We start from the raw sequence: 72,089 nt of genomic DNA on the forward strand, positions 1-72,089 counted from the left end.
TTGCAAGTTAGTATTTACTAGATAAAAGGCATTAATTAATAGCCTAGTGATTCATAATAGCAAGTTATTTATAGCAGTATGACTCATGCAAGGTAAACTGTACTTACCCCTGTAAGTGCCTGTGTGTGAGCGTGTAAATGCATGTGTGTATTTGAAAGAAAGAGAACATCTGCGTGTGTGTGCGTTTACCTATATGAATACTTCTCAATAGCACAGAAAAAAGAGATAAAGAAGAAAAGGAAGAGAGAGAGAGAGCAGCCAGGGGACTTGGATGCGTCCCCTTTCTCGACGTTAGACTCTGTAATTAAGCCAATTAAGCTAATTAATTAGCACACCGGAACAACACTGGAGTACCTCAGGGACATGCTGAGAAAGAGTAGGGCTACTTTAAAAACACTATGCATTACACACATACACACATACACACACACACACACACACACACACACACACACACACACACTTGGAAGCACACGGCTGCTCGCTGTACTGTCGAGGGACAGCCACACAGATGGCACAGGTGTAGCCGGTGTTTGGACATAAAGCCGTTTCTGGCCTAAAGACGTCAAGCTAATTAGTAGCTGTTGAGGCGCTCTTACACGGCGGAAGGACTCCATACGCACTCAGGGGATGTTTTCAGGCGGCAGCATGGTAAGACATGCTAGCTGCCATGCAGAAACACTTCATCTCCTGTTTTGTCCGTACAGTACTGTATAGATGAGTGATTCTCAACCTTTTTCATATCAAGGACTCTTAATTCAGTACCCATTAGAGCCACGGACCCCCATTTGATGAGATTCTGTCTCCTGGACCCAAATCTGAGAATATTTGTATTGCCAGATATGATTTTGTCCAGAATTCCATGACTGTCTGTACTGTAGGTAGAGAGATAACAGTGAAACTATGATCAAAACAGTCATTCTTCTACATTCTCTAATTGTGTTAACTTCTTGTAAATGAAATAATGCTGAAGTTTAACAATTCATCAATTTGACGATGACCCCCTGGGACGCCCTCAAGGACCCTTGGTAGTCCCCGGACCCCACGTTGAGAACCACTGGTATAGATGATATTGGCTGCCTTTCCACCTGGCATCTCCTATCTGCATTGAGTCTAGGTATGATTTAGCTGGATTACATTTACATCTGACATTAAAGTCCAGATGGAATGAAAACACTGTATCTTTAATGGTGACCTCATGCTGCACCAGTAGGTGTAAATATAAATTCCAACCAATGAAACCATCACAGATTTTTGAACAATCTGGACCCTCCCCCTCCCTGACCGATATTCCATTGGTTTAGACTTTTGAATGATCCCTCACTAAAATTGAAGGTAAACACCTGATCTCACTTGTTCTCCATCCACCAGAATCCTAACAATCCATTTGTGAGGTTGCTATGCAAGCTGCCTGTAGCTCATTTAATTACACTTCACGGCTGGATCTGTTTAAGCAGATGGACTGGAGATGCATCGCAATTATACTTTATTATTAATGAGGCCAAATGAGTCTCTGACCCCTGCAGTGGAGGTTTGGGTGATCTGATCTTCAGCCCATCTTGGGTGCATTTACACCTGGATTTGAAGTGTTTTTTCCTTATACAATTACAATCTGATCACCCAGGATGCATGTTAATGCCAGGTGGAAAAGGGGACCACTGTTTCCCGTGTTTACACATGATTTCATAACCTTGGGACCAAGCAGACCCAGTGAAAATGAACTGCAGAATGTCGAAAATGATTCTGGCTTGACATGTTTTTCCAAATAGCAGATACTTCCCTTTGGATACCAACAACTACTTAACCGGAGGTTGTGGTATAATGGTATTATCCTAGGGTGTTAAACATTTTCAGACCTTGACCCAGTTTTGAGAAATTGTCCCAAGTCTCGTCATCTCGCCCTGGGAGCCATGCTCATTAAAACATATTATTACTGTGATCATGTGAGGACCCAACAGCATTAAGCCCACAAACTGTTTCTGGGTTTATGAAACACTGTCATGTTGCATTTGCCTTTCTTAATGAACCAGAGGTAAAAATAGTGATCCGAGGCAACGTGATAGCGTTCACTACACTTCTGACCCTCTGCTAGGCCAAACATGTTTGTGTCATTAGAAGCTGGAGATGATGAAGTTAACTTTGAGGGGAAATAAGAGCAGATTTAAGAATGTACAGATGCCTTTTATGACCAATTTTGAGGACTATTAACAGTATATTATCCATTTTGTTTATGCTGTACAAGGTGAACGATATAGTAAATTGCCTCTAAAAGATTGCGTAGGTTTGGATGGTGGTGATCCATGTGTATATGTGGTTATGTGTGAATGCATATATGCATATACTGTATAGATAAATATATGTGTATGTAACTGCAAAAGGTTGTATGGGGTTTGTTAAATTTGTAAAATTTCAAAATTTTAATAAAAAAAAAATGAAAATAAGAAGAATTAAATCGGTAAGCAAGTGAGTAAAATAAAAAATATTTAAAGATTTGATTATTTTGTAAGTAATGTGATTTTTCAAAAAAAATAGATATACTGTAAATGAGTAAAATAACGTCAATGGTCCAGTAAATGTGTGTTGATGAGCAGAGCTATTTTTAACTCTTTAATGGTTCATACGGCGCTGCTCACCGTCTCGCGGGGAAACCAAACACAGACAGAAAAGCAGCTGCTCCAGTGTGTGTGTGTGTTTGTCTGGCAGTAAAAAGCATTTAAACAGCGTTTGAAAATGCTCCACTAATTAAGATTAAAATCTATGTGAAAAAAAATAAATAAATAGAAAAATCTACATATGCGGTATACTCAACGCGACGAACCTCCAGGCTATGTCTTACCCTCGGAATGATCCTCAGTCGATGTTACATGGGTTTAAAGTTGCACAGTGTCTAGCTTGTTGAAGGGGAAATAATGATAAAACGCCCCACTACACTGAATGCTTCTGTATTAAGAGAGCTGTATATTTTTCAATCAGTCATATAGTTATGTAATTAAGTGAACAAATGTATTGCTCTTGGAACTTTATTGTGTGAACTTTTGGTGCATATGCTAACAGTATGTAGCCGCTAAACATGAATTTATTGAAGTATTTTGAGATTATATGAGGTTTTTTTGCATGTGTATTTAAAGGGAAACCAAACACAGAGACTATGTTTCAGATTGGGCTGACATCTACTGGTTAAAAGCATGCTATTGCAATTGCAATCTGTTATTGGCTGATCTTGGTTACCTGTGATGTAGGTTATGTTTTGTCATGGTTTGTAATGGATCAGTCAATAGCAGATTGCAATTGCAATAGCATGCTTTTAACCAGTAGATGTCAGTGCAACCTGAAAAGTAATCAGTAGACAGTTTGCATCAGCTGTCAAAAGCAAAACACTTTCACATCACTAATTGACAGTAAACACCTAAAATGTGGTATAGCTTAAACGGTTTAAATTGCCGTAAGTGTCTTTTCTGCAGAACATTCAGTGCAGCTTTTGAGACTTTTTATTGGCTGCAACTGCACCAGCATTATAGCGTATTCAACTGTCAAGGCAATCTGAATGCCAACATTGGCTGGCATTCAAAAGAAAGAAAAAGAGAGAATGAAAGATTACGTGCCGCAAAACACCTTCACAGAGGCATGATGAATTTCCAGCTTTGTCAGGGGAATAAATGCAGATGCCAGCATGCCAGCACATAGAGGAATTCATGAAGAGAAAAAAAAAAATCAATTCAAAAGACGTCCATTCACTACATATTTTTACCAAAACATGATGGATCACCACTCGCAGTCAAAAAGACTGTGTGTGGCCCTTATGGCCATAAGGTGCTCTAACAATGGCTGCACTTCTGGGCATGGTAACGCACACACACACACACACACACACACACACATACACTTTAAAATGTACCATCGCAGACAGATAGCACTGGTTTTGTCAGTGCATTTATTTGGAAGTAAAGCCATTTTGATAGCTTATCTTAAACCAAATGAACAAATCTGCCAAGAGTGGTGAGATAATTCCACTTGTTTCCAATGCAAATCAACTTGTTTAAAGAATTTTCTCGTCTAAGTGTCATTTTCTTGATACTAATGGAGTGATCTGCCTTAGCCTGCCTTTCTTGAAGGTATTGAGCACCCTAATATAGCAACTAAACATCATGAAAACAAACTTGCTTGATAATGTCAGAACAACTCGTATCATTAAATATAGTTTATTATCATTAAAAATAGTTTATCGTTGTACATGCAATGCCTTTTTTAAAGTGGTAATCTGTGAGATCCTGTAACTTTTGGTACTACTTTATGGTGGCTATCACTGCTCATGCTCACTACCCAGTTCTTCTTCTATTTATTCCAAACAAACCAGAAACCTAAAACGCATCACTTCTTCTGAGCCAGAGGATTTTTCCCAGGAAAGAGCTACCAGACACCGGCTGTTTAGAACAGCAAATGTAAAAGCTTTCCTCAACTGGATATAGGTTGAATCACTATTGTGTTATAGCAATTGATAGAGAGTAGCAAAACTGACATTTATTTTATCTAAAAAAAAATATTGCAGACTATCACTTTAAACGTGAAACCCAAATGCCACCACCTGGATGATGAAAAAAAAAAACAAAGGGTTTTAAAGCACCTCCGCCCCATGCACACTGACAGGATGAATTGCCATGCTCTTTGTTTCATAAAAACCTGTGTACAGGCTTCATGCCGGAGAGCTCGGACAATGGCTCTATTGTGCAACACGGTGACAGCACTCAAGAGTTTGCCGCCAGCCCGATTTGAGGGAGTGTGCCGCGCAACGTGGGAACAATTACGCCCTCCCGTGTAGTCGATGGTGACAAAGGCACAACAAAGGGGTCATTTTACAGCCTAATTGCAGACTCATTATCCCATAGAGGAGGGGGGAAATGGGGGGAAAGAGAGAGAGAGAGAGAGAGAGGGAAGGGAAGAGAATGAGCGAGAGGGAGGAGAGACGAGAGCGGACAATTTGAAATTGTCCATGCTTCGCTTAGGAATTGTCAGCCAGACAATGGGAGAGAGAGGGAGAGACTGAAAGGAGAAAGAGTGAGAGAGAGAGAGAGAGAGCGAGAGAGAGAGAGAGAAGTAGCGAGAGAATATTCCACACACACACAAAGATCTCTGGAGCAGACAAGTGCCATGCTGTGATAGGAAATGTAATTTTGTTCCTATTTTCCGCTACTATATCAATGGCAGGGCGACAGTGCATCAGCGTATTCTTTGCTGCCTCCTCCTCCTCCTCCACACACACACACACACACACATGCACACACACACACACACACACACACACACACTTGGCACAGGGACAGAGGGTGCTCCCAGCTCTGAAAAGCACAGATATCCACAGCTAAACGACCTGGAAAGGACTTTTACCAGAAGAGTCAGGAATACAATTTAGTTCAGTGTCACTGAGAACTTCATTGTTGAGCGCTCGGCCTGCCTCGTCTGCTTCTACTTCAGTTAGCGATTTCCTACGTTTCCCAGAATGCCTCTGGTCTACTGAGGCCACTGTCAGTGGAGAAATTGGTCTCTCTGCCGCTTCTACGATTATTGCTTGTCGTTTACCGTTGATGTTTTAGATCGCTGAGACATTTTCTGCTATCAATCTCCATTGTAGCTGCGCTGGAAATATCTCAGCATGAGGTTGGATTTTTCCTTTTAATGCCTGTTATTGTTTGAGATTTTTCCAATCATCACTTCTGCTTTTTTTCCACAGCTATTAGTTGACCAAACAGTGATCCTAGTGATACTAAGTTTAGGAGCTGGGAAGACACAAGAAACCACATCCATAAATTGCTTGTATAGATGGATGCACCTATCCACTTTTGGTAAGCAGAAATTAAAATATATTTGACCTCGTATGTGTCATTACAAAAACTGGCATATGTACCAGTAAAGCTGTTAACTGTGCATTGACTTTTTTTGTGGGATTGTCGTCCAAATTTTGAGTATTGAGTCGTAAAATCCTATCTTTTTTTGCAAACAAATGAAAAAAACCTGTCAGTGTGTTTACAATGCAAATCAGATTGATTGAGGAATTTTCTTGTGTAGACAGTGTGGGGGATTCTATTCCTTCCTCAGCATCTACCTTTTTGGTTTTTGTCCTACGCACCTGTCACTCAGAGATCTTTACGTGTGCACAATTTAATTTTTTCTTAAGATACCTGTTTCAAGAAAAGTGAAACTGCATTGGAAACAAGAGGAATTATTTCAGCCCACTGGCAGAATGTGTCACTTAAAAAAAAGAGAAAGAAAGAAAGAAAATTTTAAGACCTAATATGAGACAAAGTTATTTAAGTTGGACAATTGCAGTGTAGAGATGGTGAGAAAAGGAGAGGGTAGAAGGGGAAAGAAGGGTGACCTGGGGACATGAGAAAGAAAGTGAGAGGGAGAGTAGAGAAAGAGAAGAGAAACAAAAGGGTGACGGAGAAGGAGGCACAATAACAGAGCGAAGGAGGGAGAGAGAGAGAGAATTGAAGGGAAAGAAAGCACGAAAGTGACAGAGAGGAATGGAGAGAGAGAGACGCAGCTCCACCAGTTAATAGCAGCTTTGTCCCAGCAGGTTGCCCAACTCAGAGACAGACGTAGAGAAAGACTGTATGTGTGTGTGTGTGTGTGTGTGTGTGTGTGTGTGTGTGTGTGTGTTAGCACTGTAGCACTGTAGCCAGCAGGGAACGAAGCTTAATTGTCCCCTTTCATTCACAAGTCATCACTCTCATCTCTTCTTGCCTTCCTCCCTTCTGTCTTTCCTTCCTTTCTCCCTCCTTTATTTTTATCCTCCCTCCCTCCCTTCCTCTCTCCCTCCCTCACCTTACCTCCTTCCTCTAGTCATTCCTTCCCCTCTTTCTCACTCTCTCCCCCTTTCTTCCTTCTTTCTGTGTATCCTTCTTTTCTTCCTTCCTTCCTCTCTCCCTTGCTTCCTCACTCTTCCTTCCTCCCCTCTTTTAATTCTCCCACCCTGCCTTCCTTCTTTTTTATCATTCCTTCCATCATTTTTCTTTCTCTCCCTCCTTCCTAATTCCCTTCCTTCCTTCTTTCCTTCCTCCCTTCCTTCTCCATTGCTCCTTCCTTGTTCATCTTTATCCTTCCTTCTTTCTGATTCCTTTCTTTCTTACTTCTTTCTATTTATCCTTCCTTCTCTCCTTCTTCCCTCCTGTTCCTCATTCCTTCATGCCCTCCTTGCTTTCTCCATTCTGTCCATCCATCATAGCTTCCTTTTATACTTTTATCCTTCCTTTTTTCCTTCCTCTCTGCCTTCCACCATTCCTTCATCACTTTCTTCCTTAGACCCTTACTCCCTCCTTTTAGTCCTCTTCCCTACCTTCCTTCCTTATTTCTTTCTCTGTACCCTTCCTTTTGTCCTTCTTTCCTTCCTTCCTTCCTCCCTTCTTTTCTTCCTTCTTCCCTTGTGTATCACTCTCTTTCCCCTACATCAACATTTTTTCTCCGAGCCGGAGCGGTAGGACGACTACTGCTAATTAATAATTGAAATAATCCATTTTTGTGAAATTGCATCCATCCATCCATCCATCCATCCATCCATCCATCCATCCATTCATCCATTCAATTCTAATTCATATTAATGAGCGAGTCGCTCAGAACGTCACCCAAAACTATTTATTATCAGAGTTTACTAATGAAACACGGCTCATTGACTCGGAGTCTGGCAATCAACAACAAAACGTTTCCTGTTGTCCTCCTTTGTCACCCAATTTCACTGCAATTCAATCAGAAGTGAAAGGTAGAAATTCCCTCACACACACAGAGAGAGAGATACTGAAAGAGAGAGAGAGAGAACGCATTGAGAAGCCAATTGATCCTTCCAAATGACATGTTAACACATAAATAGCAGCTCAGATTGAAGAAACTGTTGGTTTTTGTGTTTGTGTGTGTGTGTGTGTGTGTGTGTGTGTGTGTCACTAGTTAACAGAAGTGAGTTTGAGTCTGACTACTTCTGTGCTGTTATATTATAAACTGTGTGTATCTGTGTGCATGTGTGTGTGTGTGTGTGTGTGTGTGTGTGTGTGTGTAGAAACTCCTGTATATAGAGTACATGAATGTGGACTGTGATGTAGCTCTGTGACGTTCGTTACCACTAACGGCTTTTGACGCTTCTCTGTACATCGCACACCCCCCCCCACACACACACACACAGACACACACACACACGGTTGCTAAGCAGCACAAAAGCAGTTTGATCTTATAATTCAGTAATTCAACAAGGCTTTGTGTCGATTCAACAAATAGGCCTTCAGGCCACACAGTCAAACTGAGTTCTGCTAATAGAGAGTCAACTAGCCATGGATACACACACACACACACACACACACACACACACACACACACACACAGAGGCCCGTTTAGGATTCTTATTGAGCTTGGATTCCTAATGAAGTGGAGGCAAAGCGCAGACACACACCACACACACAGTGAGGCAGTGTGTTGGAAGTGTCTCCCAGCAGGGGATTTACAGCACAGCCTCCCTCCTGCTAGCTTCCAATAAAACACAACTGTCAGCCGGTGCTGCAGTTGGGGTGCAACAATGTGTTTTACGCTTCTGTTTGTGGCTGGGATAATTTATGGATAGATGTTTGGTTTCGCTTTTCTGAGTGGGTTCTCTGCTTTTCATGGAAGGTGTGTGTAATGCATGGTTTGCACTTATAGTGGCTTTGTCTGTTCCGTCATGCTGGCTATCGCTGCTCATGCTAACTAACCAGTTCTTCTTCTGTTTATTCCAAACAAACCGGAAGCATAAAACGCATCATTTCCTGTGCGCCAGAGGATTTTTCCCAGGAAAGAGCTACCAGACACCGGCTGTTTAGAACAGAAGATGGAAAAGCTTTCAACAGGTGGTGACATCACCTGGCACTAAAGATCAGCCAATAGCAGATGGCAATAGCACACTTTTAACCTTTAGATGGCTGCCAACCCACAAAAGTGGTCTAGGGTTTAGCTACTCAAACTACTACTTAAAATCTGGCAGCAGCGAGATGATTGGCTCCCGGGTGCGTGTAGAGATCTGATTAGTTAAGAGTAAATAGAAGCAGCAAATGACAGCGTGGGAGAACAAAAAATGACAGTGTGGGAAAAAAAAGAAAAAAAAAAGACTAGAGGGAAGAGTGTAAGAAAAGTAGTCTTGACTGACTTGCCTGACTGAACTTTGATGAACTCATATACACAAGCACCAATACAGGCATACACACTTACACTGCAAGAAATATCATTTAATCTAGGATTGGGTCTTAAAATCTATTTTTCTGAAAACAAATAAAACATCTGCCAATGGGGTGAGATACAAAAAGTCATTTTCTTGATACTAGGGGAATAATCTCACTTATTCTGCCTTGTTTCAAGTTATTGACACTTGTTTGTAGAAAATCTGTGAAAAAAGTGAAACTTCATTGGCAAATTTTTTCATTTGTTTTAAGAAAAGTAAGGTTTTAAGACACAAGACTAGACAAAATGACTGGAATATGGATGTTTTTTGTGTTGTACCACACATATAATTAACAGCTTCCCGTTGTCAGTTGGACAACAGTACATACAAACACACACATATACATACACACACCACACACATAACTGACAGCTTCCTCTTGCTAGATGGATGTCAGAACACACACGCACACCCACACACACACATACACACCCACACCCACACCATACACCAATCCTCCCTGTAGCAAGATCAGACATCCTCTATCTCTTTGAGCACTGACACATAATTAATTCTCACTTGACTGAAGGAGAAATGTGGAAGGTTATGCGTAAGTGAACATTTTTCAATTTAGCCCTCGCTCAGAGGTGTCACAGACATATTTGATTGTATTCAAGCAGCGGATTTATTCCCTCATCCTCTCATTTCTCCATCATTTGTCTTTATTGTGGATGCGTGCATGTGGAAATACAGATACTTCACTTCCGCTTTGTTGTCCCATGGGAGGAATTAGAGTTGTAGCAGTAGCAGTCTATCATACTTACCCTGTAGGACAGGCCCTTTTTACAACAAGGAAGGAGGGAAGGAAGGGAGAGAAAACAGGGAGGGATGAAAGGAGCAAGGGGGGAAGGAGGAAGGAAAAGAGGAGAGGGGGGAGAAAGTCAGAAAAGCATCACAGTCTAGTAAGTTAACTTTTAAAGAGACAAGGTGAAAGATTTGGGCATTTGATATGTCTTTTAATTCTGCATTAGGCAACTTCGCACGCTGGTGGCCCCAAGTGGCAGCGAGAGGTAACTGTTCGAATTTTGAAGGTGATGTCAGTAAACTAAATGTCTTCTTCCTTGTCTCTTATGGGGGTAGAGGTGGTGAAGTGGTGGAACATTTGTATTTCGCTCTTAAAGGCATACTGAGTAGGATTTTGCCGGTTGTGGCTTGTAAACACAACTTTCAAAGTTTACCCCTCCTCCCTAGCTCAAAAGACGCAAAGAGCACGCCTCCTGAACGTTGCCAGAACAGTAAAAAAAGGTAAAAAAGTACCAAAAAAAAAGTAACAGCAAGCAGACAAGGCTTGTTCCAAAACCAGGCAGGTGCAGCTTAGCTTAGCTTACTAGCTAGCTAGCTAGGTATCAGCTTTTCCACTATAATGAAGCTATGCTAACAATGGTAGCTAGCTGCCAGCTCATGACGCTGCTAGGTCTGACCAGAACTCCAGTTACTCTGTATCAGAGCTAGGGACCACTATAATAGCCAGCATGGCTTTTAGATATAAAAGCAGCAGTGGGTTTTTTTGGCTGCCAAAAGGTGGACGCCCAGAAACATTCAGACATAAGAAAATCCAGGCAGAAGGCAGAGTCTCTGCAGACACACACACTGTCACACACTACCAATGGGCCATAAGTCATGATTGAGTAGGATCATTTTTGGATCAGTTTATGCTATTTCATGGAGGAAAATCCTGCTCAGATTTGTTTCTTCTGCCATACCGACAAACAGGGTGAATTTACATCATCTCAATTCGAGGGGATGGGACGCTCTTCTCTTTTGCAGCCCCACTTTGTGATTTACACTGATAATATAGGTGGATTTTTACTGAGAAATCTCACCTATAGTGCAGCTTTAACTCAGTCATGCTCCTCTTTAAATATGGGACATTTAGGAGTAAACGGTTGGGAAATGAGTCACATGCAGACAATAGCGTTCAGTCAACTGGAGTGGAATTCAAGCTGAATGAATGATATCAACAGAACATGATCTCCAATAGCTCAGTTCAATAAGGGAGGTACAATAATAAAAGCAAAATTTTACTAGCAGTGCTGCATTGATCGAAACAATGTTTTTAGCAATAAAAATCTCTATTGCTCTGACACTATTGCTTTCTCTGGTTCTGTCGCTCACGCTCTGTCTCTCCACACACACACACACACACACACACACACAAGCCGAAGACAAGAATGAAGCAATTGTTTCGGCCAGTATTGTCGTTTAACCTCCTGGTATTATGTGCTGTTTCAATGCTATTAAACCTTCTAACCTGTGTTTATGTGGCAAGGACGTATGCAGCTTATTCACTGTGTGTGTGTGTGTGTGTCTATGACTGAGTATGTGTGTCCCAACCCTATCCCCAATGCACACATGGGGTCAAAGTAATTTAGTCTCCGGGTCCATGTTGCTTTTCGGCCTTTTGACCCCTCACACTCGGCGGGCCGCCGCAGCCAAACATGCTACACTGTGGAATGCGAGTCATCCATATTTCACCACAACCATCCATAATACAGCGAGTTTAATGCACTCTCATTTAACATGCAAGGGTCACCCAGGCACACACACACACACACACACACACACACACACACACACACCACAGTAACATAGTAAGGTCACCCAGGGTAATAGGGTTTAATGGTGTTTGTGTTTCAATGTGTGTGTGTGTGTGCAGTGGAGTCTTCTTATGGTACACAGACAGATACTGTTTGATATTATACCTTTAAGCCATTACATGTATAGCGCACCACCTATGGATGCCTTTTAAGATAGGGCTCCATTATTTATAATGGCACTCTTCTAGGCATAGAGCCGTATGTGAATTAAACTAAAGCCTGGTAATGCTTGCTGCTTGCTGCAAACACTGTAACTCCCACTTGCACCCATTTACTGCTACCTGGCATAATATTGTAATGCATAACGTTTTGTTTCCACTAAAAGCGCTTTCGATGGTGCATAATTCCTGTCATAATGTCGCACAATACCTGCCAAAGCCTCGAAAAATGCATTATAAAATGCCAAAAACAAATGGGTGCAGATAGAGAAAATCCTTGTTTGTTTTTTATTTAGTCTCCATCTTTGTTGCTCAGCCTCATTGCTGTGGTGTTTCTGCACTGCACTTCCCAGAGATCACCTGTCAATCAAACAGTGTGTCCAGTACTATGACGTCTTTTTCCTTTTGATGCAGTTTGAGTTTCTCTTTTCTTTGTCTGTTCAGCCATGGTGGCTATCACTGCTCATGCTAACTACCCAGTTCTTCTTCTGTTTATTCCAAACAAACCAGAAACATAAAACGCATCACATCTTGTGCGGCAGAGGATTTTTCCCAGGAAAGAGTACCAGACACCGGCTGTTTAGAACAGTAAATATAAAAGCTTTCATGAACTGGACAAAGGTTGAATCACTATTGTGTTACATCAGTCAGATAGACAACATTTCCTGTACTAAAACTAAACTGCTGCCTCCAAAGCTGGCAGCATCCTGTGTGTGTCAACAGTGATTTGAATCACACCACACTGTGTTCTCTGCTTTACAGTATCTCAGCTTTGGACATGCAAAAGCAATGCTGATGTTTTATCTGCATGGTACTGTTGTTGGACAATTTGTTGTTTAAAAACATAAATGTATTAAGTCACTTGACAGTTCGTCACTACCTTTTCAAATTCACATTCATTTGTCAGTTCCTTTTTGACACTTTGATACAAAAATACCAAAATTGGACAGAGGAACAATGAAACAATGTAACAGAGGGTGCTTCCATGGTTCAACTTTACTTGTTTATGCAGTTAAATGTAAATCTGGCTTTGATTAAAGTCCAAAATCAGACTTTCAATAAGGAGTGCCTTGCTGCACACTGAGGCTTCAAACCATGAAGGCCATTCTTCCTATTTCTGACATGGCTTCTCCATTTATTTCAGTGTATTTCTGTGCTTTCCACTGGTCCGAGTGAACTTTACTCCTGAGAAATTTGAGGGTACAAACAAAGATTCAATGGTACACTAACTACAGTATCTACAGTTTGAAAATTCCACTGCTGACACTGACACTGCATGGACCTCTCATCTCTACGCATGCCTCATCCTTTCTTTATATAAAAAAAACCCATCCAAAGTCAATCTTCTAGTGTTGAATCCTAAAATGTTATTTTTCTTAATGAAACAATCTGCCAATGGCGTTTGTTCATTTCACTTGTTTCCAATGTAAATCAACTTAGAATTTCCTTGAATCAAGTGTCGTTCTTGATAGTAGTGATCTGCCTTATGCTTCTTGTTTCAAGGTTTTGACACTTCTGAAACGAAAAATTTAAGGGTGTTTTCACATTATAACAGTCCTGTTAAAGACTGAACTAGAATTTGCCAGGTTGTTACATTGTAATGGTCCGGTTCGTTTGACATAATAGAATGAATGGCACTCGGATGGCGTTTTCACATTATAATGCTACACCCACGCTGCTTGCGCTATGGCAAAAAATGTGTTTGTGGACTGCGCCATCAATCTTTGACCTGTTCGAAAAAAAAAAAAAAATCAATAGTGCAGGTCTTTGCCTAACTGTGAACGTATCTGTGAAGTTTGATCCAAATCAGATCAGAACTGTGAGAGCTATTGCTGTTAGTGACACATACACACACAGATAGGGGCGATTACAATACCGACCAAGCTAGAGTTGTAATCTCTTTCCTCTTTGCTGTAATTTGACCAAATAACCTTCCATGAAGCAACAAAACATTGCACACATATCATCATTCCCTCTCTTTGGGTGGGACTTTATCGATTGTTTTCACACCAGACTGAATGGAAGAGGACCGAGACCGCCGATTTTTGGTCCACATGGCGTGTTCACACCTTTCAGAATGATCCAAAAAAGTTTATAAACTCTGCACCAAACGATGTAAGAGTGAAAGCCACCTGAGATTTTAAGACTGAATATGAAACTGAATGAATTGTTGAGATTGATATTTTTGCAGTGTTGAAGATTCACTTCATGAATCACTTTCATGCAGGCTGGATGGCTATCTGGCACTATGCTCCCTTATGCCATGTGTGCTCTCTTATTGCCACACACACACACACACGCACCATTGTTTGATTCACTGCAAATTGCATTCAATGTAACAAACAGGTCTTTACACATACACACATATACAAACACACACACACACACACACACAGAGGTGGTGCCAGGAATGGCAGGTGGAGGAACTTGGTCCTCTGACAGAAGCGATGAGTGATGATTTCTGAAGTCCAGTCCATGGACAGGTCTGGACACACACACACACACACACACACACACACACACACACACACACACACACACACACACACACGGATGGATGTCCCAGAGCATGAACACCTGCCCACTCATGGGCACATACACATGAGCAAGTGTGCAGACACACACACACACACACACACACACGGATGTAGATGTTTGCTGCTCTGGCCTCATTTTCATGAATGGAGCTAGATGTCTCTTTCTCTCTTTCTCTCTCTCTCTCTCCTCTCATCCCTTGCTTCTTCATTCCTCCTGTCTTCCTCCAGTTCCCTATCCTCCTTCCATCATCCTCTCCTTTTTGTTCTTCTCTTCTCCTCCTCTGATCCTGTGCTACCTCTCCATTTTTTCAGAGGCTTCCCCTTAAAGATTTTCATCACTCTGTCTCTCGCTCTTCTCTTTCCACTTTCCTCTTTCCAGGCTTTCCTTTATCTTCATCTGAAGAGAGAGGACTTAGAGGAGGAGGGAAGGATGGAAAGAAGGAAGGGTTGATGGAAGGATGGAAGATAAAGACAGACAGACTCGATTAGATGAAACTTTAATGATCCCCATGGGGAAACTGGGTCATCGCAGCAGTGGAGAATTGGGTATGGAAAAGAATAAGAGAAATGGTGAGTACTGAAGATAATATAACATACAATTACAGCAAAAATAATATGCAGTGAAAATAAAAATAACTATGTACATAGGAATAAATATACAGCATCTCCACTGACACATTTACAGGTTGAAAGGAATGCGAAAGTGTGTATCGCTTGCTAATCACATTAACAGACTACACAGAAAGAAAGTAAAAAAAAAGAAAGAAAGAAAGAAAGAGAAAGTTCATTAACAATTTCATATGAAATCCACATGAAGCCCTTACAAACTCCTTGATTGGAATTGGAGCCTAGTTTTCGATTCTACAAGCACTTCTCTTCTTCTACTTCCAAACTCATGGCAGATATACTCAAATATCTCAGACCTAACCTTGCAGATATGTATTCAATCTTATGTTAAGCTTCCCACCAAGATTACATCTATCTTCCATCTGCCCTTCAAGGCTCTACTAGTAATCCAAGATAAAAAAAGAAATCACCATTTTCATTGACAAATTCACAAGTTGAAACAGGTTGTGCATCGATAGCTATTCACATAATTGGTCGACAAAGAAAGAAGAAAGAAAGAAAGAAAGAAAGAAAGAAAGAAAGAAGGTAAGAAAGACAGTGCATCGATAGCTATTCACATAATTGGTCGACAAAGAAAGAAAGAAAGAAAGAAAGAAAGAAAGAAAGAAAGAAAGAAGGAAAGAAAATCAGTGCATCGATAGCTATCCACATAATTGGTCGACAAAGAAAGAAAGAAAGAAGAAAGAAAGAAAGAAAGAAGGTAAGAAAGACAGTGCATCGATAGCTATTCACATAATTGGTCGACAAAGAAAGAAAGAAGAAAGAAAGAAAGAAAGAAAGAAAGAAGGTAAGAAAGACAGTGCATCGATGGCTATTCACATAATTGGTTGACAAAGAAAGAAAGAAGGAAAGAGTGAAAGAAAAGGAAAGAAAGACATAAGGAAAGAAAGTCAATGCATTGATAGCTATTCACATAGTTGGTCGATAAAGAAAGAAAGAAAGAAGGAAAGAAAAAAGAAAGAAGGAAAGAAAGTGCATCGACAGCTACTTACATAAGAAAGAAAGAAAGAAGGAAAGAAAGACAGAAGGAAAGAAAGACAGTGCATCGATAGCTATTCACATAATTGGTCAACAAAGAAAGAAAGAAGGAAAGAAAGACAGAAGGAAAGAAGACAGTGCATCGATAGCTATTCACATAGTTGGTCGATAAAGAAAGAAAGAAAGAAAGAAGGAAAGAAAAAAGAAAGAAGGAAAGAAGGAAAGAAAGTGCATCGACAGCTATTTACATAAGAAAGAAAAATAAAGAAAGAAGGAAAAAGACAGAAGGAAAGAAAGACAGTGCATCGATAGCTATTCACGTAATTGGTCGACAAAGAAAGAAAGAAAGAAAGAAAGACAGAAAGAAGGAAAGAGAGACAGAAGGAAAGTTGGGTCATTCACCAATCCCATATGGAACCACAAGAGACCCTTCCAAACGTCTTGGCAGGGACTGAAAGCAGGTGTTTGATTCTCCAAGCTTCTCTTCAAGACTCTTCCAAACTCATGGCAGACATGCTCAACCATCTAAGCCTCAGCGAGCCTGGCAGATCTTTTCCTCCATCTTATTCCCACCAAGACAACATCTATCTTTCTTCCATCTGTCCTTCAAGGCTCTAGCAGCAATCCAAGGTCAGGGCCGGTTCTGTAATTTGCGACGCTGACATCATTTAGAAGGATCCGTGTCCGCTTCCCAGTAACCTAATTACGTCAGCCGCTTTCCGTATATGGTCCCACTCTATCTAGGCTTGTTAGGGGAATATAGAGCGTCGTCCCTCTCTTTCTTGAAAGAAAATATGAAAGATTATTCCTGGTTTTCCCCTTGGTTGATTGGTGCTGCATCAATATGAGGGAATCGTTCCCAGAAAGAAGGAGGAGGCCAAGTTCAACATCAACCCAAATGAGAAATCTAATTTTCTCATTATGATGTCACGAGCATTAAAACAGCTTTGGAAACGGTTTAGAACGTACATCAGAAAGATATTTAGGTCCCAATTTCACTAAACGATGCAGGACGTCGTCTCAAGTTTCATTTTGGTGCTATATTATATTTATTATTAGGTTTTCAATGTTGCCGTAGGCCGTCATATCAATTCAAATTTATGTTGGTGTCCTGCAGATCTTTAGTCTCCCCATTTATTTTTTTATTCTTCATTTCAGGCATTTAGCTGACGCAGATATACAGAGCAACTTAAAGAGTAACTAAACCCCCGAACCCAAATCTGTGGTGAACCCTGACACCTAATGGTGAAAAGTACTGCACTGGCCATCTGCTATTGGCTGGTCTTTGGCACCAGGTGATGTCACCTTCTATAGAGTACAACAGGTGGGGACATCACCTGGCACCAAAGACCAGACAATAGCGCATGGCCAGTTCTTCTTGCGTGAAGCCTGACATCTATGAATGAATCTGAATCAGATGTACTTGAGAGGCCAGAAGTAGCAGCATTTTGCATACTACTTTTAACTTTCTAAACAACCATGGTGGAGTATCTCACACTGCATGCTACGATTTGAGAGAAAACACTGGCTCTGGTTCTCGTACCATTACCATTTTATGTTTTACCATCTGTCCACTGACTGCTAGCATTGTCGCCCACATGCAGAAAATGTTTGATGATCCTGGGGCTAATCCAAACCTTTGATAATGCATTGTAAGCTGTCAAAAATACATGGGCATGAATAGGGGAAATCAAGCTGTTTTCCTCTGCAAAGGTGGCTCCCAGAGACAAGAGGCTTTTCGCAGGACACTGACAGAAATACTGAACGTTACCCCTCTCCTTCTCTTAAGAAAATATTCAGGATTATCTCCTCTTTATGCTGCTAACAAACGGCCTTGAAGGTGGTCGGTGCTGCAGAACTACAATGGAATCATAAGTCTTCCACCTACATTATTTATGATGGTGAATAGATTGCGTTATTAGAGAGACACCACAAGCTGAGAAATGGGCTGCCTTCCAAAATCTGGGCTTGGTCCACACTGAGTGGCTTGTTAAGGATTCATAGGAGAAGGGCCGAGGCTGAGAGGCAGTGTTTGCTATTCGATTTGACCTTCAGATTTGCCAAATCCCATTTGTTATGGGGCTAAACACTGATAGAGATGTATTCCAACCAAGTGCCACCCCCACACACACAAACACACACACACACACACGCATGCACGCACACTGCCAATCCACTTAGAGGCTAAGGCTCTTATGTAAAAATCTTAAATTATTCATAAACATGCATTCATTCTGCCTTGTACCTTTTGGAATTAAAGTAGATTGTGTATGTGTGTGTGTGCGCGCACGTGGGCGGGTGGGGAAATTTCACAATTTGTCACACTTAAAGCATGAAATCGCTCTAATAGCATATGAATTTGTAACCTGTGTGCTGAGCACTAATTATAGAGGCATTGAGGAGGGTCTTAAAAATATTCTCAATAGGAATTATTTCATTCTGACATGTACATGAACCATTAATTCTCTTTATAATATTCCATGGCCTGAGGACAGTAGCAGCTAATTCTCTCAGGGAAAGGTAAATGATATACTATTCCTCAGGGTTGAAGTGAGTTCATCTCTTTGTGCTTCACTTGATTCAAAACTTAAACCTCGAACTTCCCTGAAAATGTTTTCCTGCGGAACTCTCTCGAGTTTTATCAGAGAGGAAATCATTTGAGTAGATGCTAAACTGCAATTTTGTGCAGAAATCGACCACCTGGATGTAGTTACTTCGCCAGATTACTCTAAAAATGATGAAGAAATAATTATAGATAATTGGTTGGTATGGCTAAAAGACAACCCGAATGGCCATTACCCATGTTAAATTTGATAAATTATACAGAAAGTACATTGAATTATTTTTCACAGAAACCAGTGAAAACACTGGAATCCATATTTTACCATAACAATGTCTTCTATTCAAACTACAAAATAATTGTTGACAAGAGGCACTTGAGCAGCCTAATGTCCTGCCATAATCACCGTGATATATTAAACATAACCAGTTATGCTAATGAGGTCATTAACTAAGCTAATTATTGCATTAATTGGCAAATATGTCCATGTCTTCACATAACACATGGGTGGTATTAATATGAACTCTGTATCTTAAAGGATTAAGGAGTTATGGTAGTTTCAAGAAAATCAGTTTTTCCTCATTAATATGCAAATGTATGCAGCAAGGTGCTCCAAAATCTAATCAGTATGAAGTTTCTGTCATGTATTGTGTTCTCAAGACTGTGTCTACACACAGACAGACAGACAGACAGACAGACATTACCATGACAACATAATGTCCTGCATACTATGTACCATGATGGAGGGACAGGAAAAAAGAAGGTTATATGATTTTCCAGGCTAACTGCAGGTTCATTTTACAGTTTGAAATGAGTGAATGGAAAAGGTCAAGTGCTTCTACCTGATAACTGTCTACTACAGGTGGAAAATCATCATACTGGGTCATTACAATACTTAGGTTAAGACATGGTGGAGTACAGGATACAGAAATGGGGGGGGAAAAAAACATAATAAGAAAACTTGGGGATTGTAGTTAGCCGATTCCCATGTTTATATTATCCAAATAAATAATGCCTCATCCTAGGCGCTCCAACAAAATCGTTACAGCTGGAATTGCTCTCTCCTCTCTTCTTTCGCTTGGCAGATTTGATGGCATAATTATCGAGTTTATCCCTCCAACAGGAATACTTAGCATTGTTTACAAATTACAGGCAGGTATTATTGGCACGTTGACACGTTCACTCCTAACAGGGAGCAAGGCAGTATGGGAGATGTGGAGGGAAAAGGGAGGGAGAACAAGATGGAGGGAGAAAGAGAGGTAAGGTGGAGGGAAGAGAAGTGCGAAGTGAGTCGAGTCTGATTCCCCCATCTTTCCAGGGATCCTTTTTGAACACGCCTCTTCTGGGACGGCGTTAAAAGAAACTCTCTCTCTCACTTTCTCTCCGTCCGGGAAGCTCGCTGAGTCGATTTCTACCAACTTGTAGGATTCTCCCCTTCTCCTCTCATTCTGCTTCTTTTTTTTTTCGTGTGTGTTTTTTCCACTCCTGTCCTTGTTTGTTATCCAGACTCTCATGCATAAAACATGGAGGTTTGAAGTACCTAGAGCTGTGCACACCACGGGGGAGAAGCCCAGCATCCCAAATTCTCGCTCCTTTACCCTGTTTATTGTCTTCTGAGAGTTTGTTCGACTTGTAGAAAATATCCTTAACTGCTAGAATTTTAGAAATAACACAACCTGATCTGATTTCAGGGTTGGCAGAACATGCTGGAAACTTGATTCCTGAACTTGTGCTTTGTCCCAAGGTCAACGCTTGCTTATCAAGTCGAAGCAATTTCTAGGCAATTCAATCTTGTGATTCGTGGGAAAGGCTTTTTTTCCAATGCTGTCAGTTGTCAGCTTGATTCAAGACGCTAAATTTAGTCAAAGCACCCATCCATTTTATTTTATCCCCAGCATCGACTGCAAAATTGCCCTAAACAAATGGCACCTCTCTCCCATGTATATGTTTACCTAACCTGCTCCAAGGACTAGCAGTGAGGAGTAGCTGCTTTGATGATGTGAAATAAAAATGTTGATGAGGAATAAAGGCTTGATTACAACAGTAAACAACAGTTTCTTTTGACACAAATTGTGATTTATCATGTTCATCAGTGCTTCTTCCTCCTTATTGTATCACACATAGACAAACCTAAAACTGTCAGATATGACTTTACCGTAATTGACAAACCTATTACATGTGAAACTGTGAAATATTACTTATTATAGTACTTCCAAAATTATGAGGAATAGCAAAAGTTTTGCTTTGATAGAATTTCATATTATCAAATCAATTTAATTTCATCAGATTCATAAAAGGATTGTGTAACTTTTACTGTTGGTATTCCTGTGTGGATGTAGGAGAATATATTATTATTTAGTCAATAGACGACGTGTGTTGTTTTGATGTCAGTATTCGGTTTCTATAAAGATGTGATCTGAAAAGAAAGCAGCACTTCATTTTGAAATGGAATTGGGCTGCTCTGCAATATGAGAGTCTGTTTCGATGGCTGTCTTAACTGTTTTGGAGAAATGTGTCAAATCAATAGAGGAAAACTGTAAGCAGCAACCCCTTTTGCACAATGCGATCTGCTATCTGCATTGTCTCACTTAAGAGCCTTTCCCCTGATCTGCATCTGCTATTGATCACTGAGCTGAATTTAATAGGTGAAATTAATAAGGGATCATAGCTTTCACCTGGTCAGTCTATTGATGTGTTGTAGGGCATGAAGAGAGGGAGATGACTAAAGCTTGAAAAAGGAGCTGGGCTGATGAAGGCTACGATTCATCGGATGCTGAGATTCATTTTCTGCAATGTGGGCTTCACACAACGGTTTGCTGTCTACAATCACACCAAGAATCTTGGCAGGAGTCACTGTGGAGATGCCCGCCTCAGCCTGACTATCAGAGCATGGGAAAGAAAGGTAGTATTGAGCTATATTCCCTTTAAGCCAGTGGTGTGCAGTCCAGGGCCATGGAAGAGTCTGCAGGTTTTCATTCCAATCAATCACAACCAGGGCTTGACATTAGCACCCGCCCGCCTGCCAAATGTGGGTAGAATTCGGCAGTGGCGTGTAACACAGTCACTCTTACTAGCCACTGGCGGGTGGCAAAATATCCCTCATGCCCACGTGTGTAATGGGAGGCGAACAGACGGGTCCGGGCAAGCGACACAGAGCGAGCGAGATACAGAGAGAGAGAGAGAGACAGAGAGAGTGAGCGAAAGAGAGAGAGAGAGACAGAGAGAGAGTGAGCGAAAGAGAGAGAGAGAGAGAGCGAGATACAGAGAAAGAGAGCGAGAGAGAGAGCGCGCAGAGCAATTAGGGGCTGAGCGAATCAATGCGCTACACGCAGTTCTACAATTAAATAGTGGGAAAAAAATATATTGTGGCGGTCAGTGCTGATATTGTGGCGGGCCGCCACAAAGTTTTCTATGTGTGGGAAACCCTGGTAGACCCTGGTAGAACGAACAGGTACGGGAGGGGTAACTTAGAGCGAGGGGAGATTGTCCACTAGTTAATCGATCGCGGATGGTGTCGTTCTCTCGGATGGATAAAAAAATTTAAATAAAAAATGCTAAAATGGGTTGCCAAATATACTTTGGCGGCTGTTAATATACCTGGGCGGCCCGTCCAAGTAAAGTCTATGTGTGGGAGACACTGAGTATGATGCCCACACACCATAGTCAACTTTAATCAAATAAAGACCAGACCAGATCAAGCGAAAGGTAAAGAAAAACGTTTCATTTCTCTGTAGGGTCCTTTCCATAATGTTGTCAGACACTTATAATAACAATCTGAGCCTGTCAGTGGCAAAAACAAGAACTTTTAGTGGACGTACATTGACGGTGCGATTTGCCCCGTCGGATTACATTGCAGCTCGTTTCGCGACTGCCGGTGATGCGATCTCGCTCAATACTGGACCAATTTCAAAAATTGTTGTCCCCATTAGTCACTTAGACACAAAAAGATGGGAAAATAGGGTCCAGGTTGAAAAATACCGAAGTTACCCTTTAAGCCATGGGTCTCAAACTCGCGGCCCGCGGGCCAATTGCGGCCCGCGAGACGATATTTTGTGGCCCCCACCTTAATATGAAAGTTTAATGTTAGTGCGGCCTGCGAGTTTTATATGGATGGCACTTTACAGTATTGTGTGCGGAGCTGAACGAACCTACCAATCACGGTGGGGTATATGGCTCTCGGGGGTGGGACATCGACCGGGCTTGATGCAAGCAGAGAAACATTTCTCAATGAGTGAAAGTTACAGCAGCGTTGCCATGGAGAGTTTTCTTCCGTGCCTGGCTGGCTGCCTCGTTTCTATTGGGCACACGCGGACATTCGTCCCAGCGCGCTGCGTTCACAACACTTCCAAAAAAAAGATTTTAAAGTTGCTGCCCAGCGGGACATTATACGTATATATGTCTCTCTCTGACAAAATAAATCAAAGTGATGCGTACGCGGCGGGATAAAAGAAAAGTAAGGAACTCAATGTAGCCTAATGTAGTCTGCAGTCACATAGCGACACCTGTCCGTCGGCGATAACAGTCCCCGGTAACCCGGACCAATTATAGGGTCGCACCGTTATTTGTGGGTCATTATTTTTTATTTGCATCGCGCTATTTGCATTGCCTCACACGATGAACACTACATATATTTCTATATGATGTCATTTGTTTTTTTTGTTTCTATGACTACTGCCAGGTCTCTAGCAGCAAGGAGTAGGCAAGAGAAGCCATGTTCAGAAGAACAGTTCATGTTCTTCAATGTTCCATTCATGTTCAGGACAATTCATATTCAGAAGAACCCATTGAGGTTAAAGAACTGTTAATAAAGACGTTTAAATCTTATTTTGTGTTAAAAAATAAAAATAAAGACATTTGAGAAGATTGGAATTTTTTTAACAAAGCTTTTCTTGTGGAATACCTGATGCGGCCCAGCCTCACCCAGACTCTGCCTCCAGCGGCCCCCAGGTAAATTGAGTTTGAGACCCCTGCTTTAAGCAAATGTGCTCTCTTCATCAAAGTATACACATATATATGAAAGGAAAATACTGAGAAATTATGAAGAATGTTACCAAACTACCTTCCTGTGAACTTAGGTATTATTAAAAAAAAATGCATAAAAGATAGCTAGTTGTGATTTTGGGTTCATAAACACAGTTTGAATGTCTATTAGGCTGTAACTACCAATGTTGGGAAGTTGGTCAAGTCTATACACAGGTATACAGACCAGTACTTTTCTACATCTTACCAGCAATGGTGGACAACCAGAGCAAGTCAGTTGCAACCAGTGCTAGAGGAAATGTGAGAAGAACATTTTTGCTCAATGTCGTCACAAGTTATAAGGCAATGTGACACATGGGAAACATTTTGAGCCAATCTAGATGGGCAATATCGCCTGCCGCAGAGATGGGGATTGGCAGTAGGGACTAAATCATTGTGGATAACAGTGGGATGTAAGGAATTAAAGTCCCATTGAAAATACTGCTCGTCATAACTGCAAAATTGCTCACTCAAAATATGGCCCATGTTCCAGTGTTTCCACTGCTTTCATTCAGCCATAGTGGGCCATCTCAGTTATAAAACTGCCATTACTGCACCCAGAAATTGCCATCAACTGCTACATTAAAGGAAATATGAAACAAAACATTATGAAATGCCCAATTTTCCCTCAAACGCATGAACTAGAACAGAATGAATGTTTGGATTTAAGTGTTCGGGATCAAAATAACAAAGCTATTACCACAGCCAGCACAATAACTGAAGCTGAGGTTGAAATGTGAATGGACATCCAATCAAAACTGTAATTACCTCCAAACACCTCTGCTACAGAACTTTATAGAGGAGACACAGCTGTCTGTCATGTCATTTCAGCTGAGAAGCAGAAGTTGTTTGGCCGTATAAGTTTTGAGTGTATAATTTATGTAGTCTTAAAGAATTTAAAACAACAATACAACTTTTATTTGTGCAGCACTTTCTAAAAAATGAGTTTATAAAGTGCTTTAATCATCAAATTAAAGCAAATATCATACTGATATAAAATAAATGAAAGCAAGTAAAAACACAAAGACAACACTAGACAAATTTGAATAGTTTGATCCCAGCACAGAAAAAACAACTTTATTCAACATTCAGTGCCTTTGATAACTCACAATACTGATCTGTTCTCCTTCAATATTTACAAGCTTTACCAATCTACCAGCCTCTCTATGTCACATACTTCTAGTCCTTGTAGATAAACCACAATGAAACAGCTTTAGAGCAAAAGAAATGTCATAAATTCAAAAGTCCTGATCATAAACAAGGCCAGCAGTGGAGTGACAGTGTTTCAACAGAGGCTGCCACACTGCAATTACAGCCTGAGGTTTTGATATACATCTGTTTTTCAAAGATATTGATGCATTAATGGACTTATATGCGTCCAATGGTGTGTGTGCATGTGTGAGCGTGCCTGTGTTGGAACACGCCTACATGAATATGCATGTCTATGTGTGTGCATAGACAGGACATCTGTGGGTGCAGATGCACAAGATGTATATTATGTATGTGTGTGCAGGTGTGTGTGATAGAGTTGTGTTAAGTTGATAGGGTTGTGTGTATCTGTACGTGTGCATATGCATGCCTGTGTGTGTGTGTGTGTGTGTGAGTGCTGCCTTAATTAGCTGAGGTAATGGTCTGAATAATGATGTTGCTTTTTTTGCCATCTGGACCTGTGGATGCTCACTCTGCTCTGTTGTTTCTAAAATACACAAGGGAATGCTGGGGCTATCTATCGGTGTGTGTGTGTGTGCGTGTGTGTGTATGTCTTTGTCTCCCATGCCTCCTGTCTGGTAAATTATTGCTCAGTTTCTCCTTCTTTGAGCAATTTTGATCCAGGCCTATGTTCCATGCTGCATGAACTTCACTGACGCAGGGAATCCGTTTCAAATCTCCTTTCCATCCCCAATTATTCCTTCCTCTCACACTTTCCTCATCCATTACCAGTTTTTTTTTTGCCATCTGGCCCCACGGACCCCGGAGTGTTTTTCAATTCTTTTGTTTGAACCTGCATTGGATGATCCAGAGGACGCGGCATCAGTCATTCTACATTCCCTCGGCGTCCAAAAACTGTTCGGTACAAGTGCGATTCACTAGTCTCAGCTGATTGCGCTGCATACTGCAGCAAGTATCAATGTGATGATTTCATTTTCCAGGGTTGGTATATTTCATCACCATTAATGTCACACAGAATTGCGGTTATTTCATATGCATCTAATTTCCAGTTACAGAGTTTGTTTGTTTTGCTCTGATTTCTTCTCCGCAGACCCAGCAAACACCTAACGGAGGAAAGTTTTCCGAGTAAATAATTTCAAATTGAGTATGCTGAAAAAGCCTTCTGATTTGGTATCACGCAGTTTCCAGACGCTCCCCTACTTTCCTCCCTTCATTCCTCCATCCCTCATATATTTTTCCCTAACTGCACCCATTGATGCGTAGAAAATGACGCATTGTTTTTCAAGAGCACGTACGCATGAGCTTGATGTCAAGTAGTCAGCTATTTGCCAGTCAGGTGTCTGGCATGTCAATAAGGCTATCAGTGATGAGTACCTCCTTCTATCCTCCTATAGAAATCCATCCACAGGAGAGCACTACTACTACTGCGGTACTCCTCAGTAGTAAATAACTCTATTACTGATAAGAGCCTCTGTGCCTCACCATGATGCGTCTATACCCCACCAGAACAGCCTTACTTTCCTTCTCTTTTCTTTCCTCCTTTACTTACTTTGTGCCTCTTTGTTCATTTCGCCATCAGATACTGGGTGTTTCAAAGGTAGGTATACAGGTTTTTATAATAATAATGAAAAACAAAGCTGTATAAGTTTAGTCATCTTTAATTTATTTTGTCATTTTAACAAAATAATTCAACATTCAATTTAAGTACTATTACACTTATAGAATGTTAATACCAAGACTTCTGTCCTCACAAGTGTTCAAATTGGTTCCCATCATCATTAACACATTCTTGCATTCTCTCTGTCACACCGTCTTGCACAGACCTTTGTCTGCATTGATTTAATGTATATAAAAATGTATACCACTCTAGTAATAGTTCGGCTTGAATCTTCATTGATTGGGCAGCAATAAACGGAACGTTATGATCTAGAAAATAAGCAGTGAATCCTAAGCTCCGATAGAATGCTAGTCAATAAAGCCATTACCCGTCCCAAAACTCGTCCCTAAAGATCTAAAATGTGTAATATTCATATTCAATCCATCCTTCCATTCCTCTCAAAGATGACTGAAGTTGTATTCCTGCAACTTTTTTTTTTTTTCTTTAGTCGTGGAACTTACTCAGTTTTTGAGTTCAAGCAGTATTTATTTCATCTTCCACTCTGGGTTCAGACCACAGCACAACACTGAAAGCATCAATCAAAGTAGCGACTGAGCTGCTATTTTCCATCATCCAAGACAGTTCAATTTTTATTCTCTATGAATAAGTGCTGGCTTCAATAGTGTTAATCAGGACATCCTTCTGGACTGTTATGAAAGTCCTTGTTGGCTTCTGCAGCACTCTTATATTGATTTTGACTTATAGTTCCCATTTTGACATACTTGATAACAACTGTGTCCATTCTAAGGTTTAGTTTGGTATCCCCCAAGGTGCAGTTCTAGGTCCTCTCTTCCATTCACTGTTCATGCTCTCTTTGGTAATATCGTCTATCAGTGTGGCACTTTCTTTACCTCCTTGAATGCTGAAAACTTGAATGCTATATTTCTGAAAAATATGGATGACAATTTTTCACTCCTCAATTGAAATGGTAATGTTAAGGCATAAGCAGCAAAGAACTCACTTACCAGATCTCTCAGTATCATTGACTCTACACATTCCCAAAAGGCATCTGTTGAAAATCGTGGTGTTATCTTTGATCCAGACCTCTCCTTTGACAATCACATCAAGACAGCTTTGAAAACAACATCTTCGCACCTAAAAAACTGAAGAACTGTAATGTGATTACTGAAATTGGAACAGTAATGCCTTACTTTACTCCAAGTAATGTGATTAAAGTAAAGCATTTCTTTGTAATGCGTTAACACTGTTTGTCAAAAAGTTCATTACTCCCAATACTTTCCAGTAATCCACCTGGAGTCGTAAAATCAGCCATTGGCCTCTCAACAAAAAGCCCATATTGCTGGAGAGCACATTGGTCTTTTTTTTTTGGTAGAATCCAAATTTGATTGTTTGTACAGAAATTGAATCATTCTTTCTTTCATTGGTTTTCATCTCCAACTCACCGAAAAACATTAGGATAGGAACAAATGAATCTTGTGCGCCCGGAGTCAATAATGCCATTACTGACAAGTGTCTCTGTACTCTGCTATAATCCACTTTCAGTCGCTGCATCATCCTTTGGTCACTCTGCACAAAGCCCTCAAAAATGAGCATCTAACTGAAGAACCGCCCTATAATGGAGTTCCACAAAGTTTTTCTTGTCTTTTCTTTTACTTTTTTATATTACTATTTTACACAAAAAAACTCCTGGAATCTCAGTCAATGGGGGGACCTCTGATCTCTTGGTACCACATTAATAGATTCCCAAAATAGTTCCCATCTTAAGGAGCCAGCGTTGATGAAAACTCTTATGAAAAGGAACTGGCCTTTGTGAAAGTCACCTTTGTAAAGTCATGATAATGAAGCCAGCTATACACTGAGGATTGCCACCTACTGTTTTCTCTGTAATGGAACTCCTCATATCTTCTAGCCTATTCTAAAAACCTATGGGAATTTCAAAGAAATAATGGAACTTTTGATATTAAGGTAGATTTAATTATTATATCAACTTTCAGATTTAAAAAAAGGGCAAATTGGCAGAAAGTCGGATGAAAGTTGGCATCCAAGTTGGCTGGTAAATGTTAGGCTCACGATTTTCTTTTCTTCTCCTTCAACTCTTTTAACCTTTTCCACTTATTCCTGATTGTCTCTGTTGTCGAACTCGATCGATTTAGAGATACATTGTCTCTGGTCTTCTCTTCTCCCCTTCAAGCCTCCTCCACTGAACTGTGATCGTCTTTGCAATCATTTATGCCATCAACTTTGAGAAATATATTTTCGCTTCTCTCCACTGTTCCATGCCGCACTTTCAGCCTCTTGATGGCCGCTGCTATCATCTCAATTCCCAATCTATTTAGGGAGATATCTAACGCAAGAGCTCCATCGTATAGTGAAGCAGCCTTGATATAAACATCATTACCCTCTGGTCGCTTGACTGAAGCCCTAATCAGAATACTGCTATGATGGACTAACAGTGAGAGCTGTCCATCCGCCTTTACTCTAATACAGAGTTGTGGAGGAGAGAGAATGAGAGGGAGACGCAAAGATGCGGGTGGTTATTTTATAAATGACACTAAGACAAAAACTGACAAAGACAGACAGAAGGGAGGATAAAACTAAAGCATTAGTGTTAGAGTTCTCCATCTATCATTCCATGTTGTAAAGCACTATTTCATTTTGCTAGAACACTAGCGGTTTTCACACTTGATTCCATATCCCAGCAAACATTTGGACGTTGAATAGATCATGATATAATGTGTTTGTAGTCGTCCATAGGTGCTACCTGCACCGTTTAGTGAAATCAGGACCTAAATATCTTTCTGATATCAGATTCAAAACAGTTCTGAAATCTTTTTAGAAAGTACATTATATGTTTTGATGCCTTCAAAATACAAATTAGAATCACAGGTCAATAATTGCAAATGTGCTCGAATCCTAATCATCTGTGCTGATGTGATGTAAACACAAAAACTTTTTTTTTTGTGAAATCATCTTACTGCACTGCCCGGTTTCAACAAATCTGACTTCTTTTTTTCAGGAGAATGTAACTTGTTCCAGGACATTTACTTGGTAAAAGTGAAATTGTCTTGGAGAAAGTTTCTTGTTTCAATTTTCTTCATTGTTTTATGATGATTTCTTCAAAGAAGTCATATTGGCATGTATCAAGTGAAACGTATTGAAAACAGCAAGATTATCTGCCAGTGCAGTTAGATAATTTGACTAGAAGTATCACAAAATAAGCTTGATAGGTCTGGAAACAGCTTGTCATCTTTTTGCAGTGCAAACACTCTACCAAACCTTACCTAGCTACAGGTATATTTATAGCTTATATTTCTTGGAACTTGATAGGGCCTGAGAATAATAACTTGTGTATCAATAATTGCAAGCAGGCATGCTTACCATTCTACAACCTGAAAGAATTATTTTTTGGGATGTGTCTCTGGGATTACGTGTGTGTTTGTATGGTTTAGTCTAGGTTCTCAAACAAGGAAAGTAGACAGAGTGAAATAAACAGTCAGAAAATGGGTGCTGAATAAATTTCCCTCACAGACGGAGGCTCTGTACCAAATGTTCTACTAAAATGAAATATGGCTTTAAGAGAGGGAGCAGAGAGACACACACAAGCAGACCGACAGACACAAAGAGAATTGGTGTGACTGTCAAATGAAAATCATTATTCATCTCCGCGGTCGCTCTTAGAGTTATTACACCCAGTAGGACTCTAAATGAGGGAACACCTGATCCAATGGGGAGATCTCAATTTCATTTCACTCCAAGAAAATCTAATAAAGTCTAATTATACTTCATCCAAAAAAAAAAAAAAAAAAAAAAAAAAAATATATATATATATATATATATATGAAGAATGGTAAACCATGAGATAATTAATTCTCTTGTTTCCTTCTCTCTCTTCTTCTGTCTTGATCCATGCACATACAGGCCATTTTGACAGTTATTTTCACCTGTTTTCACCAAGTTGGCAACCTGTGTACTAGCTGTCATACAGAATAAATCAAATATGATTTTGACTTTATTGCCATGAGTGTTTGGGCATGAAAAGTTGTCCTTGGCATTGAAAGGCTTTTCATAACCCACTATGAGATTCTGAAGATTCATTAGTTGAGTGTGGTGGGAACAAAAATTTTTTTGATTTTTTTTGTTTAAGTTCTTTTTTCTATGTTTTTCATCATATTTTGACTTTATTGACTGTTCTCAAAAATGCCTTTTTTTTGTTCTTTATGGTGATTTCATCAGAAAAAGGGCTTTGTATGGATGGAATTCATTAATGGCATCGGAGACTCACATACACCGACATGGTGAGTGAAAGTGATTTTTTCCCCCCAGCCAACTCTTTGTAAATAGCCAATGTAATGGCTTCAGACTGACTGGGAATGTGATGTCACTATGTTCAGTGATAGTAGGTGACTGGCATTATCCAAAGTAAGAAGACAGACCTTTTAATAATGTAATAAAAAGTTGTTTGGTGTTTTTTATTATATGGCCTGTAGATTCATGGATAGGATAAAAATAACATAATAGAAAATCACGACTTTCCCTGTCATATTTACCCCCTTGTTTATATTCATGTGTGCTCAACTTGTAATTCTAATATTTCCAACAGCACTTAAAGGCAGCATAATAGCTGGAACACCAGCAATGTGGCAACATTATGCTGCTGCACGTTCATGTTAGCAGAATTGTTGCACTGATATTAGTTCTAATGCGACCAAATAAATGAATCAGTTTGTGGCGTTTGGTAACATCTGCCTCAAGGGACTGTTCCCACTTAGTTTTTCAGTCTGCTGCTTTTCCATGCAATTTATGCACAAGACAATCAATCTGTCACTGTCAGCTCAGCATATGCAAGTAAGAAAGGTAGAATGTATCAAAGTAAAGCTGGCGAGGGAGACAGATGGACTCATGAGATGTGATGAACTTGTGAAACCCAAACAATAGGCCCACATTATTTTTGTGTCATATTTCTGCTAAATGTTACCTATCTCCTACATAAACCTGCCAGAGTTCTACACATCATTTAATATTACTTAGCCTACCATTTAGCTTTAGAGCTGGAGCCTACTATCACTCAACATAGGGTATGCTAAAGTGTTAGCATGGAGCCTACTATCACTCAACATAGGGTATGCTAAAGTGTTAGCATGGAGCCTACTATCACTCAACATAGGGTATGCTAAAGTGTTAGCATGGAGCCTGCTATCACTCAACATTTTGGTGTCTATATTCTCATCATGTAACAGTTAAATTGACCAACTAGCCAATTTTGGCTACTGCTGTGGTTCAGCTCCCTAGAACAGAGCTATATTCCATATATTTATGCCTGAGAACACACTCCTTACACATTTTCCATGGATAAATAGATGGAAGGCTGAAGAGATGGATAACTTTCTGTTCCTCCTCCTATCTTGTGTGTGTGTGTGTGTGTGTGTGTGTGTGTGTGTGTGTGGACATATCTCTTACTGCTAGGTCTGCTCTTCTTGTCAGTGACTGTGTATATTCTGTCTTCTCTCTTCTCTCCCAGCGACTCTCACCTCTCTCTCTTTCTCTCCTCATGCAAGTACTCATGTTTACATTACCCACAATTCTCTCTCTCTATCTTTTTGGTCCCTCCTCTCCTTCTCTCTCTCTCTTCCTGTACACGCTCGTGCAGTATCTAAATCTTTGCTCATTTGTTTTTAACACATTACAAGATCTGGAAGTATGGACGCTGGTTTAAATGTATTAAGTGTTGAATTAAAGGTTTTTGTAAATTTATTATAGGTTTCTGAAATTTAAAAACAGTTAAAAACATTTTTGACTACCTCCATACGTTTTGTGTGAGTTACTTGTTTTTTGGAGAGGGAGATCCGCACGCCAAACACCTGAGTTGAAAATATGATTTGGTGGTGTTCAAACTATTTATGCAACTTGATATTTATCAGTTGGTATCTGAATTGTCAGCTATCTAAACCGTCTGTGTGCGCGTATTCTTTCACTCACTGCAAACAAAAGACTTGAGAACTTTTCCTTGTACCAGGTTTGTGAGTTCTTTATTTTTATTTCATCATTTTAGACTAAGTTAGTTACCTAAATATCTTTACATATCTTTTATAAATTGAGTGGTTAGGGTTAGTGTTATGATCAGATGCGAGGATATTAGGTGTGGATTTAAATCTGTAGTTTTCAATGATGGTGTCTAACTCTCATGAATTGAGTGTTTCCTGCTTTTCTCCAGGAGTTTGGCTGCTGGCAGGAAGATGCTTCCTGGACGAGTGAGTCAAACTGTTCATTTCTTTGATTGTTGAACTGACAAGAAACTGATATATTATATTAAAACTTGATACAAATGCACAACATTGTGAAAAAAAAAATCTCTGATTTTTTTTAAAGGTTCCAGGGAATAGCAGAGAAGGCAGAGGCGAGGAAGCTCCTTATGGCTGAACTGGTAAATGAACTGGTGAATTTACATGTTCAATGTACGTTCCTGTGAAATGAATCTGCCATCAGCTACATTATGTTCATGTTGAGACTAACAAGTCGTTGATCTGCACTGCTCTGGACTGCAGCGAGGCACTGCTGTCTCAGTCAGATGGAGCAGGAGCTCTGGGAAGAGCTTGAGACAGAAACTCGCCTTTCACTGCTGTTCGGCAGAAAGGTGAGGACAAAATCCTCCATATTCTGTATTGTACCAGTTCCACTATAGGAGCCATTCAGATTCACTCTTCTTCTTCTTCTCTTTCTCTCCCTGTCACATGAAGGTCACATTGGAGGGCCTTCAGATGTTCCTTGCAGTCATCTGCCCAAGAGCAGAGGAGGATGTTCAAACCTTCCTCCTGTCCTGGAATGACAGGTTGACCAACACCGCTGCCCATTGTCTACCTAGCACAATTGACCCATCCTCTACTGGGGATGCAAAACCAGCAACCCTCTCTGAGATGCTTCAGCAAAGTGCTGCCACCTTGGTGCCAAACGTGGCGAAAATTGCTGTGAAGTTTTTTCTGGAGGAACCAGAGCCAGCTGAGGACAAACCATCCCAGGCTCAGCGTCCCATCACGGCTGCTGCTGGGGGAAGCAGGGCTGAAGCTGCCACTGCTAAGATTGGCAGACTGCTGGCAGACACAGCAGCTCCATGCCTTTCTCAGTTTGGAGATTTCCCAACAAACCTTCTGCATGGCATCTCCACGTCAGCGGCCCGAGCCATGGTCACTGTGGTCTACAACGGGTTTGAGGACAGGCTGACAGCATTCAAGCTGCTGGACTTTGATGACAGCGTCTTCACTGCCAGGGAGGCCGTCATCTGTGCCGTCCAGCAGATGGACTACAGACCTCCGCGCCCGACCCGCCTCACCGTCACCTTGCCAACTCTGAGGGGCTGGAAGAGGCGGAGCTTCAGCAGCAGAAAGACTCTGAACACACAGAAGGAAAACCTCATGGCCCCAGTCTGTGCTGGTGATGCTCCAAACCTCTCTGAGGTAAGAATGAACAACCTCATCATACTATAAAATATATCTGTGCTAAACTTAGAGGATCAGTTTTACAATTAAGTTTGAAAATTAAATACTCTGTCTTTTGTTTTTTCAGACTCCAGAGGTTTGCAGTGCGGTGGCTGCAGAGAGTAGTGGTGAGTTGTTGATCATTTTGATAATAGGAGATTGTTTTTTTTAAAACTCTATTTTCTTTGGGACTCCTATAAAAACATCTCTTAATACTTTTTTTCGCCACAGATGCAAACAAAAAGAAGAAGAAGGGAGTGCGTGCCTTCTTCCGTCGTATCTGGAAGATGCTGAAACCAGTCAGCCGCTCTCTCTAAAATAACAATCTCCATAGCAATAAACAATCATAGCATTTCAAAGTATGGTCATTTTGTTATGAATTTTATTGGATGTATTATTTACACATTAGGATTTGAAACATGTCTTCTTAGTGCATTTGAAATCATTGAAAATGGCAAGACACAGATGAACCAACATGATCAAACCAAGACAAACAATTAATACACAACTAAAGTAGTGTGTGTTCCAGCCTCTCAGTGTCTCCATTGTGAAGAGCAGTCTGTTTTCTGTGGCCATTGAGTTTATGCTAATGAACGACTGATATGATTGGCTGCCTCATCGGAGGGTATGGATACAATGACTTAATGCTTACATATGGAAGGGAAAGTAAAAAACTGTTTTGTATAATATGACACTTTTAATCCTAAACTGTTCCAGAGGAGTTGGGCACTACTGGCTACCAGTGGAAGACTGGTTGCACTATGTGTGTGTGTGTGTGTGTGTGTGTGTGTTTGTATGACTGTATCTCGATGACACCCAAGAGGAATTGGATGCTTGGCTAGGCAGAACTGAAGATTGGGGTGGGGGTCACACACACACACACACACACACACACACACACACACACACACACACACAAATACACTCCCTTCTCTCTCAACAGATAAATGTCCAGAAACTCAGATACACTCTCATACTCACATCCATTCAGATTCTTTCATACACACTACTTCCCTCCCACTTACACTCCTTTCTGCACGTCTATGCATACACACACACAGACACACTCATTCTCTTCCACATACAAACACTGAACCCTACACACACACAGGGCAGTTTTAATGTGTGCTGTGGTGACCGGGCCTCTCCCATTCTCTCGCCGCCAATCCTCGCCAGTGGCAGGCAGGGGGAACACCGATGATGTGCCAGCACCATGGACAGCGCCGACCGGCCCGCCACTCACTTCCCAAACAGCTGCGATCAATGGCTGCTGATGCCCAGATTCAGCTGGCAGCAATCCGGTCATCAATTGGGCCCAGCGTTGGGTGTCTCTCTCTCTCCCCTCGTCGTGGCTAAACTCTGGAGGACGTCCCAGCTGCACCAGCTTACTCTACAGTTGTTTTTCTTCTTCTTCTGACTAAACCGCCTTGTTTGTTTTATAATAAATGCTCCCGTGTGGAGACTTTTTCCTGTTAATCCTGACTCTGCCTCGTCCTGTCTGGCCCTGACAGCGCTCCCCCACACCACAGTACTTTAACAGTGCAGCCCATCTCTAGACTTACTGAAATGGAACTCACCATGCCTTCAATTTCACTAATTCGAGATTCTTCCTACAGTTCGCTTCAAAATAAAAAATGTTGTCATTATCTACCCCCACCCACAAGTCAGTCAAAACTCCACAAACGTTTGTATGACCACCAAACACATCTCAGCTTTCTGCCAAACAATTGAAGTGAATGGGGCCTGGTTGCTTTGAATTCTAAAAAGGACATACAATGACCATTACATTTCTCTATACAGCTCATGCAGCATAAGTGTTTTGTAGCCAAACGATTGCACTGTGACTCCAAAATGCCTATATTTACCTCATTATGAAGTGTCATTCTAGGTAGAGAAAACGGTACCTACTTCCGGTGTAGTGTTGAAACGGAAACAAGAAAATGGGCTGAACCTGTTTGCAACTCACCAGCCACTGCATAATGAGGTAGTATAGTAATATAGTCTTTTTGAATGTAGCTGTTTGGCTACAAAACACTTGGTGATTTTATACCCTTTTAAGAATTCAAAGCAACCAGGCCCCATTCACTTCAATTGTTTTTAGAAGGCTGAGATGGAACTGCAATAGCTGACTTGCTGTGTGTTTGCTAGTCCTATAAACTTCAGTGGAGTTTCGACTAACATGGGGATGCGTATATGACATTTTGGGGTGAACAATTCCTTTAGGACTGGACTAAGTAGGAGAATATGAGGTATGTTATAGAGAAAGGAATGCCTGTGTACATCAATGTCTGTGGTTCTGATGTAATGTAGTGAAGTCCCTCCATTGGACTGTATTTAATGATGGATGGGCTGAAAAATGGAGCTACAACAGATAAGGTTTCTGCAGAACATGGATGATTATAGTTTTGAGTCCATTATTGAAGCCTCGTTTGGTATCATCATTCCTCTATGGATCCATCCTCTAGCTTTGTCCTCTTTCTTTTACTTCATGTGAGTTTTCTCTACAGGACGAATAGGTCAGAGGTCAGGTTCAGTTACAGAACAGGAATCCTGGAGCTGGTAGGGATTCAGTGTTTTGCTCAAGGACACTTCAGCAGGGCGGACACTTGGCTTTATAGGGATTTGAACCCAGGTCGTCTGGTTGAAGAACAGTCTCCCTGCTCACTGCACCATCCTGTTGCATTTAAATGCGTACGGTCATGTTTCTGTGTGTAGATGTGGGTATTTGTATATGTGTTTCTCTTTCTGTCTGTGTGTGTGCTTGTATGAGAGCGTGCCAGTCATGGCTCTAGATGAGAATGGACAGATGACGGTTACAAGTGTATGTATGTGCGTGTCAGTCATGCTTTCACACGAGAGCAATGATAGACAGCTCAGTTTAACTCGATGGACGGCTCACAAGCCTTAAGCACATTACTGAATTATGATGAAGAGGTTTTAATAAGATTGCTTTTTAAGCCAATCTACTCATTTTCAATATGGCTTAAAGGGACTGCCAGTGCACCATAAAATAGACACTGAAAGAAATGGTAAGCTAGCCACGAAGCAAGACTATTGGCATGAATTTCAACAATTTCATCCTAAAAGGCAGTACATTCATTTTGGGGAGACAAAAATGTGACTGGAAGTTCACTGCTCAAAATTTCAAAAATAACCTTGACTCTACAGTATCTTCTATGTTAATATTTGTTCTAAGAAAAGGTAACAAATACATTTGATAGTTTATTTTGCTTTTGTGCAGATTATTATTCTAATTCTTATTTCTCTGGAGTAGTTGGGGGTTAGTGCCTCTTGACAATACCAAACATTTTGTCAGAGAGAGTGTCAAAAAAAATTCAAATAGTGGACATATTTCTTAAGAATTAAAATTGACTCATATGCGACTGGTAACCCAGCAAGCAAACTTGAATGAGAAGGAATGCCAGGAGATATTTTTTTATTTTCTTCTAACCTTGCATTTTTTGATGATTGCCAAAACCAAAACCCATTACAGTTTTAAACCCTTTTTTTATTAAAGAACAAAAGATTTGTTTCCATTTCTTCTTCATGTACACCTTAATGTGGTCTTTCATTACTAAGACAAACATGTTTTTTTTAAACAATTTTTTGAACAATATTACAAAACAACATTTCAAATAAACAAGCGGCCTTCATAACTAAAGACCTTCATAACTAAGAGCGCCTTTATTTACTTCTAACGCCTTGTGCTGTGTATCTCCACTCCCATTTTCTTTCACAGATGCTGTCTGCTGAAAAAATTCTTCTTACCGAAGGACGTCAATGGGGAAATCAACTCCATTTCTTCAAATCCTGAGAAGTGGAGTGTTTGGCTAAACAAGGTTATCTATCTGACAGGTGTTTTATACCTGAGAATGAGTGTAGAGAAGGCTGCGTTGACGACTTAAAATGTAGAGAAAATAACACATTAGAGAATGAAGACAAACGTGAAGGATAAAGTTTGAAAAAAATCACTCAATTGACTTATTGGCTCACTGAACAGTTTAAGTGTTTGGCATTAGCCTTCATCAGGAGGCAAATTGGGGAGTGCAACAGCAAAATTACCCACCTTCTGAAATGTTTGAATCACTCAGCTTTATTTCAGCCAAATTTGCTTATCTGCCCACTTTGTGGTAATCTTTGAAGATTTATTGTAATTTATCTGTTGGCTCACAGCCTGGCAATCTTTTAACACGTAGTAAAATGAGCAGTCTCTTTTGGTGTGTTAAGTGAAGAAACAAGACTGTAATTTATTTTTAAGACTCATAATTAGTCCTCTGGCTTACGGACAATCCATAAAGACCTGTTCAGAATTATTTGTCTGACTTACTGGATATGTTTCACACGTTGACAGTGCTCTTTTTAAACATACTTTTGTGTTTCCCTCAAGCTATTTCATACTTCCTATTTCAAAGATTAGTTTGGCTCTCTGGGCGTTAAGCCGGTTACTGATTTGCTTACTCTATGGCAGCATTTATCATCCAGAATGGATTTGGATATCATTTTTTAAAGGAATAGTTCAGCTCAGAAAGAAAATTCAGTCATTATCTACTCACTATTCTAAATCAAAACTTAATTTTAGTTTGTACGACCACCAAACACACAGGGATTTAGCCCCTGTAGTTTCATCTCAGAAGTTAACAGGGTTTGTCTGTTTACAGCTCCAAAAAAGCATAAACTGTTATCAAATTTCTCCAAACAGCTTATGCAGCATAATCCAAGTGCTTTGTTCAATCAATTGGATTGTGATATATTGTCAGTCCATGAATGAACACATAAAGAAAGCCAGTATTGAGGCAACAGTATGTCAATGGGACGCCAAGATCCAGTTGCTGGGCTTTTTTTCTCGGCCTGCCAGTTGACAATGGCAGTATAACATCTTTTAACAAGCTGTAATCCTGGGATCTGTGACTCATTTTACTCAATTTGGGTTCTGGGCTTGAAAAGAGTAACAGCCCCCCTCTCCATAAATATCTCCCAAAGAGTGAGCAGCGATAATGATTTAGTATTTGATATCGGAGCAGTGTTAATTTGGAAGCCAGAAAGAGACACTGCCAAAGATACAAGCATAACAAGCATTTTAATCTTCCTCTCACACTTATCAAGTTTATTTTATCCTATTCAAAATCACATCATCTTGCTGCAGTGACAGATAATTGTGTTGTTTTGAGTAATGTGATGGTTTAAACTGAGTGAAACTGTGAATTTTGTTGCTTTTTCTTTTTCAATGTCCTCACTGATGAAGGTTCAGACCAAAACACATTAAGATCTCCAGAAATGTGTAGGCCATTCAATGAAAAAACAACACTGATTAAAGGAATTTTCCGCTTTATTCTTAAAATGGCACTGAATCTGTTTGGATTTGTCTGTTATTAGCCTTGGAGCTCATCCTCTTTAGTTATTTCTGATACTTGTATTTTTCTCTATGTTTCAAACCCCCAAGTCTGTCTGTACTCGCACTCAAAGCATGACATAACCCTGGATGCTCGGTTCAAAAAAATGTCTTCTTCTTGCCAGGCAAACTGATTAAACGGCAAAAAAAAAAAAGATGATTACACCCTAAAATAGATTATTTTTTTCCTATATGGATTTAAACATATCAAAGGAGAATTTCGCCCCCGAACTAGACCCAAAGTACACCCAACCCTGATCTGAAAGCGTACTAATTACATACCAAGAATGTTAGATTTCAGTCATCCCTTGGTTGCTAGACAAACCCCAGCAAATAACGTAACAACAGGTTAATATTGAAGTAGCATAATGGAAATTAAGAGCAGAGGGATGGATCGGTGGATACATTTACCTTGACCTTGACCATGACCAAAACCATACCCTAACCTTAACCAAAGTTGTTTTAGTTGCCTAGTTATGCTATGTGACAAACACATGAAAATCCATGCTATTGTAAAATAATCCTTTCATTACGGAGGAAGGTAATGTTCACATAATTTGTGTCATGCTCATCTCCGACGAAATTTGAGACTCTGTTGGCAAAAGATAAATGATTTCAATTTAAAATAGGCATTCAGATGTAATCTAATCTATTGTTTCACCATAACAATAACTATTGACTTTAATGTGAGGAAGACAGTGCTGATATAACAACATGTTCTCATTCTGGGTTTAGCTAAATGAAAATGAGACAATACACCAGCTCTACAGGAGCACAAAATAGTCACAGAAACAAATACATTTGCTTACATAACTGAGCCTTAGACAAGCAAATCAATTATTATTTTATTTTCACCCTCATTTAAAGTTTGCATGGTCACTTAGGTTCCCATTAAGTCCCCATTAAGCCTGTTCAATACCCATTCTGTAATTTCTGAAATACAAGAGAAAATAGGAGAAAAAAAAATCTTACGAGGTTTTCATCTCGAGGTGCACTCTGTTCCAGAAAGAGTGATTAAGTAAAGGAATAGTGTTAGATTAATGTCATCCTTGTGGTTATCTTGGCCCTGCTGTTAAGGCTGCTACAGATTTAGAAGCGCTCTGGTTTTAATCCCATAGAGCTGCAGGAAGCAGCAGACCACGGTCCAATGTCAGATATAGGAGAATTAAAAGACATATATTCATGCATAAGCCTCATAGACAAGTGGGCACACACACACACACACACACACTTGGCTGTGCTCTCGGCGTATGGGTTCATTTGTATTGTACTTCCTGAGTGTGTGTGTTTGCGTGTGCAGATGAGAAGGCAGTAACACACACACACACACACAGATGAATATATGCTTAAACACATGCTCATGAGCACATGCATGCAGTCACACACACACTTGGCTCTCTGTGTGGATGGATTCATCCGACTTGACTGTACTTCCTGAGAGAGAGAGAGAGAGCGAGAGAGAGAGAGAGAGAGAGCGTTTATCTGAAGGGAGTGGGGCTTGGGAAGCTTATCCCCTCTACTTGGCTGCTTCGGTTATAGAAACTCTTGACAACAATGGGATGGATGTCGTCCAAAAGGCTCAAATCTGGGAGATACCAGAATACCCTTGATTACCACAATGAGTGAAAGAAAAGAGCAGCTTGAACACATTAAAGCCAAATCAATCAAGTGGACGTAATCACGTTAGCGAGGAAATATGGTTTTAAATTGTAAAATACTGGGTGCACTGGTGAAATTATGCAGATTTATACTAGAGAGAATGGCTACATCCTTAAAATCTGGAATGGAGGAATAATCTCTCCCATCTTCATAACTGAAATATATGTGAACCCAATCGGTACCATGAATTTATTTATTGTCAACAAAAGAATTCAGGTATGCAAAAACTTTAGACACAAAAATTATGTATTTATTCCCTTACAGAAAAAAACACATGCATTTCACATGCATGTGGAAATTCCATGTGAAACACATGACATCACATGTGCAATATGTGGCATACATCCGATGGCATTTTCAGGTGCTCCACATGTTATTACATGTGATAACATGATTACATGTTATAACATGTTTTTCCGCATGTGTGCACATGGGAAATTCATGTGGTTTTTCTGTAAGGGTTTCTTTCTTTCTTTCTTCCTTGTCAACAACAGAATTCAGGTATGCAAAAACCTTAGTTGGACACAAATTGACTGTTTACCCCAAAACTTTACATACATCACTTCATACATTGCAACTATATCAAAACAACTGATTAGTGTTGGGCAAGTTGTTATTGTTCTTTAGTGTCAGCTAATGTTGGTCATATTTCATGTTGTCTGAAATGTACTTGGCAATATACTAATACACCAACTAATAGCCATAAATCATGGCAGAGACTTATACATAGGAAAGACGGTGGATATGACATTTCTGGGAGGATTTGGTGCAGATATTTCACAAATGTTGCTATGTCATCATTTATTCAACAAATGCATTTCCATTGCCATATTTCCACATAATGTCTTTATCGACAAAAAAACCCTTTCTGCCTCAAGTGAGCGTAAAAAACTTTTCTGCAATATGGTGGAAACTTTTAATAAAATCTGCCATTTCCATTCATCTTATACATCGCAATCTGCATAGAAATACTTGGATCGAAACCCGGCTATTGAAACACTGCACAAGCTGTAATATTCTTTGTGATTGATTGATGAACTTTACTATGCCTCAAGGGAAAATTTTTAGTGCGGTTAAAAATGTCTGTGACAGCGCTGTGCAAGACATGACAGCAAGGTGATGAGACAAGATCAGCATCAGCTTTCATCATCATCATCATCATCATCATCATCATCAACATCAAAGCATTAACATCAACGACAACATATCATCATCAGCATCAGAGTTCATGTTTGCTTTGGTCAGCCAGCTGGCCAGGTATATGTGTTTAATATAGTCCGTGTGTGTGTGTGTGTGTGTGTGTGCTCTCTCAATTAATGACTTGTAAAAGAGTTTCAGGCGGGGATAGTATGCATCAAAGGAGGCCAATTTCGTTAAAAAGTAGAGCCTCTGTTGGGACTTTTTATGAATGTGTCCTATGTGCTGTTCCCATGTCAGTTTGTCATCCAAAAACACTCCAAATCTGGTTGATCTTTGATGACAGTATGCTGGGAGGGAGGGAGGGGGGCTGAGTCTTCCTAAAGTCAATGTGCATCTTCGTAGTTCTGGTGGTGTTTAATACCAGGCGGGAGTCGTCACTCCACTTCACAAAATCATCCGATCCTCCTCGTCAGTGAGCAGGCTAACTAGAGCGGTGTCATCAGCGTATTTAATCAGGTGTCTGTTGGGATGACGGTGCACAATTACTGGTATAAAGGATGATGAGTGACAAGACGCAGCCTTGAGGCGCGCCGGTATTCGTCACCCGGGTTTCGGGCTGCCACTTTTCCCACTTTCACTTGCTGTCTTCTCTGCGTGAGGAAGCCAAGGAGCCATGATATCCGACACCCAGGTGAGCCAAAGGTGTGAGTGAGTCTTTCAGCTATAGGAGATTGTGTTGAATGCTGATGAAAAGTCAAAGAATAAGATGTTGGCATAAGATTTGGGCCCATCTAGATGTCTGTAAAGCATGTTGAGTTGGGTCAGCTGCCTGATAGACAAACTGGACAGGATCGATGATGTTGTGTAAGTCCAAGGCTCTCAATGGCCTTTTCAACACATTTCATTATGAAGGGTGTCAGGGCGATGGGGCGATAGTCGTTAAGAGAGGATGGTTTAGCATAGAGATGGCACACGCTGCTGCTCGAGTGACAGCTGGGAAATAGATGTAAAATGCCAGCCAATGGATAAGAGCGGTGTTTGAAAGCATGGCCAGGTATTCCATCAGGACCTGAGCTTTTGTGGGTACTGCAGAGTTGAAAGGCCTTTCAGACAGCTGACTGGATGGATGGTGACTCTAGTTGAGGATTGTGAGAAAGCCAGAATAGCAGTCTATGCTGATAAATCCAAACTGAAGTCCAAAACCTAAATTAAAGGATTCGGTTCTAAATTGAAAGATGCATACTTTAAAAGAAATATGACATTGCATCTGACAAAAAGCTTCAGTGTTAAACTGTGAAATTCAATGTGCAAAATATCCAAGCATCCAAAATACCAAAGAGAAGAGAGCCCTATCCACATTAAAATAATTTATCTTTGAGAGATAGTTATGGTGAGTTTGAAAACTATGACTCCAATATCACAAAACTCCCTGTAGTTTTTGGTGGGGAGGACAACGCTGTGTATTCCTGTTAAGCTTGTCTCAGTGTGAGAGAGGTAGGAGGAAAGACAGAGACGAGGAAGGGAAGGACAGAAACAAAGGACAGAGAGACGGCAGGAGGTCTGGAGATTGAGATGAGAGGAAGGAGACTTTGACTTTTAAAATCTTTTTATTCTATTACTGTTCGCTAGTTATAATAAATCACACAAACTTCACACACAACTTGTGTGTGTGTGTGTGTGTGTGTATGTGTGAGATGCCTCATAACAGGAGGGCTCCAAGCAAATAAAGGGAGCAAAAAGTACGCCAATATATCATCAGCAGCAGCAGCATGACCAAAATCACACAAAATGAATCAACATGCCATGGAGATTAATGGAGCATTACTACACCAGATGCTATTTTATTGCATGATATTGACTGTTTTCTTATAATGTGTAAAATATATCCCTATACCTCATAAAAAGTTTCTCCCACATGAAAGTAGAGGAGAGAAGAGCAGAAAAAAAAGAGCTACAAGTTGAGACAGCTGGATGTATTTAACATTATCTTGATGGCATGCCTTCATTATAAATACATGATTGAAAATCAGAGAAAGAGGAGGTAACACTCAACAATCAGTGCAGGTCAAGACTCAAAGCAACGGCATGGAGTATTAGATTAGATTAGATTAGATAAAAAGCTGAATCATGCCTGTGGGGAAATTGGGCCGTTGCAGCAGCAAGTCGTAATAGAATACAGCAAAGAATAGGATATAAATAAGAATACAGCAAATGGGAGTATACAAGGTATATACTCTACTGATCAACCTTAGACTGTTGATCAATAGAGTATATACCCAAAAAGTGGTGTCCATGGACTCCCAGGGATCCTTGAAGGGGTCCCAGTCCCCAGCAAAATGAGGAATATCTTGATTTCAGTATAATATAATTCACTAGAAATTATCCTAATTAGAGAATGTATAAACATGGCTATTCTAATCCTAAATTTCACTATCTCCCCATGTACATTGTAGACAGTTATACACTTCAATACCAAATCAGCAACAACAAAATTCTTCCCATAAGAGGGTTCCTGGGACAAAATCTTATGAAATGGGAATCCAGTGGGCTTAATCTATTTGGGGGTCCATGAAATGAAAATATTTGAGTACCTCTGACCTAGAGGGTCTTGATTTTTATGAGCATAAAGCAATTGACTCTCTGATCTGTAACTCTTAGCCTCTCCCTCTCGTTCCTATCCCTGCCTTTCTCTTTTTCTCTCTCTTTGTCCCTTGTTTTCGACTAACTTCTTCTCCCTCAATATCAATCTACAAACCTGTCTCTCAGAATCTCTCCTCTTCCTCTCTTGATGGATGGCAATGTGCCGCTCTTGTAGGTGTTGCCAAAGTGGCAGATTGGAGTTTGACGGTAGTTGCAGACCAGACGGGATTTCACGAGGTGAACAGTTCGCCTCCATTCATTGTCTATGACAAGTGAATAACCGTGTTCAGACAGCATGATGGAACAGGTGGCGATGCAAACAAGGCCTGTGATGCGATGAGAAAATTTGGAAAAAAATAATAGTATGAAAATGAGCGCAATGCTTGCAGCATGAGAACCAATCACATTTGGGCAAAAAGCTGGAAACTGTTTTCCTGGTGTGTAACGTTACCGAAGGTAGCATAAAAGCCAACAATCCCACTGAAATAGCTGTAGCCACTTAGCTAGCTAGCTTGGTAGAGTTAGGCACAATATCAAGGTTATGTTTTCCATAATGCTTATATAGCAACGTTAGACTGAAACCCAGTGAAAAGGCAAGAGGTAAGAGAGGAGATAGCCAACATTATGAAGCCTAGCACTCTTGCTACTAACTGAAAAAAATGTAATCCAACCATACTAAGTCATCTAGTTTAGCTAGTTCCAAGTCAAAACTAGCCATACAAAGCTAGTTGGCAAGACTGCTGACTTTCCAAGATTATGAATGCCATGGTCATGAATGAATGAAAGTCATTGAATGAAAGTCAAATGAGTCATTGCCATTTGTATTCAACATGATCTCACACAAATACGTGAAATGAACCAAACTCTAAAACAGCGATTTACGTGCTGTACACGTATTATGGGAAAATGAGGTTTCTCCACCGAATTACGTTCCCTCGCAACGAATTGAAATATGTTCCTACGCCACTAATTTAAATACGAATAATTGAATTAAGTCCCAAACCTTGGTTAACAGTTAAGTCTAGACAAGTAAAACGACTGTGGTTAAGTTTATACCTTTAAAGCAAGTTTGGTTAAGGTTAGGGTAAAGGTTATGGTAAAGTTTAGGCAAGTAAAACAACTTGGTTAAGGTTTGGGTTAAGGTCATGGTTAGACAAGTAAAACAACTTGGTTAAGGTTAGGGAAATGGTTTGGTCATGGTTAAATAAGAAAATGTGACTTACGGTTGAAATGTCCTTTGAAAACGCTGGGAATCTAAGGCATCGAAGGCAAACATATAGGGCCATCCACCACCCCGACCACAACGCCCTTACTGGCCACCGTGCTACTTCAGTGTTATTCCTGTTTACAGTCGTGTCTCCTTCACGTAACCGCTTGATGCTGGGAATACGTAAATTTAACACTTTATGTTCCACCAACACGTAAGTTGCTGTTAACATGTCGTGTTCATTTCACGTTTTTCTGTGAGATTAGTCTGTTTATATTTTTTATTTAGATTTTGACGAGATTTCCTTCTTTGTCATTCAAGTTTGCCAGTTAGCTAACCTTCAATCTGGAAAAACTGTGGTTCTTTGAAAACATCCCCAGAAATCTATTTGGAGGCCATATCTAAGAGAAAGTCACGTGAGGGAGCATTCAGGACCAATATGTTCCCTCTAAGATAGTTTGGTGATCATTCATCTAATAATTTACCAGATGGATCAAACAGTAATATCTTGCCAATCATAAGTCATTGCTCCAGAAATGTTAGTATTTTAGCAGGTTTGGAAGTTTTGCTGACCAACGTTATGAGATGCAGGGACTTTGCCATAGCTTAGTTTAGTAAACTCCTGTCACTCCTGCCTGTATTACTCCCTGCCCCCCCCCCCTCCCCCCTCTCTCTCTCTCTCTCTCTCTTTCTCTCTCTCCTCCACCACTTCTTCCTTGGCAATCTTTCCACCATATTTCCCTCAATCTCCACTCCCCATACCCACTCAGACCCCTGCTTGTGTATTTACTCCCAATGCTGTTTCTCCCTGGCAGCCATCCAGGTGTACAAACCAACCAACACACACACACACACACACACACACACACACACACACACACACACACACACACAGAGGTAGCCAAACTCCAGCCGGCCAAGCTAATAAGCTTAGTGGCTACAGCTCGTACCTTGAACCATGTAATCAGAAAATTGATTCAGTCCCCTCAACAAGACTCCGGGAGCTGATTCTTATTTATTCACTTAGTTATATATTTAGGCAGCGAAAGGGAGAGAGGAGGAATGAAGGGAAGAAGGAGAGTAGAGGAGGAGAGGGGAGGAAATAGTTTGAGGAAGGAGAGGTGAACCTTGTTTATTCCGTTATGCATATATGTTTAGGAAAGGAGGGAACGATGGAGAGATGGTTGAACATAGTCTTACTTGTATATAAGTACTTAGGTATCTTACTTATATATAAGTATTAATAGGTGGTAGGAAGAGAGAGGAGGTGTGAAAGAGGAACAGCAGGAGAGAGAGAGAGAGAGAGAGAGAGAGAGAGAGAGAGAGAGAGAGAGGATAATACTCCAGAGACAGAGAATTAATACTCCATTCCAGGAATCCAGGAAGTTATTTTTGATTTGTATCTTCAGGATAGATGGATAGAGAGCGAGGAAGGGAGAGAGAGAAGTGAGAGAGCGAGCATGGGAGCATATAGAGGAGGGAGGGTTGAAGGGACGGAGGCATTGACAAAGGGGAAGAAAAAGAAGAAATGGAAAGAGAGAAAGTAGAGAAAGAGTTGGATAGAGAAAGTAGAGAGAAGGAAGAGAGGGCATTTATTGATATTTCTATATTTAGGAGGGGAAAGAGAGGGCTAACCCTAGGTGTTTTTATTTTTTAAGTTCATTATTTCCAGTGTATGGGAGGTTGGAAGAGAGAGCATCCTAGCAAGACATTTAATTCAGTATTGGCTCTTAGAATCAGATTTTTCTAAAAACAGTTGAAAAAATGCTAATGCTGTGAGATAATTCCACAAAAACACCACAGAAATGAATTTGCTTAGCATCAACGACCGAGCCAAAATTTAATGAGAATCTGGAGGATTACCACTTAAAAGCATCCACTTGTTTCTTTACATTAAGATGGACTTTGCTTTTAAGGCCGAGTTTGCCTCGACACCACATGGGGCTTTGTGCAAAACTGTGAACTAATAAAAAAAAGCTCATTTCTAGTTTCTGTGAGTCCTGACACTGCAGAATATAAGGGATTTACAACTGGTAGTGCGGCGAGTTGCCTTTTTTCTGGAACCATAAAGGCCACCATAGATTTACAGTAGTGTTTTTGTATTGGGGTAGGGTTGTGTATGTGTGTGTGTGTGTGTGTGTGTGTGTGTGTGTGTATGTATGGGAGTATTGCGGCAATGGGTATGGGAGTAAGGTGTGTGTGCATATGCTGTTCCCCTAACTTCCCCCATAATTAAATGTTTCAAAATAACAATACTTGTGCCATAAAGCATTATCAATAGAATGCATTGAAATAGACATCAGCAAATACATGTAGAGATTATAGTAATGATTTGTTATTGGGGAGTTTCGAGATTGATGTGTTCAGGACTAACTAAGTGTGTGGGATAAGAGACAAAGGGGTCATGCACAGCAAACCCATTGGCAGCAGATGTGTGTGTGTGTGTGTGTGTGTGTGTGTGTGTGTGTGTGTGCGTGTGTGTGTAGTGGAGTTTACAGAGTGGCATATCGGTCAGCAGTGAGCATTTAGTCAAGGGCGCTGGACTCTCCAGCTTCAATAAAAACCATAACAACTGGCTCCTTCTCTCATCCAGTGTGTGCAGTATAACTATTATTTGATTGGTCTAATTGTAGCAGCTATACAGGCGCACATACAGTCCCACACAGGTGCACACACCCAACATAAAGCATGCCACACACACGCACACATACACACACACACACACACTCTAACACACACCACCAAGCTGCCATTCAGTCGTTTCAGTGACTGAGTTCATGTTGACCTATTTAACTCCAAGCTGCATTCCTTTGGGTGACAGATTAGCATAGAGCAATGTGTATGTGTGTGTGTGTGTGTGTGTGTGTGCATGCCAGCCTTTGCAGTGTGTTTGTGTGTGTGTGTATTTGTATGTGTTTATACGTGTGTGTGTGCATGTTTGTGTGTGCATGCCAGTGTTTGTGTGCATGCGCATGAGTGTGTGTTTGTGCCCATGCCAGCCTTTGTTTGCATATGCGTGCGTGTGCACATATGCATGTGTTTGTGCATGTGTTAATGTGTGTGTACGCATGCTTCGGTGCTAATGCCAACATTCGCATGTATGCGCGCTTTGTGTTTGCATGTGTGTGTGGGCCGTGTGTGTGTGTGTGTGTGTGTGTGTGTGGGAGCAGCACAGGTGTGTGGCAGCAGTGTAAGTCTGTGGGGTCTCATTAATGTCTTCATTAAAGCCAGGGAGATCTCATTTGGACTGAGTGAATTATTCAACCAGTGAGTCAGCCTGCCCCCCATAGACACCTGCAGACACCACCCATGTACAGAGAGAGAGAGAGAGAGAGAGAGAGAGAGAGAGAGAGGTGGAGGGTGGACAGTGGAAGAGAGAGGGAGACTGAATTATTTAACCAGCCAGAAAGAGTGGCAAAGATTATTAAATATGATTATTTGATGTTTTTCTCCTTGCTTGCTTGCTTGTATGGGTGTGTAAGACTGGACCATGACCTGGAGATATGGGGGTAATAGCTCAAGTATTGCATTTTTTTAACTAGCAAACTCCATACATGTATAGAAAAATAGAGAGACAGAGAGAGAGAGAGAGAGAGAGAGAGAAAAAAAAGCTGGGTTTCTATTCCAGAATTCTTTTTTTCAATAAAATAGTTTGAAACTAAATGAATGAATGTTCTGCACAACATCCCATATATAAGGCGGCCATTGTGGTTTTATGAACATTAGTTGGTGCATTAGAATATTGCCAAGTAGCCTACATTTCTTTGTTTTTGTCTGAGAATGAAAACATGAAATTAACATTAGCCAACACTAAGGAACAATAACAACTTACCCAATACTAATCAATTCTTGAAAAAACTATAGGAATCCGAAGCAGAAGTGTAGGCTGAAGCTTTCCTGTGGATGAGTATTGGCTAAGTGGCTAACATGATTTTCCATTGACCGTGAAGTAATATGTCTTCTGCAACTAAAAAAGCAATGAATGTTGAGATTCACTTCTCGGCACACTATGTACCATAAGCTTTTAGATGATTTCTGTTATTTTAGGGCGTAGCAACTTACAGAAAAGACTTTGAAACGATGGAGAACTACAATGTAGAATGTACCAACTGTTGATAGCGGGGTGATTCACTGTAGTAGGGAGTAGACTGTCACTCATGTCTTGGTTTTCACTTCTTGAGATGCAGTTTGGGACTTCGCTAAAGTACGGGTTCAGGCTCATTATAGAAACTGCCGACATTTTTTCAATGCAGCCTGTGGAGCTCTAGCTAGCTACCATAGCTTGTTCCCTTTGCAGGAGATGGAACATTCCAAGTAGTGTAGTTTGGTAACTTTGTAGTTTGGTAATTTTGTCGTTCATGTAAATAATGCTACAACATATTTCAAAATCAAAGCCATATGCTTTATGATTGCACTGACATAGGTAAAGTTAACCCAAGGGTTGATGGAAATGACGTCAACTTCGGCTCCCTATTGTTCTAATAGATGCATGTTTTTTTTGACATTCAGGAACCTGATTTATTCTGATGGAATTTCAATTTTCTCATTTCAGTTTTTGCTACATTTCAAAAGTAAAATTCACTTGAGAGTTGGATAGAAACAGCCAATGAAAGGGTAAAGTTTTGGGGGGCATTTTTTGCATATATTAGAAAGTGGCAAGAGACAGGAAAGACTGGGGGATGACATGCGACAAAGGTTCTGAGCCGGATTTGAACCCAGGACATCGTGGTTACATGGCATGCGCTTTAGAGCGCTGAATCACTAGGACACCCATGAAAGGGGTAAAGTTGGTACAAATGTGAAAAACATGCAAAACCTCTGATTCTCTCGTTTGTTTCTCAGTATCTCTCACTCTCTCTCTGTCTCGTTTCTCCTCTGTCGCCCTCTGTCTCTCTGCTACCCCACTTTTTTCTCTCTTAGTATTCCCATGCATCCATGAGTGGAGATGCTGGTGGCTTGGAGATGTAACATTTTGTGTGTGTGTGTGTGTGTGTGTGTACTCTGCGTGCTCTGTGTACACACACTGATTTAACAAAGTGGCACTCCACTCACAGCACCAGTCATCGTTCAAATGTGACATTGCAACTTTAACCATAAAGCCCCCTGCATTGTTTTTTGAGTCCCAAGGTAGCACAAACGCACTGTCATACACACAACTTTCAAACACACACACAAACACACACACACAAACACGCACTCTCATACACACTATCTCACCGACACACACGCATACACTCTTTATCTTTGAAACACACATATGTACACACCTTTGAAAGGCACACACACACTCAAAACACACTCACGGTTTTTGAAATGTCTTTGAAACACACACTTTCACTTTCTGAAACAGCGATGGCAACAAAATGCACAGGTCCCTTCCTGCATTTGTGATCAGAAACAAATACACACGCAACACACACACAGACACACACACACACAGGGCAATCAGTATGACTAAACAGCCAGTGTGTTGTAGTGAAGGCTCTATCAATCATTCCTGAAGTTTAGAGCAGGTAGGGACCCCTAATAGCCTGCCTGTGTGTGTGTGTGTGTGTGTGTGTGTGTGTGTGTGTGTGTTTGTCGCTGTTTGCAAGTGTAGGTAGGAACTAGTAATAGCCTCTCTCTTTCTATGTGTGTGATGGGGGGGGGGGGGGGGGGGGGGGGGTAGGAATTGCTGATTGTGTGTGTGTGTGTGTGTGTGTGTGTGTGCTGCCATCACTTAAAGCCTCTCTCTCTCTCTAAATTGACTCTCTGGACCCCCCCTCCCCCCTTGGCCCTTGGTCAGGTCACATAAACTAAATGGGATTTCTGACTGAACGGAGAAGTGCAGGATGTTTGCAGAAACGTGTTTTTTCTCTTTTTTCCCAGGTAATTCAGAGTAATAAAATAGCATACTGCTTGAGGACGACAGTACATTATTTTGGCAGCTGCGCCTGTTTTGAATGCTACTCAACACTAAATCAAATTTGTAAAATAAGAGCCTGAAAGGTTTTTATTGCTTCTCATGAGAAATTGCACAGTTACACAATCACTTAGTTTTTTATTGTTCCTGAACAATTAAACTTCACATGTTAAATAGAGCAATTTAGGCTTTTTTTCCCCACCTTTAATTACAATCCTTCCACCCACAAAAAGCTTTATTATGTTGACTATGAATCCTGTGGGTCATTTGCTGCATTGCCAATATCAATTACACCTTGGCCTTTAAGGAGGGAAATTAAAATGGAGGGAAACTGAATGGAAATGACAAGATGAGCTGAGGAGAATGTGATGTGTGCAGGTGGGGAGTGTAGGATCGCTAGACGTCTGAGCGACTTTAGGAACAACTTTGAGGACAAAACGACTTTCCAAAAGTTCCCTGTGAAAGTTCTCTTTGATGAATTTCTACTGAGCCCGCCGCCGTTCACCTAATGCCTGATGCGTTTCCCTTCCGCCTTTCAGACACCCGCTCAGGCACAAACAGTGGCGTGTGTGTGCGTCTGCGTGTGCGTCTCACCTCGCAAAACACGCTTAAGAGCGATACGTAGCGGCGATGCGTGTGTATGTGTTTACTCTGCCTTTCAAAAAGCACTCGGGCAACGGCGGCAATGGAAACACGCGCGTGTGTGTGTGTTTATCCCACCTTTCAACACTCGTTCAATTGCAATAAACAGCATAAAACATCATACACACATTATATGCGAGAGAGCATGTGTGCCTTTTCTGCCGTTCCAGAGCAACTCCAGCAATAAGCAGATAAGCATCAGGAGTGTGTGTTTCTGCATGAGCGTTCTCTAGGTTAAAGTTACAATGACGTCGAATTAATAAGCTACCTTATATCTCATATGAAGACGCAGGAATACTTTCATTTAAACGTGATTATTGCAGAAGCAGCGATGCGTCCAATGCACCAGGAGTGGAGTGAATCCATGGAAGCATGACGAAAGACAGAGTCAATTATCTGATCGTAGATGCATGTATAAACACATTTTATGAAGAGCGAGAGAGAGATGAGAGGAGGAAATGAGAAAGGGTTAGCGAGATGAAGACAAAGAAAGCAAGAAAGCGGAGTTCTCAAATCACGGATGAGCGCAAGTTCACTCGAGGAATGATTGAGACTGAGAGGCTGAGATGGAAAGAGAGAGTAATGTACGATCAATTTCTTTCCTCGCACACATTCATTTATTCATGCATAGACAATGTGTTAGAGTGTGCGGGCACACACTCGAGAAGTCGAGAAAGAGAGTGAGAGCGAGAGGGAACGGAGGAGAGATGGAGAGAGAGAGGGAGAGAGATGGAAAGATTGCTTGAGAAAATACATTCTGAGAAGTCATTCATTAACACACACATGCATGGAGGGGGAGAGAGAGAGCAAAGGAGGAAGAAAAAGACCTTTGGTTTTTGATGTTCTTCAGTGACACATCTCACAATAAAATACACACATACACAAACACACACTAGCAACAACAGAACTGAATCAGGGTTATTACAGTTTGGGATTTTTTTTATAAGGTTTTATTTTTATATACTTTTCAATTTTTATTTCAGTTTCAGTTCAGTTTTTGCTAGTTTTCAGTGTTGGTTTGGTTTTTAGTTACTTTAGTTTTTAGTTTATTTTTCTAGTTTTAGTAGTTTTGGTAGGGGACTATTTTTTAAAGGTAATAATGACATAAGTTCAGAACAGATATTTTGTATATATTTGCATCAGGTGTATTGTGTAATACAAAGTAATCATAAATTCTTTGATTTTATTTACATGAAATTTTCAATAAATGTTCAGTAAAAATAGCCAGAAACTCCCCATCCAAAATTCATTCTCTTTTTTACCCTGCACATAAACAATACTAAAACCATTTCACATATTTTATTTTATTTTAGTTAATTCTACGTAGACAACATTTTTAATTAGACAAGATAGTTTTAGTTGTTTTAGCATCTCTTTTTAGTTTTATTTCAGTTTACAATGTTTTTAACACTTAGTTTTCATCTTAGTTTTTATAACCTTGAACTAAACATACCAATATCTACAGTGCTGCCCACACAAATACAATTGGCATTTAAATACAAACAGCCAGACCCTCTTTTCCCACTGTATTGCACTCTGCAGCTCCCATTAATAAATGTGACAATATGATTTCTGAGAGAAAAATACTTGCACTCCACCTTAAGGTCTGCAGAGATCGTCCCTTTCAGCATTGCTGCAGGGTTTATGAGACCTTTAACCCTCACCTTGTCTCTGTGGGTCAGCCAAGTGACCAAGAAGGAGAGTGAGAGAAGAGTACGAAGTATCTAAATTAATTAAATTCCCTGCAGAGTTATATTCCTATACAGTCTCTTCACTCTCATCTTTACTCCAGTTGCTCATTATCTAATTCCACTCCCATTCTATCTCTTGCTGCCAAGGAGAAGCCAATTACATACGGACATTCATATACATTTCAAAGACCATTAGTAAGTGGTTCCAAATGAAGTTGGCCACAGAGGAACATATGTACTTAAGAGGGTACAAGCAATTACCACAGTGTGAAGGACAAACTCTTTCAAGGGACACCGACTTTTGATTTCATTACAAATTATTTATTGAGAAAATCTATGGGTTTTTTTTACATATCACCATCCAAATGTCTCCATAACTCAGTGCTAATCATCACTTCACAAAAGTGCAAGTATTGTCTGGTTTCATGGTTGTGACAAGTCAGGAGGCAAGCACTTTCTGAAAATTCTGGAGTTAATAATTGCTTGAGACTTGTGCCTGATTTAATGTAGTTGACTCAATGCCTTTTTCCACCATGTTTGGTTTTTGGCATTTTTTCTTTAATTGATAGTCTACAGTAGAGAGAAACATGAGAGATGGGGGTGAGATGTGACAAAGGTCCTAGTGCAGATTCAAACCCAAAACAGCATGAGGACATGCGAAGCCACCAAGATGCCCCATTCCATGCATTCCTGACCATCGATACTACATTTTTGAAAAAGTTTGTGTTTCTTTCTTTCTTGTTAGCATTATGTGTCTTTAAAACCCTTTAGTGCACAAGGTCTGAACTTTCTCAAATCCATCTCAGAGGCCGGATCTTTCACCCAGCTCCCAAACCATTTTGTCAAACTATGTTAAACACCAAGCCTTTTCCTGCAACAGCTAGAGCTGTCGAGGCACCATCTGCCTTCTGAGAAAATCCGACCAGATGGAGGCCGCTAGAAGCTGCCGGTGTCCAGTGGAGGAGATACAAAGGATGGTTTGTGGACAGCTGGAAAGGCCGAGCAGAGAGAGGGACCCTGTTTTGATTCTGCTGAGGACAGCAGCTCCGTAACCCCAGGTGCAGCAACCTGGGATGTTGGGTGAAGACAGCCCGGAGCCTGGTGCGAGGGGCGCGGAGTCTTGGCCCCGAGAAGCTGTTATGCCTGGAGGGGAGAACTACAGGAGGTGATAGAGGGCTGTTTTCTGAGGCTGAAACGCCGCAAGTTGCTCTTTTCAACATCTTGTCAACGTCTATGCTGTGCTGTGCTGGTGAGAATCAGTGCCAAAAAACAGTCCTGGCAGCAACCTCCTTCTTTGACAAACATTTGGTTTGGTGAGACTGGATAATGGGGAAGAAAAGGAAGATGAAACTCCTTCAAGGGACATTAACTCTTGATTGAAGCTTTTTTTAGCAAGTTGTTGTCATATTTCACCATTGGAATTTGAGTGCTGATCACTTCTCATTATCTGGTTGATGTTGTGTTCATGTGCAGGCATTGTTAAATCAGCCCAGGGTGTGTCTGACTTAGTGGAGGGAAGCCTTTTTTACATTTTGCTTGTTAACAAATTAGTTTAAATTGCAATATTTGATCAAATAATAATAGCAGTTGCTGGTAATGTTTATAATAATGGACAATTAATGTTGTTAACAATCAAAACTGAGCTTACCAACACAGGCATTGCTAACAGACTATATGTGTGTCACAGAATTGCAAAACTTGTGGAGAAACTAAGTATCTAAAACCAAAATTCCCATTGGAAGAACAAGGTAAATGTATCATATGGAGTCACGGTAAGTGGGCTATAAAATTAAATCTTATATCAAATAGATTTTACTCTGGCTCTTGGAGTGCTGCAGGCTATTTCTTGGGTTGTTGCTTTCTAATGGATGGTAACCAGTTACATAGGTTTGGGGTCTATATTTCTGCTGTACAGCCTGAGCCTTGATATAGCAAGTGCAAGTCTAATCATCTCACTAGAGACCACTGTATTTATGATTTGAACATTCAGTAGGCTGACCTTCTGCCTTTGAATATTGATTTTATGGTAATAGCTATGTTCCTAGAATGCAGACACCCAGATAACCTTAGTTATTAAGTTGTTGTTTAATAACCACATTGTTAATAAAGTAGTTGATATTGATCCTTGACTTTACTTCCGTGAACACTTTTCGTTGTTCTGTTTTATGCTGTAAATTTCAAATAAACCCTAACTTCACATGTTGGATCAATATGTGATTTGAATATCCATGTGTGTACTGTAATTGGTTGGTGCAACATGTGACAAAGTTGATTTAAAAAAAATATTATTTAATATGCACAAACATTTAACAACAAATGTGAAATAAGGCAAGAATTTTGTCTTAACAGTCTTAACTTTGTGGGCAATTAGTAAAATGGGAGGTGACTTTAAGTTACATGGGGTTTGGCATCACCTCATAGGTTACGCAGGGCAGCACAAACTTTTAGAATCTTACCCATTTTTGGTGCAAGTTTGATTGGCACTACCTGCAAAAAAACATTCTGAAATGTTTCAGTCTGCATTTAATGAGCTCCACATGAACTCTCACACTGCCAGTTCTCCTTGTGCTGGTGGAGTCTTCCTCAGAAAGTGAAGGCTTCCTCATTCCGTGAAGGCTGGTAATGTGAGTTTGACCTCCCTCTGGTGCAATAAAATTCTGTATTGTGAAACCACGGCAAGCCAGGACCGATTCACCTGGGTGGAAGTACTCTAGAAACATAAACTCTGATGGACTACATTTGTCACAACACCTACCTCCATATGCTTGGGAGATGAACATTAGCAGCCCACAGGGTGCAATTGCCATATATTTGATAGTTTTCTGGGCAAAGTAGTGACTGACTTCAATTAGCACTTTAGATTAGCTTAAGTCAAGGGAAAAGTGGGCCCTCTGAAAGGAAAAGGGACCGTGATGGCTTGTTTTCAAAGTGGTACACACGTTTCTTATGAATTCCTATGATGAGTTTAACATGTTTTAGTAACTTTTATTTTTTCAATGCCTGGAGGGTTGACTAGCCTACCATTACATGAAACTTAACATTATTCCCATGTGGCAATGCACAGCAGGTGTGAGACCACCAAAAAGAAAAAATGAAGACAAGGACAAAAAGATCCATTGTATAAGTCAGTGAGTTTTAAATTAAAAGTTTGAAATTAAAACTGTAAAACTTCTCGTCTCTTTATTGAATGTTAATTGACATTGGCAGGTCATTTTTTTCAGTTTAAAGGTGAGCCAAAAAGTTTATTTCAGATACTGTCCTTGACACCTTCAGCAGTGAGAAGGGATACAACACCCTGGGCATTCCATTGCTTGATACTCTCTTTGTATCAAGGATGTGTGGAGTATGTAGAGGCATCACCGCTGCTGCCTCCAGGACCCAGCCGGTGTGCAGCTGTACACCAAGACTTGTGGGCTGATCAAGAGGAGAGTCAGTTTATCTGCCAGCTTATCACTTCGCACAAGCTCCACATCCCTAGAGTCCTTCCACCACAATCTTAACCGTTTCATCCCAGGTAAGGTAATTTCTCAATGAGTTTGAGTATTTCATTTTGACTTTGAAGACCTAATTTCACTCGTATCTACTTATCCTTCCTAAGGAACAAGTGTGAATGCCAAACACTTGCAGGTGTTGCTATTGGATGGGCCAGATGCAGCAGTGGCCTCCAGTGGCCACCTCAAGCATGTCCTTAACTTGAAGAGCCAACAGATGCTTGGCCTCCCTTTGGTTAAGGACTTTACCAAGCCTACTGCATACCAGCACCATTTTCTCGTTTCGCTTCGATGTCACTGATGTCAGAAAACACATGTTCTTTGTCAAAAACAAAAGATTTTGTTGATTTTTTTTTTCTTACATTGCAGGAACTCAGTGGGTTACCTGTACCAGCAGACAGGCATCGTGCCAGAGGTGTCAGCTTGGGCCCTTACACTCCGGACAAGGCTGCTCAACCTGGTGAATGAGGGTATTGAAGAGGATAGTTCGGGCCCCACCTTCCTCGCTTCTGACATCCCTTCCATCTGTCAGGCAGCAGCTCGGAAATAGGAGAAAATACACAAGAAGACAAAAGGGGTGGTTCAAGGCAATGAAGAGGAAGAACACTGTCTTAAACTGCTCTATTATGTACATCTGTCATTCAGTTGTCTCCTTGGACTGAACTTGGGCCCTGCAAACTGGCCAAGCACTAACTCTATCATCTCCACCCATCAACCACACAGTCTGGGGGAGTTGCAAGAAATTGCTGGAGCCTCATCCTGGAGACCAACGTGGCTATTTGAGAGGCAGTGCTGGCCAGCCCAAGGTCGATTGTCCTGACCAACCTACAGTTGTTTGAGCTCAACCAATGTACCCCGTTACCCTGATATTAGATTCTGCCACCTTTCCATGATCAGATGTACGTCATTATCTTTTGCTCGTTGTCTCTCTCTTTCATGTTCTCCAAGCAGCAAAAGGAGATGGAGAGGGCGCTGTTCCTTTCATAAGAATTAAACATGTTTGAAATACTTGTGATCTAAAGATAGGTTCAAGACAACTGGGAACTGGGAAATTTCTCATTTGTTCGGCTGCTTTCAGAGCAGCAAAAGCTTTGGAATAGCAGTTGTACATCTTTCACGAAAGCATATCAAGAGGAAAAAAAGTGCATAAGGTGCGTGAAAGGGCTAAAGGGCTACTGTGCAGTTTTAATATTAATGTTATTAACCTTCAAATTTTGCAAGTATCCAAGTGTATTAATTAAGCCCAGATTTAACATTATATTTATTGATTTATACCAATACGTGCAATAATAAGCTTTCTGTATGCATCATATTTCCAAAACATGGTTTACAAATTACTGTACATAAAATAGGTCAGAAAATCCAAACCAGTACAAAACTGTAAAAAGTTTTTTTTTGTTTAAAAAGTTTTGTGCCATACAGCCATTCAGTCACAATTACTCTGTCCAAATTGTATCATCCCCTTGTACAGCAATCCAGGTCCAATGAGGCTTGACCTCATCATATCACTTTTAAAAAGCTAGGTGTCTGACCCAAATATTTTGTGGTGGAAAACCACCCCTAGAAAGCCACTGGTTAAAAACTTGTCTGCCTCCAGTGACCTAGAGTTTTTTTTATGTTGGCCTGGCCTGCAATGGTGAGCATGCCATGAGTTTGACATTGGAGAGAGAGGAGGGCCACGAAGAGCCTAGGACATTTTTGATCACAGTGTTTTTTATTATTTTGCTTTTTAAAATGCAAATGAGCCTCAAGCACTGGTGCGTTACCTTAAACCTTGTGAGTGCCTCTTAAACTAGAGATTAAATCTGATCTTCTGAGATTAACAGAAGATGTCAAGGAATGACTCCTCCAACAATTGAGTTGGATTGTCCGTCCACCTGCATTCCAATTCTGTTTATCAGTATACCATTGCCTGTCTTTTGGGAGCAACGACTCTATGCAATTCATAGACATTGTATTGTCTGTCTGATTTTATTGGATACAGTATGTAGGGCCCGTTAGGATTTCATTGATTCCAGTGCCATTTTTGGCTCTTCTTATCGATTCAATTCTTTATCGATTCCCTTAGCGATTCCTACTGTATACATTTTCAGGGGTGAAATACTACATACAGCTTTAGTTAGTCGAGTTAACTTTGTTTCATTACTCAAGAAAGACATTGCTGTTTAGAGTTAGTTTTGTCTCAGAATTACTTTTCAAAACAGCAAAGGCATATTTGGTATAATGCCTTACTTGAGAGAACACAATACAAGACGAGTTAAAAATGTTCAAGTAATTCGATTTCCATTTGTATTTACCACTTAATTGGGTGGTCCAAGCGTGCTGTACCAAAAATTACAATATTTTCGACAGCATTTGGAGGCAGCATCAGCTGCCAACTGCAGTGACGGTTGACTTTTTTTTTTTTTTCTTCTTACAGTTTTTGTGACTTGGTGTAGTAAACAATGTATATGAAGTATGTACTGTATGTGATGTGTATATATACAGTATATGTAGTATGTATATGTATGGTATGTGATGGTATGTAAAGCCCTTTGAGACTTAGTTGTGATAAAGGGCTATGTAAATAAACAAGACTAGACTAGACCTGCCCCTCCCCTCCATGCCAGCTCCATCCACATCCTGCACCACATCTATGACCGTACACCGATTATCTATAGCATCACATATGGAGCCTTGATTCTATGGTTTCAAGCTTAGGGAGAAAGTTGTAAAAGAGAAGCAGTGGAGTGTCACGTTTGGCTGGGATATGTGCTATGTGCAAGTTTACACCTGTTGAATCTGTGGCCTGTGCTTGGTGCTGTGCTTGCATCTTACTTTGAGACAAAAGAGGGTCAGAGGGACAGTGATGTAGAGAGACAAATCAAGCAAGAAAGAAAGAGACAAGCAAACAAAAAGAAGGAAAGACCAAAGTAGTTATCACTGGGCCTGAGCATCTGTTTCATCATGATTCTATTATTTTGATGTTCTAAACAGGTTAATGTTCTCTTTTTCAGTTTAGCCTCATTTGCAGTCATTAGTTTAGCATGAATTAAACATCTGTGTGTGTCTACCACTTATTCTTGTAAATGAGAAGGTTGCATTAGCATACCAGATGGCTTGATACTTAGGGTGTGAATACACTTAAGGAGCAATGATCTCTATCTCTTTATTGCCAATCACTATCGGTCCCTCTCTCTCGTCTTTGTTGCCCCACTCACCCTCTTCCCATCTCTGCCTCACTCAACCATTCTATGTTAGGCATCCTTTCCACCATGTGTCTTCCAATTGTGGCTAGATATGACTTACATAAACACCTGAAATTACATAATTGATGTTACAAAATTGACAGTAAACCCCTCGTCTTGTTTGTTACCCATTCATGGGTATCCTGACAATTTGTTTTTGCCAAGTATGTTTCTATCTGAGCCACTTGCCACCTTTTTGATTTGCGTGCACTTCCTGGTTGGATCTGTGCACAAAAGTTTATTTCCCTTTCTGTAGTTGCTGTATATAGACTGGAGACGCATTGCATTTACACTTTGATATTAATTCAGCCAAATGCATCTCTGACCACCTATGGAGTTGGTTTGGATGATTGGATCTTCAATGTGTCTTGGGTGCATTTGGAACTTATGCATTCTATTGCTCTTATTTATCTTATTGCTCCTTATTATCATATGGTATTTATGATCAACCAATATTATTAAGAACTCGAGGAGTAATTATTGCCATGGGCTGCTGACATCTGTGGATTTGCTGCCATATTTGCCAACTGTGTTGAAACACCTCTACAATTAGTGATATCAAATGGGAGGTATCACAGCCCACAAAAAAATCCTGGTATCGCAGCCCACAAAAAAATCCCTACAACCTAATTACCACTAGCAGGCTGACGCAAACGCTTTTTCCCAGTCGGCAACTTGCATTGACGGTAAGTCCAGTATGACATGCACACATTAGTTTCCCCAAGTATCTCACTGCCTTTTGTTCTATCTCCCTTCCATCACTTTCTCTCTCTGTAAGCCCCCACTCGCTTTTGCTCATGCTGTATCTCCTGGTATGTTTCTTCTTTCTTCCTCTATCTCTCCACACCCTCACACACCAGCTGTGCATCTGCCAACCATAACTTAAAGATAGAGAGGAGGAAGTAAAATATGAGCTTTAGACAAGCAAATGCTTGTGTGTGTTTGACTGATATTAGTCTTTTAGATGGTGACAGGTGAAAAAGGTTTGTTTGGATAAGTTAACTATCAAGCATGCCAAAAAAAAAAAATTCTCATTTGCAATGATACCAATGAAAGTATGGACTGATAACCAGATGCCAGGTCACTTCCTGGAGTAAGCTTGAGCAAGGCACTTCATCCCAAAATTTGTTCCACAGGGAAATGAGAATGGATGTCAATGGACTGACCAGGTTAAAGAAAAATTTTAAATAAAAAAATAGATACATATTTTGAGTTAGCCAAAGTTACAATGATTTGGTACAATGCACAACTTGAAAATGTTGAAAAAGAAACAAAAAACTGACATTACAAATTGTTCTGAATACTTTTACATTTCTAGTTAACATGAGGAACTCACATGTATACAGCAAGTAACATTTGCTGAAGGTGATATAATATCTTGGTGTGAGACGTTCAGCTGACTCCGCCCCTGTATAAGCTTGTTGATATCAGGCTGTAGCTGAGTCACAGACAGGCGCAACACATCCTGCAAGTGAGAGTCACTCAGGGAGTCCTCAGCCTGGTTTTATTTAAGTTCATGAGGCTAAAAGTCTGCTCACACACATAGTTGCCCCCAAAGAGGGAGCAAAGGACGCTCTTTCCTGCAATTACGAGAATTGCAGGAAACTTATCTGGTGACATGCACTTGTAGAACTCTTGTAGGGGAACAGAGCCGAACTTTGCTTTGAGCTCTGCAATTTACAGTTTTTTACGATTGCTAGCAACCTTTTATCAGTTCTGTAGTCACATTTTCATAACTCTTAACACAGTTAGCACAACATCGGTCTGTTGCGGGCCATACCATTAACACATTTCTTGTTCCTTTGACACAAAATGCATTCACTGAACACATTTTAAAAACTCTTGAATTTCTTTTACACACAAGCTCAACCAAGACCAAAACTATGGATTTTTACTGCCAAATTTACAAATGCTTTCACACTGTATGTCAGAACAGATAACCTCATGTTCTAAACCTAACTTATAGGCTAAAGTTGAAGTGAACAGCAGTTCACATTGTACATTGAAACATGTACATTTTTATTGCTAGTGAGAAACAGCTGATTGAAGTTATGCAAATAGACCAATCACAGCTGAACACTGCCAGGGGTGGATAAGGCACGCCAAAAGATACTTCCCAAGGTGCATAGCCAGAGAAAATATAAGGAGTGATGTGGACGAGAACATGTGGCCAAATGCAGAAGACCGGGTAGATTAGAAAAGGACTGTGTATTTTTCTTTTTTTTTCTTCTGTGCCTTTTTCTGTTTGTATATTTTATTTTTACACCACTGTAACCAGCAGCTATACTGCAGATTTTTGTTGATCTCTTGCAGTAATTTCCTATAGCAAATAAAGCCTTTACTGCAGCAATTCTGTAACTTATTCCTTTTTCATATACTGTACATTCTATACAGTAAAGATGAGTCATTCACTTCTGATATAGAATGTTTGCAAAACATTTACTACACTCAACAAAAGAAAAATGTAGAGTGACTTCAAAAGTAACTGCAGTGCGAAAAACAACTGATTATCAATATACTGTCTATTGTATAAGGGTAGAACTGACACATGTAAAGTAATGCATTTTCTGTAATACCATCTGCTGTTAGTATTTTGTATGTCATTGTGCTGTGATTGACTAAATGTTCCTGTTGGAAGAAAACATGTGCTAGAGTTTTGAAAGAATTATTTGATTTTGAGACATGTTTGCAGTGTTTTGGTAGAGTTAGTGTATTTTGACAAAGTATTCTTGCATTTTGAAAATTAGTGTTGGTGTTTAGTTTACAATATGTGATTTTGAGCATAAAATTAACTGTTTTGCCAACTGTGTGTTGTAGGTGAGTTGGTGTGTGAAGAGTTTAGAAAAAGTATTATAAGTATTGAAAAACGCTTGCTAGCGATCGTAAAAAACTGTAATCAACTGCATTTGCAATTGCTCTGGGGCAGCAACCACGGAGACAGAAAATGGCTGTGCAAATAAGGCCAGATCATTCTCACTGTTTGGGAAATGTTCAAAGTGGTGGTTGAACTCTTGTTGGAGATCTTCGATGATCTTGCCGTATTCATGACATTTCTCTGCTGGGGTTCTCTACCTGCGATCCACTTCTCTCAGGCTTGGAAAGTGTAACATAAGTATTGACCATGTTTGATAAAAAAATATCAATACAGACAGCGCAACATTATGGTTATACATATTTATAATGTAACAAAATACATATATATATTTGCCAGTTGAATGATATACTTTTATGTTTATACCAAAATTTTATTTCTATTATAAATGATCTCATATTTCTGACACCCTTTGGCGGTCAAAACCAAACAGGCCACTGTTTGGGCACCACAGCTCTAATCAGACACATGGTTTAGTTCTCATTCTCCCTAAAGTATAGTCCAGTGACTCTGAAGGAATGGGCATGTAACAAACACCTTTGGGCCCTAGAAACCTCAACAGGTTGCAGGTCAGAGTACGTGGGGAGCATAGACTGCAAAAAAAAAGATGGACGTAGTGAGTGTGACGTCACCCATAGGTTTCTGGAGGGCCGTTTTGAAGCCAAAAGTTTGGGTTCACGAGCGCCGCCATGTTGAGATTTTTTGGAGCCGGAGCAGCCAGAGCAAAGCCGAGGGTTTCCCACAGCTCTGCAGCACCGCCTGCTATTGGCCCGTAATCGGCGACCTGTCGATCACTGGGCAGGCGACCTGTCAATCATTTGGAAAACAACCCCATTTTATAACCGTTATATCCCGTTAATGATGCAATTATTTTGAAAATTGCCATATGGACACATATTAGAAGAAGTGAAATTAGCTACTGAGACCATAACCTCTTGTCAAAAAAATTTATTGACTTTATATTTTGAGTGAGAAGTTTGGCTGTGGTCCCATTGACTTGCATGGAGTCTTGGAGTCTTCTAGCGGACGTTAGAGGAATTGCAGCCTTCAGCCACTTCCTTATTGGCTTCAAAATTCACCCGCTTGGTGGGGAGTCAGATTGCCCTTAGCTGTTGTAGATACATAGCATCACCTCAATGTTTTGGTTGGTGAGAGACAGTAACCAATTTGAGAGAAAGGACTGGATGTAGGAAACAGTGTTTGACCCTTCAACTGAAAACATGTAGGTTGCAGCACCGACTGCCATCTTTTTGATCTGCTAATTTGCCTTCCAGTTGTTCTTGAGCATAAATCCAACATTAGCTTCTAGTCGGCCTGAACTTTGCACAAAGACTGCCACACTCAGATTTCACAAAATACATTTATTTGATGCAGTTTGCCATCTGGTATTGGACTGTAGTCAGTTTAGTATCTAGTATCCCTCTATTCTGGCCAGCTGATGTTCTGAATAAAGCCCTCGCTTCTAAAAGGCAGAATTACTAGCTGGCCACTCATGGTCAATGCTATCAAGTTCAGCCTTGCAAGGATAAGCTTGTACAGAAAGCTTCCTTTTAGCTTGGAAAGACATCATTCAGCTCCTTAGAAATAAAAAGTTAAAGTGTAAAAAGTTAAAAAAGAAACCTGCAAATGGAAGTCCAAAATAAAAAGGTGTGTTGTTGAGACTGGAATTGTAACAGAACAATATCTTTACATACATTCCCAGAGTCTTCAGTGCATTAACACAGCTTTTCAAGTCCTCAAAATGATGAAATGCTTGTATAATGCTTATGAAAAGCTGATAAGAAGAGCAAGCCTTGCATTGTATTTATTCTTTGTTATCTTCTGTCATTCTCAGAAAGCTTGGAGGCTGAAAATGGCCCTGAGGAAGTTGGTACTGATGGTGTTGAGGTAGTGTCTGTGTAGGTGTCTGTGTGGGGGGCAACTGTATGGATAGGGGAAGAGGATACATAGGTGGTGGTAGGTATGAGGATGGTGTTGGACCAGGCTGGTCACAGTCCTGGCCCTCATATACAGTATTCATAATCTTTCTCTTTACCCTGGTTTTGATCGCAGGGTCTTTTATCACCCTCAGTTCCTCTGCTACTTACATCCCAAATGTGCTATCACAATCAGCAGCTTTCTGAGTATTACCTGCTAGAAAAGCAGCAGACCTCTGCTGTAACAATCCAAGTTTCTACTCTACAATGGCATCACCTGTTATGTCTTTTTATTTTTTGGCAGGTCTGAGAGTAGGCGAAGGAGAGGAACGTTCGTCATCATTTCACAGGGTATGTAGTTGTGATCCAGTGGTTGACAGGTCCGCTGTGATGTCTTCAGACATCTCTGACATGTCATCTGGGTCACTGGCGGGGTCACTGATGTCCTGTCCTGCAGACAGCACGTCTTTAATCGGTCGGTCAAGTTGTAAGAGTTCATATGTCAGTGGTGCATCTATGTACGCAGGTAGGTGGGCAGCTGACTGGCTGGCTGCTGACAGGAGGGATATGATCTTTTTAAACCTTTGGGACACAAGTGAATCACCTACCCCAGACAGTGTTTGAGTATTCTGATAGAGAGTAAACCCTACACCCTAAAATCCCATCAAAAGTCCCATTACAATGTATTGAGGGGACCTGATTTTGGGTTTATTGGTATGACAGACAGAATTAAAACAAATTTGAAAAGAAAATATTGTTCAAAGGACATCTGAAACACCGTTGAAGTCATTTGTGTCAATACTTATTATTAATTTATCCAAATCTAATAATCTTAGTCTAATATAGTTCAATATCTGTTAAATCAAATTAAATATGACATTCTGAATTTTTTACCTCATAGCCATGGTTTGATTGTTTGAACCAACCAATTTCCCATTACTTTCACATTACAATACTTTTGCATTTAACTGTAGATGTAATTACATCTGCTACAATTTAGAAATTAATTAGAAAAATGTATTGGGGCGTTATGAGTATAGTAATGATCTCTTTTGATCTCTAGGATCCTACTGCATCCTACCACTGGACAGATTACAGCGCTGTTTGGACATTATGTGTTGTTTTCGCGAAGACTCTTGGGGCTTCCCAATCGTTTTTGTCGGTCAAGTCATTATCCAATGCATCCTCCATCTTCTCCATCCTCCGTTCTTGTGTTTTGGAATTGTGCTTTGACCGTTAGATATGATGTCGAACGTGTCATGGAGGACACAAGAACGCATAATGAGAAAGAGCTCTCTTTCTCTCCCTCCTATCCATCTATTTGTCAGAGTGAGAAAGAGAGAGGGAAACGGGGATGCAAAACACAGTCTGTCACTGCCAGTATGAAAAGTAGAATGTACCAAAGTAAAGTTGGTGGGGGACAAAGGAGCCAGCCAGCCAGTCAACAGCAAGACTACCAAACAGCATGGGACTTTTTATTTTCTGGATCAGTGTTGCTGGACTCGCCACTGGCCCACAGGTCAACCAGCCCACTGGGACAACTCCTGCTACTCCAGATGGCCAGTCTGGTCAGTCTGGCCCTGTCTGATGACATGACTGTCACAGAAGAACAAACTTAAAGATGTCCACAGCTGGCAAATATGTAACTATGACTGGGCTAGTTTTCACTTATTGTTCTGTTGAGTAGGCTGCACAATGATGACAAACCACGCTGTGATGCTGTGATTATTTTCCTATTATTGAACAAATATATTGTGACTATTGTATGTTCATGGAATGTTGTGAATCCTGAGTTAATCTAACATGAACTGGTTTAGCCTCATGTTCTTGAGTCAATTCATGTTATGTATACCAGTATCTAAGTGAATATTGTTTTCATAACAGGCTGCTTTGAACTCTCTCAGCTGAATTGTATTGAATGAGGATCCTAATGACTTGTATATAGAGCATCTTCAAACATCTTATGTTGACCAGTGACAGCAGTGTAAAAAAACATAGAACCCAAATTATCTCAATGTCGAACAAAATACAATCATACATTTTGTAAACACTGCTGCTGTGAATATCTATGACTGAATTGTGATATGTGAGACTAGTGTTGATGCACAAAATGTTGCATTCAGTTGCAAGTTGCATTTAGCGGTCAACGGTCGGTCAACAAATTCAGATTTTAGAATACTGCACTCAATTTTCCATTTTTCTATTTTTGATTTTGAATTAGAATATATAATTGGCCTTGGAACCAAGCTGAACTGCACAGCAAACTTTCAAAAAATGTGAAACATCAATTGAAAAAAACAGCCAGTTTTTCTAAACCCTGGAAGAGCTGGTCTTTTTGAGATACAGTGTTTCTGCAGGGTCCTGACAATATGCCCTGAGCTGAAAACTCAGTGTGTTCTAAAAGCAATTCAGCTGCAATGTGTGCATTATAACCCTGGAATAGGATTGCTTTGGTAGGGAATGCAGTCACACATATTGCTCTTTTGCGTCATATTGCATTGCATTTGCATATGTATCTTTTTCCCATATGTTTAATGTATTCCAAATGTATTCTGGAGAGAGAGACAGAAAACAACAGAAAGGGAGGTATTAAGAGAGGGCCATGGACAAACAAGTAGACAAAGAGGGAAAGGGCATTCGAGGCTGTGTGTGTGTGTGTGTGTGGGGTGGGGGGGGTGGGGGGGGTGGGGGGGGGGTGTAATACAGAAATTTCAGGGAAGCAGGCAAAGGTATTCATGTATTCAGTAGTGAGGATTACAAAAATGAACACTGAGCATTGGGAACAGCCAGCTACCCAGATAGCACACACATACACACGCATACATATATGAACGACCTGTGTCACCAGATGAGCAAATATCACACACATGCGCACGTACACACCCACTGGCACACACACACCCACACACACACATACACACACACACACACACACACACACACACACATACACACACACGCATAAATATGAGGGACCCAGCTAGCCAAATAAGTAAACATCACAAACATGTACACACACCTATGCATACACCCATGCACACGCATGCACACACACACACACACACACACACACATATAACAAGGCTTGCCAGATGAGTAAATATCAGCAGTGCGGAAAGATTACTGATGAGAGGAAGACCCCAAACAGTCAACAGCCTGCACCAGCCGGAGCTGCAAATAGAGCCCAAAGGGGCCTAGAACCCTTGTTATTTTAACCTGCCACCAATAAAACACCCTCATACCATTCATACATACAGAGGGACTGGATGGTATAACTATACGAGTCAGAGACACTCTCCTACCCTCTAAATACTGTAGAGGCCCAGCAAAATAGCACTGTTAAGGTCAGTTTAGATTGTTGCTCCATTTAAACTAAAATATACAAGAATGCTGTTGTGCTTTGATGAGTTAATGTTAGTGCACATATAGAGAATAACTTTCAGATAAAGCAGGGTATCCATGGGTCATGAAACAGAGTAAAAAAGTCTTAAATGGTCACAATTTAAGGTCTTAAAAAGTATTCAAATGTCTAAAACTTAGATTAGGACAGAGTTAGTGGTACAATATGCATCCTATCTGCTGTACTAACACAATTGGAATTCATGTTCCTTAGCAATTAATTCCCTGTTGTCCCTTTTCTTATAGTGCCCACTTGTAGTTTCACAACTTTAATTAGCTATGTTCAATTCACTGCTGACATTTAGCAGTTACAGCCAAGTATACAGCCAGGATACTATCATAAATATACTGCATCTGCTTCTATTAGTGCGTCTCCAGAATGTACCTAATGCTTTTACCCTTCTGAGTGCATCACATAACCATGTTTCTACATTTCCATGCATTTATTTTTATGTAAAGCAAATATTGTTTTCATTATCTTCATCTCTTAAACAAGGGTATGATCACATCCACACACATCCAAAAAGCTCCACTCAAACAGTCATTGTGAGTCACTGGTCATCATGCTTTGGATAAACTTCTTCAATACTGAGTGAGCCCATTGGCTAACTCCGAAGAGTATGGCAGCATCGCTCAATTTTATTGGTCTAAATGAATAACGAAGATGGCTCGGTAAAGCATATTACCATGGAGCAAAGTAATCTGCTTTTAAATTGCAACAATAATTTCTTATTGCAAAATTAAATTAAAGTCACCCATGTTAGAGAGACATAATGAGAACCAAAGAGTGAGTCAGAGAGAAACACAGAGAGACAGAGGCAGATGAAAACAAAGAAAGAAAGAAACAAGGAAGAGGACAGGGACACAAAAACAAAGAAAACTCATGACCCTGTTGCAAATATGTGAAAATACAGACGATATATTGTGCCAATAAATCAAGTCAACATTGTTTAATCCCATAAATGCTAATAGTCGTGTAATAAACAAAAGTAAAATTCTAAGTTTGAAAAAATCAATCCATTCTTTGACAGCTGATTTAAGCTATCCTCTCTAACAGTGGATTGGCACTCAGTTGACCTTAAGCACTCATAAACAAGCACATGATTGCAGAAGCTTATTTGATACCAAATTTTTGCTGATCGTCACACTCTTTTTTTTCAGTCAAGCTTTTTGCATGCTGCTGCGTCAAGCCTTTTTTTTCAGAGAATAATCACAGACAGCCAAATCCTGAAGAGGCTGACATCTACAATACACTTCATAAGATGGCTATCCTCCTCACTTGAGTGTGCCACCTAATTGAACCTTTAGTTGCATAAGAGGCATGAAGCTGGAACTCATTAATGCACCGTGCATGAAGGATAGATCTCTCTCATATCTGTGCTTTAATTGCCAGCTCTCCTTTATAATCAGATTAGCTGGATAGGGCAGTGGAGAGGCAGATAAGACAAAAGGAGTAATTGAATTAGAAGCCAGAGAGAGAGAATAGGATGGAGAAACAGACTGCAAGTGTTTGTGAGGGGAAAGAATCAGAATGATGCTGACTGGGTGTGAGTGGGAAGGCGAGAGCGTTAGAGATTGAGAGAGAAAGAGTCAAGTGGGTGAGAGATATTCACTAGCAGTCTCCCCTCCAATAACCACTGTATGTTGGCCAACTCATGGGTGCGCCAGCTTTGCACGACAGGGTTGGCTGGAATCGGGGCATCATTATTCTGCTGATTACAGGGTTATCGTTATGGCAACGGCTCTATCCGCCTCTTGAGAAGATAGTGGTTATCAAACCCACTCATGGTGGTGATGAAAGAATCGAGATGTCTGTTATGGTCTGATCAGTGAGCAAAGTAAAAGCTGCTTCTTTTTATCTGTATAAATCCATGCAGGCTTAGAATCAAACAGTGATATGGAGGGCTACTGAGAAGGGATTGTATCCATTAAAGGGCCATATATTCGCATGGATCAATGGACATATATTATTCATGTGATGTTTGTCCAGTCAGAATTTGTGAACACAATTGACAATTGTCAAGAGAATCATCATCAAAGCTGAAGTGGCCAAGGTCAGAAATAAGACACCAGTCAGTCAATCACAGCATCAAGCCAGCACACAATCCCCCCAGTTGTCACTATAAAGGGCCATATCATCCAGATAAGCCACACAATCTATTAAGCCAGCCAACACTTTGTTCGGAACTTTGTTGTTGGGAAATACAGCTCACTGATTTGGGAGCAGTAGTTTTACAACACTTCTCAATGCCTCATCAGTATGTCTCTATTATAGTAGAAGCCAAAAGATCCTTTCTTCACCTTTCCTCCTTGCTTATATATCTTGTGCTAGCTCTTCTCTAGTTCATATGATCACTCTAGGGTTACAAGATTATTTGTTACATCTATTGTCAGAGCACTATGACCCTAATCTTTGCGCTCTGGACAATTGAAGACTTTCAGGTGATGTAACGCACCCTCTGGCAGCCATATTGGCGGTCCTCAGCTCTTGGGCAACAGTGGTTGAGAACAGCTGTTTGTGTTTCTAAATGTGCAACTTTGCCATCTTTAATAGACATTAAATAGACACATTCATTTCTGTGCTGTTTTTGTTGACTGGGAACTGATCATTTCCCCACTGATGATAAATTTTATGTCAATGGTTTATGTCATGGTTGGCTAGCTAACCATAGCAACTGGTCAGCTAACCATCACCAAACAACTGATTTACCCACTAGCTAACATATCCAATAGAAGTTAGCGTTAGTAGTGGCTAGCAGTTGCATGTTGACATTAACATTAGTTGCTTTGCTAAATTTGCCTGCTGGCTAATTAGCTAACCAAGCCAAAAACCAACCGTTAACTCAGCTGAAGTTTTTCAAGCTACTACTATAGTGCATTATCGTAGTGACTAGGACCAATGGGGCAAGGGCTGAAGACAAAACAGCTTACATTTAGAAGCAAATCTATCTTATC

Source organism: Centroberyx gerrardi, chromosome 16 (genome assembly GCF_048128805.1).
Source record: "Centroberyx gerrardi isolate f3 chromosome 16, fCenGer3.hap1.cur.20231027, whole genome shotgun sequence".
Taxonomy (NCBI): domain Eukaryota; kingdom Metazoa; phylum Chordata; class Actinopteri; order Beryciformes; family Berycidae; genus Centroberyx; species Centroberyx gerrardi.